We start from the raw sequence: 64,804 nt of genomic DNA on the forward strand, positions 1-64,804 counted from the left end.
TGCAGCCTGGACAGCAGGAGAAAAGATGCAGGGTGCTTGTGGGGCAGAGCTGGGGGAGGGGAGGCTGGGGAGATGGTGGCTGTTCAAGAAGCCGGGGAGAGTCACTCAATGGGTAGGGTTGAGGCAAGGAGGCTGCCAGGTATGGGGAAGCCAGTTCTGTCTAAGCAGGTGGCGGAGCTTGGCTGGGTGTGACAGGGAATCCAGAACACGGAGCAGGTAGGAAGTGTGGTTGGAGGTGGGCAGAAAGGGTGGCTGGTCATTTGGCTGAGGGAGAAGGAATGGGTGAGCATTCAGGGGGAACCTGGCCAGGGTTCCTGCATGGCTCCCATGCTGGAGCCCCTGGGTGTATCTGTGGCCACAGGTCATCCTGTTTGGGAAAAGTGACTATGGTCACCATGACATTAACTGGAACTGCAAAGCCATTTCAGCTGTGGCAACAAGGGGATTGATTCCTTGGAGTTTCTGAGAGGTGCAAACTCAGAGGTATTTGCATTCTCAGATGGAAGCCATCTGTGTGGGGTGGGACAAGGTCAAACAGGGAAGGGAAGCAATGTCCCCCAATCATGCCACTGTCACGGTGTCTCCTGAGACAGCAGCTTCTGTCTAGAACTGGTTATAAAGTGTTAACAGGCAGTTACTTCTTTTCCATTTTACTCTTCTGGAAACATCTATTTTAAGTAAGACTTTCAGGGCTCCCAAGTCCATGGAAATGTAGCCATTGCCTAATCCACACAGCAGGTGCAACCTTCGCAGTTGTGGAGAAGAGAAAATATTTCCGTGGTGCACAGCTGGGATCCAGTGTGGGACAGTGGGCCTCAGAGCCTTTCCCAGGCCTCTCTTGCTCTTCTGCAAGAGCATTCAGTTGCCAAGAGGTCACACACCCACTTCTAACTGCACCATGAGTCTTGAATGTCTCTAAGGAAGAGTGACTTTCAATAGAGAAGCACACTGATCTGAACCATCTCCATCTTCTTCGGTGTTAGTACAGTGACAGCCGAATAAGGCCACAAAATCCATGTTCACAGCCTCATTGTTGTGATTATGCTCCTTGATATACGAGACTTCTGTGGCAAGTGAAGAAGGCCCAGTGGATAAAGAACCTGCCATGCAGACACTTCAGTCCCCAGCACCCATGTAAAGATGTGGGTGTGGTTGCACAAGATTAGTGATCCCAGCGTCAGGGAGACCAAGATGTTGGCCTTCTGGGACCCCCTGGCCACCCAGCCTAGCTAAATCCTTGCTTCGGGCTCGGCAAGAGACTCTGTCGCAAAACAAGGCGGTCAAAGTTGACCTGACCTCTGTTCTCCACATGAGTGCAGAAGTGTGACTCCCCCACAGATACCTCCCATCCCCCACAAAGAAAAGATCCTGAGACAGGAGCACTGTTTTAGATTGTCTGCTGAATTCAGTATATCATCTGGGCCCTTATAAGAAGGAGATGGGAAAGTCAGTGTAAGGTCAGGAGTAACAAGCCAACAAATAAATAAACACCCCAATGGGAGCAGAGGATGGGCTAGGTGAGATCTGAAGATAGAGGAAAAGGCTGTCAGCCATGCAAGGAGTGAGAATTCTCTACAAGGGGGAAAGGGAAGGAAGAAGCCTCTGATGCTGCCTCCCGAGGGAATGTAGGCATCAGTCCCTCAGATCTGGTACAGGAACTAGGGCTTCCGGCCTCCAGAACTTTAAGATGATACATTCTGGGCTAGGGAGATAGCTCGTGAGGGAAGAGTGCTTGACCTCAAGTATGAGGATCTGACTCCAAACCTCAGGACCCACTTAAAAAGCATGGCAAGGCTACATGCACCTGGAGCCCCATAGTTGTGCTGGGTATAGACAGGAGGCTCCTCCAGGCTTCCTGGACAGCAGACTAGCTCCAGTGTCAGAGAGAAAGCGATATTCTGACATCCTTCTCTGTCTTCTGCATGCATACAGTTATAAAGACCCAAATGCACATGCTAACACTACACACCACACCGTACATGTAAACACACATACCAAAAATAGATGATAGGTTCACCTTGCTTGAAGCCATCCAAAGCGTGGGATTTATCACAATGGCTGGAAGATACAAACAGGTGGTACATGGGCTCTAACACAGGACTTTGGGCTGTGTTCTTGTAGGCCACAGCCTCAAGTACTTCTGGAACTCCTTCTGTGGCTGACTGGGGAAGGTGCTGAGGGTTGACATGGTGATGGCCTGCTCCTCAGCAACAGATGTCCTTACCCGCTTTCTGCCATTTGGAACAGTTAGCACCTAAGAGTTGCCGTGGTCATGATGTCTCCTCACAGCAGTAAAACCTTAACTAAGACAGACCCTAAAAAAAGACAGACAGACTGAAGCTACAAAAGACAGTGGGCAGATGGCATACAGAAGAAGAGCTTGGTCCAGAGTTCCTGAGTCTTGCAATGCTATACCCCCTTCTCTATGGAGCAGTCAAAACTTGGTTAATTACTGGGACACTTTTTTTGGTCTCTATTTCCAGCTGAGGACTACTCAGAAAAATTCAAACACACATCTGGCCTGCAGCCTCTGAGGCTCACCTTTGATCAGCCTTACCTACCTCTAACTATGTTTGAATGTTACACTTTCATCTGCTGCCATCTTGGGCTTCTGCTGTGATGTCATTGTCTAAGATTGATACCAGCCTATCAGAGATGACTTGGACCTCATCACACCAGCATGGAGGGGACACCCTAATCATGATGACTGATAGCTCCACTCAGTGAAGGTGAAATGGTCAGCCTGAGAAACAGGGGTGATGGACAGTAGCATCCCCACACTGCCCTGCAGATACAGCCCCACTCAGCTCAGGAACGGAGGGCTGCTGTGGTGTTCACCTCCCCCCTCTGCAGCCTCTAGGAGCCTGACACAAGGGTAAGAGGAGCTATTGGGCTAGTGGGTGGAGGCAATCCGTCTGTCAATCAGGGGCTATCTCGTCAATTTTCCTAAGTGAAAAGTAAACTAAAAACGGCTCTCACTAGCTATGAGGACCCAGGGGTTTATCTGTAAGAGCAGCTTCTGTGACCCAGGCTAATGCAAAGGCTGAAAGCCAACACAAACAAAGACAAGACAGAAGACAGAGCTGCGTGCTGCATAGCCGGCAGAGGTGCCCTGCAGTGGCTGAAACTCCTTGAAGGAAGTCAAATGGAGCTGATGGGAGGCACAGAGGGCAGGCAAGTCAGAAGGAAAGACAGCTGGAGCAGAGCAGACATGTGCATGGACCTAATCAGTGAAGTGGGGTTGGGGAGGATGAGAAGTGGAAAGGAGAGCTCAGAGTGGCACCTGGAGCTGGGGAGCAGCAGGCAGTGGTCCAGCCCAGAAGCTATCATGAGAGAAGATACAGGACTACTCTGGAGCTGGGAAGTACAGGCAGCGGTCCAGCCCAGGGGCCTGGGTACCGCAAAGTCTAAAGCTCACTTCATTCAAAACGCAATGAGACTCCAAAGGGGGTGTGGCGATGTGTGTGCAGAGGATGAGTTAGGCGCAGGTTGGGAATGCCTGGGGCAGACCACAGGGAAGGGAGAGCAGGGTCGTGAGTAGGCAGCCCTGCGCAGAGATCAGACACAGAGAGAGCTGCCGCTGGGTCGCGGAAGGGACTTGGAAGGGATGTGTCATCCTCAAGCAGCAAATGAATTGGAGGAGTTATCGGCACATGTTAGGGGCCTACCACAGGATGCCTTTGCTTTGCTGAAGTTAAAACACTTTCTATAAAGCTCCCCTGATGCTCTGATTTGGATATTGGCAAGTGAGCGTCTAAGAAAAGCACCACTATCTGTCATCAAAACAAACGGGTTTGATTTTAATTTTATTGGGTTTTCAGATTTAAAGCACTTAATCAGAAAAAAAATGGCTTTACTGTTGATTGTAAATTGTAAAAATGTGCAAAAACTTTACCTGACATTGCCATGTTATTCATTTAAGTCACATTACGGCGAGAACAGTGTTGATATGGGAGGACAATGATGTTTGTAAAAGGGATATTGTGCTTGTCTAATGTCAACAGACGCAGCTGACCAAATGTCACCCCTTTAGTCAGAATGTGTGGAGTGCATGGCATGCTCTATGCCAGAGTCTATGTCTCTGGCCCGGCCCGGCCTCTTGCTCTGCCACACACATCGTACGTAGGGTGGCTTAGGGCGGCTGCTTTTGGGAAGAAGCTGCAATCCTTGGCATTGGCTACGCTTGGCTATGACTTAGGGAGAGTCCCTGTTAGCTTTCGCTGTCAGCCTGACACAGCCTACGTCATCTGAGAGGACAGCCTCGGCTGAAGAATCCCGAGGTCAGACTGACCTGGGAGCACATCTGTGGAGCATTGAGTGACTTATTAACTGGCGCAGGAGGGCCAAGTCCACTGTGGGGGGAACTGTTTCCTAGGCAGGTCCTCTTGGATTGCGTGAGGAGCCTGGTAAAGCATGTGCTGTTGAACCAGACAACAAGCAGGGTCACTTCATGCTTCCTGACTCCTTGTTCCTCTAGCTGTTGCCTAGACTTTCCCCAGTGACGGTCTGTGAGCTCGAAGTGTAAACCAAATGAATCCTTTGCTCAGTCTCCTTCAGTCAGAGTGTTTTATACTAATAACATAACAGCATTCAGACAGGGAGCTTCCTGGCTGTTGAGGCCCTGGCTGATAAAACTGGTGTGTCCACTGTCTTGGTTTGAGGGAGGTTTGTGCACCGGAAGTGATCCATGTGTAAAGGCAGAGTGGGTTGGAGATTACAGGCGTATGCCAGAACATCCAGCTGGGAAATCTCCTCTCCCTCTCCTCCCCCTTTCAGGCTGTATGGGGGGGAGGGGCTGGCACAGACCATCCCCAGAGGACAGCCTCTCAGGAAGAGGTGCTGAGCCAACAGGGACATCCTCTGGCCCCATTCGAACCCAGCAGGTCAGAAATCTGGGTCTGTATAAGCTCTCCAGGGGTTTCCACGCAGACAAAAGCTTGAGAATGACTGGCCTGGAATGGCTCCCGCTTCCTCCTCCTGGCTCCAAGTCTAGCCTGAGTAATTGTTTTTTAGACATCAACAGAGAATGACTCTGTGCAAGGCTATACAACAATACGGGTCGTGCCCTGAAGCCCCGTGGCTTCCGGGAGGGCAGGCAGTGGCCAACCCCGTACAGTGCAGCAGCAGCAGCGTGGAGTGTGTGTGTATGAGTGTGTGTGTGTGTGTGTGTGTGTGTGTGTGTGTGATAGGGCTGTCAGTTAGGGCTGTGTGTTAGGGCTGACATTGCTGGAACAGTTGGAAAGGAAGGATACTTCAGACGCCTGCTACCCACCAGGCTCCTGAGGAGGGGTGCCCAACAGAGCTGTTTCTGTCTCCAGCTTCCAGCAGGTTCTGTGGCGCTGAGGCCCCAGGTCACAGCCGGACAGTTTTAGGTGGGCCCTGAGGTAGTGGCTGGAGGAGGTGTGCTGAGCAGAGCTGGGCAGAGGCCGTAAGCCTGTTCGAGGTCAGCCCTGTGGTCACGTACGATGGGGAACAGCCTCTGCCGGGCATCGTCTGGGGAAGCATTTTCAGTCTGTGAATCCAGAGGTGGGGGCGCTTAGTGGGGACCCTTCCCAACGACAAGAGGTGTCCACGGGAACCTTGGTGTGAATGCATAAGAGCTTTCCCATGTTCCCAGCCAGTGCTGGCTACGAATCTGAACCCATGTCCATGGATTACTCACATAGAGCATGGAGTACTCCATACCAGCTTTCAAAATTCGAAAAACGCAGATAGGAAAGAACTCTGAGGCCTGGGATACCAGACAGGAGCGAGGGCCAGGGCTTTCAAAGGCCTGTGTTTGCATAGAGTTTGCTCTCTGTCTCTGAAGGACTCCCCTTGTGTAGGTCAAAAGTAGGTCTGAGCCACTGTGATAATGCTCACCTTTCACACCAACACCCTGAGACACTTCAGAGACAGGCAGACCTCTGGGGTTCAAGGACAGCCTGGTCTGCATGAGGAATTCCAGTATTTTAGAAAATGAAGGCACAGGAGGCAGGAATTTTGTCCACTGAGCTGTACCTCCGGCTGTGAGAACACCCGTCCCTGACACGGTGACGGCGGTGCCACGGCAGAGGGCTGCACTTTGAGCATGTGTGTACTAAGTAAAAGGTGGAGTCACCGAGGCAAGGCCCTCTCGTGACGAGCGGGGGATGCCGGTGACCTTTCGAGGCGGCAGGACACCCGGGTCTGGACTGTTTGTGTCCGTGAGCTTCACGGTTTACAGAAGCTGTGCGGGGTGGGCTTGGCCCTCACACACCACAAGAACCTGATGGCATAAACAGTGAACCGACCCACTTCCTGGACACCCCCTCATTGTCGGCTCCAGGCTTGGCAGCCACCTGGCCGCTCCCAGAGGACTCCTTCCCCTTTATGACCCACTTTTATGGATCTGGCCTCAGCAACTCCATCCTCGGAGGTGACACTGCTTTTTCTCCTGTGATCTGGCCCAAAGCTGGTCTGTACTCTGGGCCCTCCTGCCTTTATGCCAGTTAGGGTTGAATGGAAGCCACCGCCCGAAAAGCTGAAATTAGTGATTCTCCGGGGCGGAAGGAAGGTGGGCTCTTCAGTCCCAGGACTGTTGCCTTCAGGTTAGCCCAGCAAATGGGTGGAGGGCCTGCAGCAGCATCTGGCCTTGGCTGGGCTTCTGTGTCACCCAGGCAACAGCCTGTGCAGCCTTCTGGGAGGAGAGCTATCAGAGGCTTCCTGGGGGCCTCTGACTGCAGGACCTAGGCAAGACCAGATCCTGGGATGCTGGGGCTAAATCCCACCCTTCCTGGGGTGTGACACCCTAGAAAGACTTCTGTAAGCAACAGCAAGGCGAGGGTGGCATGGGCCTTCAGGAATGTCCTGGCAGCAGCCTTGCAGTTGGCCCTTCTAGACTGGCAGCTCATGTACACAAAGTAGTTCCCCACAAACAAGGTCATCCAGTTGATAAAAGCCTTACAGGCATCCTGAGGGAAGTCCTCTGGCCTCTTGACTTTGACAGTAGAATCTGAATTGCTGTGGGGTCAGCCTAGAGCTACTGCCAACAGAGCTCCTATCCTTAGTAAATTCCTCTTTTCTTTTTCTTTTTTTTTTTTGGTTTTTCAAGACAGGATTTTTCTGTATAGCTTTGGGTGTCCTGCAACTCACTCTGTAGACCAGGCTGGCCTCGAACTCACAGGGATCCTCCTGCATCTGCCTCCCAGAGTGCTTGAATCACAGGCGTGCACCACCATGCCTTACTGAAGTTTTGTTCTCCACCTCTGTCCTGGCTCTGTATGGCCACTGACCCTCGTTCCTTTCCTGTTCCCGCTAGCCCAAGGCACATGCCTGCATGTGGCCTTCCAGGCATGCCACTTAGAGCCGAGCAAGGCAGCTGGGTGACAGCAGTTGTGGTCACAAGACTCAGTGCTGGAGTGTCACTGTCCTGTGGTGTCACCTGTCCTCTAGGGAGTGAGGCATCCCTGCAGGAAGAAGCTGAGGCCTTGGCTTAAAGTGATAATTGCTCAATATTAGTTCCCATTGTCAGTGCCTTCCTGTGCCTGGGGCGGTTGTGAGACTGAGGGACAGCTGTTTCTGGGGCCAGTGAGGACATGAAGAGGCTTAGAGACCCACAGGGAAGAGTGAAGATGGTGTCTCAGTCCTTGTCCTATTGCGGTGAAGAGACGCCATGACCAAGGCAACTCTGAGAAAAGAAAGCATTTCACTGGGAGCTTCCTTAGAGTTGCAGAGGTCCGGTCCATTATCAGCATGTCGGGAAGCATGACAGCGTGCAGGCAGACGTGGTGCTGGAGAAGGAGCTGAGAGCTACACCCTCTCAGAGGGTGATGTCCCTCTCAGAGGCGGAGAGGGAGACATCAGGCTTGGCCTGGGCTTTTGGAAACCTCAAAGCCTATCCCCAGTGACACACTTCCTCCAACGAGGACACACCCCCAATTCTTTCAAATAGTGTCCCTCCCTGGTGACTAAGCATTCAAATCTATGAGTCTAAGGTGCCATTCTTATTCAAACCATCACAGATGGAAACTGAGTGAAAGCAAAGGGAGGAGGACTCCCTGTAAGACCTTGACTGAAGAGTCCAGGCGAGATCCGAGTGAGACACAGAATGAAGTGAGCTGGTTGGGAGAGGCTCCCCAAGAGGTTGTGAAGAATATGCCTCTAGACAATGATCTTTAGATCCAGGGGAATGAAGGTCACATGACCCCAAAACTCCCTTGTTGCAGAAATCAAGACTTGGGGACAGAGTCCTTGAAGAAGACAAGAGTGTCTTAAATTTGGCGTGTCTTCCCATACGTGCACGCTGCCCTGTGAAGAAGGAGGGTGAGAACAGCTTCTTGCACTGCATGTGGCCCTGGGTACTTGAGGGATGACCACCATGGGGTTCTCCTCTGAAATGTCTAGGTAGTGAACCCTGCTCTGCACATAGATGTTGGGGTTAGGGAAGGTGAAGCAGGAGCTACTGCCTTCACTGGGATGATAATTACTTTCCTATATGCTTGGAATGCACAGAGCATTCAGCTTGCATTTATCAACTGATAAATGGACGGTGGTGTACTTATACAGCAGAATACCATTGAGCTGTTAAGAAATATGAAATTCTGAATTTCCCCAATAAACAGAGGGGGCTTGAAACAATCATTCCGAGTGAGCTAACCAGTACTCAGAAAGTCAAATGACAGGATTTTTCTCATGTGTGGATGTTAGCTTTGAATATTCAGATAAGTGTGTTTCATTTGGAATACCCATAGGGGTCAGGAAAGGGACGTGGGGGTGTGGCTCAAGGAAGGGGAGATAGAACAAAGTGGTATAGATGTAAAGGAGGAATAATGGAACAGAAAGGGTTAAACTGAGGTTGGGGTAGGCGGGGGCAGGGTACAGGTGGGAATATGACGAGGAGTAAATGAGTAAAAAGCACTAAAGGCATTTAGAAAAAGTTGTTTGGAAACCTACCAATTACTATAGAGGCTTACTTCACCAACACACACACACACACACACACACACACACACACACGCACGCACGCACGCACACGCGCACAGGCACAGGCACACGCATACACGGGCACACACAGAGAATGACCCTGCTGCAGTGTCAGGAATGGGTCACCGCTTTGGAACCGTTGACTCTCGAGGTCCTACAGTCTCCAAATATAACAGGCAACTGGCAGTGCTATTGATTGCGTCCAGAACCTGATGGTGAGGCTCCACTGCTGAAGACATATCACAGAACATGGAGATACCAAGCTGGTGGGTCGGGAAGCTTCATTCCTACTGTCTGGCTTTTATAGTGCTGGACGCTGCCATGCGCACTCCCAGAGAAGAAAAGTAATTGTCAGTAATTGTCAGTAATCCCCAGCTGTGATCCCTGAACCCTCCAATAATGACTGGCCTAGCAGGACATGCCTGCTGGCGCAGTCGTGGCACTAATGTCATGGAAATAACCAACTGTTTTCTGATTAGATTTAAGTCCTGCTCTAGAAGATGAAACCCACACCTGGTACCATTGTGGGGCCAAGAACCTGAGACCAGGCATGTCAACGGCCCTGAGGAAAGCTGACTACTATTGTTCTGCTGAACGGACCTGGTATTAAATGGATTTCTAGTATCATTAAGTAGATTAATGTGTCTCTCATCACCAGAGACACTTCTGTTTGCAGTAGATCGTGATTGACACTGAGATCCACAGCTGGTCAAGAGCTTGTGGAATGCTCAACCTTAAGTGGGACATTTATATCACCACCACCCCCCCCCCCCAAGGCTCAGGGATCATTAGGGAAGAATGTGGGGGGGTGATTTAAGAGGCAGTGGATGACTGCAAGGAGACAGTGTCTTCTGGACACAGCAGGGCAACTGTGCTTATGAATTTATAGCTGCTACGACCGTATATAAAGACCCTTAAGAGCTCAAGGCAGACCAAATCCCAGCATGGAGGGACATGGGAGCTATGAAGTCTCATCCTTAGGCCAGAAGCAATTGACAACTGATAACTTCCGGGAAAAAGAAAACCAGTTTTCTTTAAGAGTCTAGGCCCTAACAAGCTGACCCTGAACCGGGGGAAGGCTGCATATCTAAGAGTGCACGGTTGGTGTGAGGATTCATCCTTAACCCCTCTCTCTCCTTCTTCATTGAGTCAGTCTCTCAGGCTGAGGAGCACACCAGGGAGCGCCAGCCTGGGTTGTCCAGCTCTGTTCTCTTCCTTCTTCCTCTGGGCCAAGCCCAGGCTCATCTGCGGGTGACAGGAAGCCCTAGAGCATGAGGTGTGCAGCCATGGTCCCTCTCTTTCTGAAGAGCCTCCTTGGGTGACGGTGGCTGTGGCTTGGCAGGCAGCCATATCCACAGACCCTCCTGCTCTGCTCCTGAGCCATGTGCTGGTGGCGGATGCGGCCTCTGCCAAGCTCTCTTCTCTTTCAGTGGGAATCACACTAGAGCTGTGTTCTTATTTACTCAAGGGCTTCAAAGGCAAGGTGTGAGAAATCCCTCTCTAGACAGGTGATCCCGTGTGTTCAGCGTCTGTGTTCATGGGATGCACGGTTGAAGAGGAAAGCCAACCAGACTCTTAAGAGAGAACTGGGGACAGAACAGCTCTGTGTGCACTCCCAATCTCCGCACAGGTTGGAGAGCCCTCTTGGTGCTGCAGGACTTAGTTGGGAGTGATGGGAGCCTCGCTTACCTGAGCACACTCTTACCACCGGGCTGTGCCGTTATTGGGCCTGTGTGTCTCTCCATTGCTGGGCTCAGACCGTGCCCGCATAGCTCCGTTCCACAAAGGAAATTTTTAGGAAAGAAGGATCTGCCTAGGTGGCCAAGGCTGGCCTGCCATTTGGTGCCCTAGCGCTGGGAATGGCCCCACTCCAAGCTGCTGCTGTGGCAGAAGGACAGTAGTCAAAAGAGGGAGCCTTTAAGATACATGGTGCCTGGCAGGCAGACCTGGGTTCACAGGAAGTGTTTAGAAGGGACTCCTCCAGACTTCATGCAGCAAGAGTCCAGGGTGTTACTCTGTTCTAAGTGCAAGGAAGAAGGACTATGCATTAGTTTTGTCCATTAGGACATACCTGTGACTGTCAAAAATCTGTGTGTGATCGTCAGAGACGGCAGGTGTGCTAGACGGAGACGCCAGCTCTGTAACCCTTAGCCTCGGTCACTCATGATTCGTCCCTCTGAGCTGAGATCCTGATGTCACTTTCCGAAGGTAATTCCCAAGTGCCTTCAGGCTTGAGAGATAAATGGACTGGCTTCTGCAGAACCTCAGAAGAGCCCACTGGCTGCTGGAATCCCAGCTTGGCAAGAACTAGGGAGAGGACCATGAGTTCAAGGCCAGCTTGGATACATATTGAGACTGTCTAAAACAGGCAGGCCCTGGCTGATGACCTTCAAGCCAGTCCCTAGTGGTCCCTTTCCTGGGTTGCTCAGGACAGCAGAGGTGGTGTGACGCCGCAACTCCACACGACTCCATGCCGCCCAACAAGCGTGACAGGAGGCATCAGTAGCTCTGCGTAGTACGAATAACACAACGCATCCCACACGCTGCCACACCCGTGTGTACCTGCACACATAGAAAAAATGTGAAAACATCGTCTCAGCCGAGAAGTCAGAGAGCCGTGCCCCGTGGGGGAGATAGAAAGGTGGACTCCCTGGGGAGAAGTGAGCGATCCCCAAGCATGGGAAAGGTACGTTTGGAGAAACAGGAGAAAACCCACTGCCTCGCCCTGCCTTAGCGTCTCCCCATGGCGGCTCACTGCCCGGTGCTGCCATAGCAGCACCGGCTTCTGGTCACCTGGGCGGCAGCTCGGTTCTTCTCCATCCGTGTTGCTCCCCAATGTGCACATCTACCCAGGGGACGGAGAGTTCCTCGCCTGCTGTGTGATCCAATACCGGTGTGTTTTAGGGCTCTCTCAGGAGCTGAGGAGCTCTCCTCTGACTACGAACCTCTCTAGATTTTTAGAAACCATGATATGAGAGTGATACGGGAGGAGCTTCAGGGCCTAATGGGAACCGCAAGGGTCTAAGCCAACAGTAGCCTCTCAGCTCTGTCTGGATGCTGCCAGGAGCTCTGAGCTCCCAGCCTGGACTCTCAGTGCCCATACCCGGGGACCGCTTGCCTCTGCCTTCAGTGAGTTACCAGCCGTGCCTCTGCCACACTCCAACAAGTCTCATGAAGTCTGCTGGCCCTAGCTAGCCCCCCAAACTGCTGGGAATTCCTACTCTGGTGGATTTGGCGGGACCTTGATCTGGGCCACCCAGGGCTCCAGCAGGCCTCCAGAAGTCTGAAGTAGGCTTCCGCTTTTCTGAACCCAACGGCCATGCAGGTTCTACCTCCAAGGGTCTTGGATGGGTCCTGGTCAGCGTTCTAGTGTGAGGCTTCCTTTGAGGAGGAGGAGTGGGTTGGGAAGTCTTGACAAACTGTTACATGCCAGGCTTTGCCCTGACAAGTTTGCACAGTTACATGTGTCTCACGCCAGCCCTCACACACAGGAAAACACGAAGGTCACGTGGGAACCCTGTTGCCCAGGTCCTGGGCCTTCCTGTGCAAAGCCCAGAGCTTTCTTTTCCACCTTCCTCCAAGCTATTTTTAGGATGTTGTTTTTGAAATTTGAAATTCACAGTGGCTAACTGGAGAGGACACTTTTCTGGAGCAACCTGTCCTACATTCCATGATATATCTTGTAGGGAGCTGAAGCGCTCCAGGGATGCAGCCAGATGTCCGGGGTCTGCCCTTCAGGACCAGGGCCTGTAACCCGTAGCCAGTTCTCCAGCACCTGTCTGTACCACACTTTCTTCACACACTGTGTGGCATGCAGGCCTTGGAGGGGGCACAGAGCATCAGCGTCTCTACAGCTGGGAGTTGGGACAGGGAGAGCTTGTCCAGGTCCATGCCCTGGAAGGAAGCCTCCTCATGGGTGTTTTGTGCTTAACAGTGAGCTGTCCCCCAGGTCTAGGCTGGCCTGTCTCTCAACATCAGAGGCCTGTGCCCACGTGAACCACTGGGGCTACCTCTGAGTGGAAGCACCAGAAGGCATGCATGTCTAGTCTTTCTGTGGGTCTGGAGGCTGAACCCAAGGATCCCAGAGTGGCCTTCTGCAGTATGAGGCGTGGCCTGTGCTCTGTGTCCACAAGATGGCTTCCACATCATGCCACAGAGGGTCCCAGTGTTATAAGTGTGTTGTGGTTAGACAGGAAGCCCAGCCCAGCTGCTGTGTCCCTTGAATAGATGCTGGCTTCTCAGAACAGCGTGGCACTGGGTAAATAATACCAGTTGACTCCTGGGTCCTGTCTCTTCCTGTTCCTTGATTTCCTTCCACCCTCACCCCCTCTCCTGTCATGCCTGTATGCCTGTATGGCCCTGGACTTCAGTGTCCTCAACTTTAAAATAGGGCCCTTTCCCTCCTTGGTGCTCCTGCAAGGGCCCTGAGGGGGTGATTTGAGGAAGTGCCTGTAGGCTTCTCGCCCTTCTCTGGGGACCAAATAATCCTTCATCTTACGAAAGCTTCGGGAATGAGGACATGGCTCTGGCAAAACACAAAGAGATTCTGCCCCAAACAAGCAAAGTGAGTGTGCAGGCCCATAAGGGTAAACTCTATAGATCTGGATGCTGACCGGAGGTGTGCAGTTCCAGAGAATCAAGTGTTTGCTTTGGCAGGTGAGCTCTCCCCAGAGCTGCTGGTCCCTGCCATTTCTCTAGAAGGCAGCTGTTGTGGCAGATCCTGCTCCCCCTCACCCCATGGCCTCCTCTACAATGTGTGTGCCAAAAAAGCCCCTGCTCTCTCCCCCAGGAGCACCCAGTCAAGCCACTCTACTTAGCCAATGGTTATCTGTTACCATAATGCATTCGGGGGGAGCTGCTGCCAGCCTGTCCACACCCAGGGTCTCGTAGCTCCTCGCATACCTCCTCCATCGCCACACCAGGGCCACACCCCTCAGGAACACGCTGGGTGGAAGCACTGTCCTGAATCCTCCATCTCTGGGCACAGTGGAGAGTGAAACAGTATGGAACCTGGCTTCTCAGGAAGGCAGTGCTGAGGGAGAAGGCAGGAGGAGATGGCTTGGTAGGTAACCATAAGAACCTAAGTTCCTGGAACCCACCTTTAAGAAGGCCTGGCAAGTAGCTCATGCTTTTAATCCCATAACTGGGGAGGCAGAGACAGTGGGATTCCTGGGCGCTGCTAGTCAGCCAGTCTAATCAAATTGACGACTTCCAGGTCCCTGCGAGACCCTGTTTCAAAAAACAAGGTGGACTGTGTTCTGAGCAACTGAGCCTTGAAGTTGACCAACTGCCTCCACACACATGTCTCTCCACAGCACACAGAGGTAGACAGGCAAACATGCAAAGAAAAATATTAGTCACTATCTGAACAAAAGATGTGCCAAGACCTGGTTGCTCCGACAGTGAGCTGCCCCAGGCTGAGCACTTGCTGGTGCCTCCCAGGAGAAGTCTGGGTGCACAGTCGATAATTAAATGAAAGGACAAGCCAGAAGCCGGACATCCATGTTTGGGCATGTCCTGTTTCACATCCTGTTTGTGCTGATCCCCAAGTCTGGGTGCACACGACCCGGTTTCCTGGCCTCTGACTGCCAAGGACCTGAACATGACCTCTCCCACCTCGGGCCTGTTTGGATTCATGCTGTGGTGGAAGCCTACACTGACCTGAGAGGCTAGCTGGCATTTGTGCCCACAGCAACCGGGAGTTTTCCCCTGCCCACTCGTCTTTCTTACTAGAACTGGTTTCTTCCCTGCAGTCTCCACCCTCTCTCAGGTCAAGCGACTGTTATTTGTAGAGACACCAAGGGGCCACTGCAGACCCAATGTTTCCCTCCTCTAAGCGTCAAGTACGTGCTATGACTAACTAGGAAATTCTGTGTCTCCAGAGGCTCCAGAGAAAGGCCCTGGGATTCGGCGACTGATCTTCCCCTGACTCTGCTTGTGTTAGTCAGATCTCTTTAGAAGAACAGAGCTGACCAAACAGATATATCTTGATGTTTCTAAGGCTTAATTATTTATTTACTCACTGCATTAATGTTTTCCCTGGATGTGTGGCTGTGTGAGGGCGTCAGATCTTGGGGTGACAGACAGTTGTGAGCTGCCATCTGGGTACTAGGAATGGAACCCCAGGTCTTCAGGAAGAGCAGTCAGTGCTCCTAACCACTGAGCCATCTCTCCTGCCTAGACAGATAGTAAAAGGAAATAGCAGATTGACTTAACACAGTAGAGGTCAGATAGCCCAACAATGGCTGCCTGTGTGCTGGAGAGATGGAGAACCAGGCAGCTGTTCATTCTGAAGCTAGGTGCCTCTACCGTCTAGCTAGATGGAAAGTCTAGAGCAGCGGTTGTCAACCTTTCTAATGCTGTGACCCTTTAATACAGTTCCTCATGTTGTGGTGACCCCAACCGTGAAATTATTTTATTGCTACTTCATAAATGCAATGTTGCTACTCTTATGAATAATAATGTGAATATCTGATATGCAGAATATCTGATATGCACTCCTCAAAGGGGTCATGGCCCACAGGTTGAGAGCCACTGGTCTAGGGGTTCCTGGAGAGTTGCTGGTGTTCAGCCCACACGAGAAACCCGGAAAAGCTAGGCTGTGATGGTGCTGAAGGAGGGCGGCAACCCCTGCAGCAGGATGGAAACATTCACCATAGAGTGGCAAGCAGGCAGGCAGCCACACTTCGTCTCAGACTTCTATCTGGACTGCCCGAGGGCGCTACCCACTCTGAGGGAGGGGCTTCCACCATTCGCCAGTCCTTGCTGGGAATGCCTTCACAGTCCTGCTCAGAGACTAGCCTGTAGTTGATTCCAGGTCCGATCAATCTGTTGAACAAAATGGTTAAGGTTTGAAAGAGAGATCTCCATGGACTCATGCATTTGCAAACTTGACCCACAGTTGATGGCACTGTTTGGGGAGGTTATGGAACTTTAGGAGGGGCAGCCTTGCTAAAGGAAGTAGGTCGCTATGGGCAGGCTTTGAAGGTTTATAGCATAACCCCACTTCCCTGCTTCCATCTCTCTCCTTTAGCCAACTTCTAGCCCCCGCGACCATCGCCATGCTTTCCCCACCAAAATGCAATGTACCCATCTGGAACCATAAACTAAAATAAAATCTCCTTTTTGTTTCTTGACCAGGATATTTTATAACAGCAACAGAAGGTAATGAAATCAAAGATAAACCATCAAGAGGCAAAGCTCTGATGAGACACTGACCTTAGGTTCACCCAGAGATGGAAAGTGACCAGTGTGCCCGGGACATTTGGACCAATGGGCCTCTATTCTGCTAAGATAGCATGGTGGGACTAGTGGATAAGATAGCACGGTTTATGGGACCGTCCTGCTTAGGCCCAGAGAAGGGGACAAAGGGCTTTTGAATCAGCTTATAGTGGAATATCTGGGGATCCAAAATTATTGAAGCACATAGCTAGTGGTAAAGAGAGATGAAAAAAAAAACAACAAAGGAAAACATAAATCTGTCTTCAAGAGCATGAGTGGGAAGAGAGAAAGTTCATGGATACTTTCTAGTGAGGTATCCCAACTGACCCTCCCCACTCGGGGCCAAACGCCATCCTCACTCAAAGTAGGCTGGAGAACCAGGGCAGGCCTTACCTCCTCACCGGAATTCTAGCCCAGGGTCTCCCTTTCCATCTTTGGGATAGGAGTCTCTTGTTTTCACCCTTCCCCATTCCTGTAGTGGAAGTTTTAGTTTCTCTAAAAACTCAGTTTTGTTATGTAAATATGTTTTTGCTGTGATCCCAAGTGTGGGATATGGGAACACTTTAAGTTTATCCACAGCTGATAACAGCCTCGTGAGAGGGCGCGTGATCTTTGTCTACTGGAAACTGCTGGACTTTGTTAGCTGGAAAACATTCTTGTGTGAATTCTGAGAGGGTATAAATAGAAGTTGAGAGAGAAACAGAGAGCAGAGAGACAGAGAGACACACACAGAGAGGGGATGCCTCGAGACACTCTTAGAGAGAAATGCTCCAGACAATGATTCAAAGAGGCTGCTTCTGATTTGTTCTGCTGCAGCCCTTTGGTGTTTGCTATTTGCTGTTTGGCTGGACTGCCAAAGGAATCCTGATGATGAAAAGTGGAATTGCCCAAGGAACTGAGTCTAAAGAAGTCTACATCCTCTGTCCCTACTAACCTTCTTTTTCTCCTACCTAGAATCAGAGGTTTGAATAGAGATAGAGGCATTTAGAAACCTCAAATAAAGTAGGTTTTAAAAAACTGAAGTCTATACACCCCAACATCTCTTAGCTGTTAATTCTGTCAATTGACCGCTCCGGTCCTTCTGTTGTTCAAGTCTCCTGTTTGGAAAGAACCTCTGGTTTATCATTCCACTCCCTCTGTCCTTTCTCTCCCTCAGTCCAGCAGCCAGGAACTTGGAGTGCAGGACAGACCTCTCAGTGCTTGGCTCTGAATCAAAAGGCAGGCCCGGCCTAGGCTCAAAGCAGCACATCTGCTGCACATGCCCAGCTCCAGAATGACCCCTGCCAGTCTGTCTTCCTCACCTAGGGAGACACGATGAGATCACTGATAAGTGACTGCATTCCCCCTCAACAGGCACACTGGATGGTACTATGGGTCAATGTGCACCCACCTAACACTTTAAGCTGAAATCTTGGCCTTTGAGAGCTCAGAATGTGTTTGGGGACTGGAACTTTTGAGAGGAGGTCAGGTCAAAGTGAGGTCTGGAAGGCTGGCCAGATCTAACCAGACTGTCTCTCAAGGAGAGGAGATTGATACACAGGCTTTCAGAGGGTCAGTCCTGTGAGGACATCCAGTCACCTCCGAAGGAACCAGCCATGCTGACATCTCAGCACCAGACTTTCAGCTCACATCTGCAGGAATTTCCAGCCATTTAGCAGCCTTGTTATAGCAGCCAGCGCTGACTCACACAGAATTTGCATTTGGTGATGCTTTCTGTCTGTTAACCCTTCCCCATCAGTGGTCAGGAGCAGGAAATTCCCTCCTGAGACCTGAACTTGCAGTGGCCTTTTCTATGTGTGTGTGTGTGGGGTGTGTGTGTGCTGGGCTCCCTTCTTGGTACATCCTGGTGTGGGGTTGGCTTTATTATACTTGCTCTTAACATTCCCCAAGGCAGAGGACACTCTGGGGAGTCTCAGTCTACAACCTCACATACCTCACAACTTTAACATTCATTCACAGATATCCCTTTATAGCCTAGCTTGTTATATGGACATTTCTACTTTCTTTAAAAGTACCAAAGGGCATGTCAGAAGAGTGTGCATGAAAAACTCAACCTTCTGGGTTTGCTGCTACAGAGACATGGCTGTATATTTTGCAGAGGAAGCTTCAGTACTTTTGTGCTGATCACTTTACAGCACTAGGTCCAGTCTTGTGACAGGCTGGGTTTGTCACACCTCCAAGGGTTGAGGGCAAGGAATGACATCTATTCTATGCCCATTTTCAGAAGGATTTAGGGAGGAGGGGCTTGGAGTCACAAGTTTTCAAAAACCCATAGCCCAGATGAGATGCTTCACCTTCTGTTTCTGTGCTGTGTAAGAAGAAAATTAGGAGAATGTCGGAAAGAGAAGAGTATCATCCACAGGGTTGGGGCTTTGAGCATAAAGAGAGTTAGGCTCTAGAGGAGATGGGGGAGGCTGCCTAGTTCTCTTTAACTGCCAACTTTGCACAGCCCAGAGCCATCTGAGAGGAAAGCCTTAAGACTAAGGAGTTTCTTAGACCGGATGAGCCTGTGGCCGTGTCTGTAAGGGGTAGTCTTGATTGTTAATTTATTCAGGAGTCCAGTATGGGCTGCGCCATCCCTAGGCAGATGGTCTGGGGTTGTGTAAGAAGTCTAGCTAAGTAGAGCCAATGAGATAGACGTAAAGCAGTGTTTCTCCATACTCTCTGCCTCATATCTCTGCTTAAATTTCTGCCCTGACTTCCTCCAGTGACGAATTATGACCTGGAAGTGTAAGCAAAATACACTCTTCTATCCAAAAAACTGCTTTTGGTCAGAGTGTGTCACCACAGCAAAAACAAACAAAAAACTATGACACAAATGGGGAAAGAACTAAGGGTGTTTTACTTGCATGATAAGCGCTTTTCCTGAAAGTTCTGTGAACTTGTCACACTACCTTGAATGAAAGAATAGACAACAGACAGTGAGGGTCCAGAAAGGCAAGCCAGAGGCCTGAGTGGGAACCAGCTTTTCCCTGGGCTGTGCATGTTCCCAGAGTGCTATTCAATGATGGTGTGGCAGACGGGGCAGGTGCTGTGATTTGGATGGCCAGGGCTCTAATCAGCACAATATGGGAGCAGGGTGTGCCATGTTCTAATGGAAGAGATGAATGTGTTGATAGATCTGTTGGGTTTGGACAGTGAGTCTGCAGGGAAAGAAAAGAGGAGCCACCCTGTGCAGATTCCTAGGGCCAGAGGGAATGACATGCCCTGGCAGCAGTCTGAGGAAATGGGCACCATACTGTGCTGTGGGGGCGGGGAGACGGCTGGAAGGCCGGCACTGTCCTTGGTTGTGACACATCCATGCTTCCTATCAGCCTTCCCCTGCTGAGGGATCGTGGGTGTTAGTGTTTGAAGATGCCCGTGACACCAAGCGTGGGAGTTCCTCAGGCAGAACAACTGGCTATAGGAAAGGTGATCAGGCTCAAGTACCAACGCTTCCAGGCTTTGGGGTCTTATGGTAGCAAGTACATTTCATCAAGCCCTATCCTGTTACAAGGGCTGTTAGGGTCAGAGCCTGGGCCTTAGCAGTCTTAACAAGTAGGCTTGGACTCTAATCCTCAAAAGGCCAATTAAAGAGGAAAGAAATCTCTGGGGAGTTAGGTCAGCCATGGTACCAAACATGGTACCGTGTTTGCCATGTAAGCATGGACCCATATCCATTCTGAGAACCCATGTAAAAACATCAACTGTGATCTCAGAGTTGGGGAGGTAGAGACAGAATCCCTGGCAAGCCAGGCAAGCCTAATTGGTAAGCCCCACATCCTAGTGAAAGACCCTGCCCCAAAAGATAAAGTGGCTGGCTTCTGAGTAATAGTACTCAAAAGTAGACCTCCGGCCTCCACACAAGCATGTGCACACATACCTACACACAATTACACAGCCACACCTGCATTCACACACACACAGAAAATTAAAAAAAAATGTAACAGACAAGAATCTCCTACCTGCTCCACGGTTGTGCCACTTTGCTGCTTTGCCTTCTGCTGTGTCCCATCTGGGGACACGGTCTGGGGAGGCAAGCTCTCAGAAACGGTTGTCTGTCAGTCAGCCCCCTTGTCTTCTGTAGTTCCTTCTCCTCAGAGGTGCTCAAGCTGGAGCAGGATCTGAATCTCTTGGAAGCTCCTGATAACTCAGACTGCCCAGAGGCTCTGGGTGGGCCCAGAGCTTGCTCTGCCTGCAGAGTTCTAGGCAATATTGATAGTGTGGTCAAGGCTGCCATTTTGATAGGACCCACAGTTCAGAGAAAGGCAAAGTCACGAAGGTAGCAATATGGGCATGCTTGTGGGTGGCCTCCGCACTCACCCCCGAGTGTTGGTGTAACTGAGGAGCACACACTGGATAGCCTGAAAGGCCACAGAGATGCCTTCTCCTGTTATCTCTGGTTGTACAGGTCAGGTGGCTAAAGTCTGGGTGTCTACAGCGCTGCACCACTCCAACTCACACGAGCCTTCCAGGGAGCTGTGGTCATGCGTACGTGCATTGCTCAGCATGGGTGAAGCTTGAAGCCTCCTGGGAAACTGGATGGATTTTCCCATCACTTGTGGCTGGGAGAATTAGAGAAACTTGGTTTCTCTACTTCCTCCGGATCCCTAGTAGCCATCATACATACCTTCCTGAGCTGGAGCCTGCTCCCAAGCCAGCCTCTCGTTACCTAGGGCTACCTACCAGGGCTGCACTGCATACAGCAGCATCTCTGACCCCTATCTGGCATCTCAGGACTTCTGAGAAGAGGAATGCATTAGGATTTCTCTCCAGAGGCTCAGGGGGTGAAGAGGGTGTGCACTCATAGCCCTGCCCTGAGCATTCACTGGGTTGAGGGCAAGAGCACAAGGAAAGAGGGCTGAATACCCAAAAGTAGTGATGTAATGGATTTAATGACCTGGTGAGCTATGCTCTGTCTTCCTGCCTTGGTCGCTACATTAGTCTTGAGTAGGGGCTGCCATAGCCCAAAACCCCAAGGTACATGGAATCAACAGTAGGCACTTAACATGGTAGAGGGAGGGACTGATGGAATGAGGGAGAAAGGGAAAGAGGTAGGGGGAGTGAGGAAGGAACGAGGAAGCGATAGATAGATATTAGGGTTTCAGCCTGTGAATAGCGGAGCCACGTAGTCAGATAACAGTATAAATATACAACAGCTTCCCTAGAGTCTCTTCTAGGGGCAGAAACCCCTAAGTCCCCAAAGCCTGTCACAAGGAAATTGAGGCTGTTTTCTCAGGGCTTTAGTAGTTGACAAAGTGTGGATGTTGCTCTGTTACTTTCCTAGGCTTGCAAGGAGGATTGTCGCAGGAACAGCACCTGCTGAATGCCTCAGCAACTTTTTAAAGTTGTTCATAGTGTAGCAGGTTGCGTGTTTTTTGTCCTGTACCCAATAATGACTCATAAGACTCAAAATATATTTACAGATACCTAGGCCATATAGCTAGGCTCTTCTCTGACTAGCTCAAAACTTAAAATAACCAATTTATACTAATCTACATTCTGCCGTGTGGCTGGTTACCTCTGCACAGGTACCATTTATCTGTCCTCCTCACCTCTCCAGGGTGAATCTCTGATGCTTGGTTCTATCCCCAAGTCCTTTCTGCCTACCAGATGTCCCACTTTCTAGTCTACCCTTTCCTATAGGTCATGGTTATTTTTTTATTTTTATTGACAGGTATTGCATCTATACAATACACAAGATTTTTCTCTCTGCATCATGTGGGGCTCTGAGTGGTGCAGGAGTCTCTTAACATCCACCCAGTGGTGCACAGGCCCTTCTATGCCACATGAAATATTAGTACAGCTGTTTAGAGGGGGTCTGAATTGTGTCTAAATGGTACTTTGAGGAAGAGGTTCACAGGCTTAATACAGGTTGGTCTCTGTATGCATGTAACCAAGGAAAGCTATGTCTCAAAGGTTTGGTGTAGATGAACTGTCTACAGACAGATAATGAGGTTGTCTCACCTCTTGCTCTGTGTAGCTGTGGCAAAGCACCTGATGCAGAAGTTGTCTGACCAGGCAACAGAGCCCCAGCTAACTGCCAGGACAGGAGACTGCTTGGTGACAGCATGGAGCAGATTCCTTAGAACCAGGGCACCTCTGAGATAAGTGTGAGTTTTGGCTTATCCACTGCTTTTCTGTGCATGAACTCAGTCCTCTAGGTTGCTGGGGAAGAGATCTGAGGACCCTGGAGTTTGAGGTGGGAAAGGCACTGGTTGATGGGTGGCTGATTTTCAAAAACAGAAAAGAGTTTGGGGAGAAATTGCAGAACCAGGTTTTCAAATGAAGTTGGTGATATGAGCTGGTGCTACTGGGTCCTGTGAGAGTCTGTCTGGAGGCCGTGCCTGTCTGTTCAGGGATTCGGGTGTGACTCTGCAGGAGAGAAACTTCCAGGGCGTGACTCCCTACACTCTGAGAAGCTTGAGACAGGAGGGCCCTGCAGTGGCAGTGGAGCACGGAGGGAGCCTATTTCCTTGTAAGAGAGTCTGCAGGTCTGAATTCTTTCATTCTCTCGTGTGTGCCAGCACAAGGTCATGGATGGCCAGAGAGGCTGCTTTGGAGGTCCCTTCCACTCCGTGGTCAGCTGGCTTCCAGTAATGGGGCTGGGATGTCTGGTAGCTCATGGCTTGTTGACACACCCGAAAGTCCCTGTGGTTGCTATGCACAGGTGTTTTAACCACCGACACATCCTACATTATGAGAAAGGGGAAAACAGACACTCAGTGTTTGACTCGCTGCTTCTATCTGGGTGTTTTCTTTTGTCAGTTCTCTACCTGTGCAGAAAATATAGTCAATTTTCCTGGCTCTTTTTAATGACTATAATTTTAAAAGAATTTATTTATGTTTTTGTGTATGGTGTCTGTGTACATGTGTGTGTGCATATGTGATGTGTGTGTGTGTGCACTTGTGGTGTGTGTGGCAAGTGTACATGTGCGGAGGCCAGAAGAAGGTACTGTATCCTCAGAGCTGGAGTTACAAGTGTTTGCCATGCTTGTTCCATGGATGCTGGGGTCCCAGTGCTGGTCCCTGTGACTAGGCATCAAGTGGGCTAAGCCACCTCCTCAGTCCTAATGGCTACATTTTGGTGACAGCAATTTGGAAGGAAAGGTTCTCCAGGAGGTATTGCCTTCAAACCGCACTCCTCTGACTGCATTAATTAATTATTAAGTTGGCTTGGGACGTCTGACCAGCCTTTAATAAAATAGTGGCATAGGATGGTGTCGTGGTTTGACTATGAAATGTTTCCCACAGGCTGTGTTTGAACATGTGCTCCTCAGCTGGTGGTTCTATTTGGGTAATATTGTGGAGCCTTCTGAAGGTGGAGCCTCTCTGAAGAAAGTGGGTCAGTATGGGTGGGTCCTGGGATTTCCATTTCCTGTTCTATCTCTGTTTCCTGGTCTGTTGAGAAGTGAGCAAACAGCCTTCTGCTCCTGCTGCCAAATTCTCCCCCAGCACGATGACAAAACTCTTCAAACCATCTACCCAAACAAGCCCTTCCTCCTTTAAGTTGTGCTTTGTTGGGCATTTGATCACAACACTGAGAAAATAATTCGTGTGCAGGTGGAAATGGAAGAAAGAGTACGTAAACTCCTGTGTGGCTTGGCCATTGCATTTAAACCAAGTCCAGGATGTCACACATCCCCACCAGCCTGAGAGGGTCAGGCTGGGGCAGCCTAGCCTCTCACTGCACCTCACCCCTGAATCCAGCTCCCACCCAAAGCCTTCTGCTTCTCAGATCACGAGGAACATTCACCATCAACCCTTCCATACCCAACTGCCTGTCTCTCTTGCTCTGTGGTCCAAGCTCGAGTATCATCTCCAAAGTCTCTCTCCACCCTGCCCAGTCTGCTCTGTTGTTCTCTGGCCCACCCAGTGTCACTGGACAGAGTGCTGCTCCTACGGAGAGCTTATCTACGAGTCTTCTCCCCTTCATCAAGGAGGACCATCTGGTTAAATGTCTGATATCTAGAACTATGAGTGGTGTGCAACATGCAATAAATAAAGAAATAAGAAAAAAAAATGAAACGTGAGCAGCCATCCTCGAGTCATTGAGTTATGACTTCATGATCTGAACCCAGCGCTCAGGTCAGAGTGAGCCCTGGCAATTACAAGCTACCGTGCTCCTCCCAAGCCCATGAGTTTTTGGGTTAGTCACTACTTTCTGAAGTATTTAGTTAGTCTTCCTGGCAGAGAAATTGAGTCTGTGTTTCAAAGTGAGCTGCGTTTCCTGAGGTGGGATTCTGGTGCTTTTGACAGCCAAAACTGAAAATTTGTTTTCTCCGAGAGCAGCTATGCGGATTGAGCATGGTCTGCAGCCGTGCCCTGCCAGAGAGCCACGAGGGGACTGTGTGGGCGGCAGCTTCCACATGGCTGTGTGGACACAGCATCCTACATTTCAGAGTTCAAGGTTCCGCTTCCGTACCTCATGGGGGAAGCATTTCAAACACGAGCTGGATATTTTCCAGTCCTGGCATTCTTTGGGATACCCTCAGCCCCGTTTTAGATCTCCGAGAGCTTCCCTATTTGGAGCTGGGGACAGGAGTTCCTGCATGCCAGGAGCAGCTGTGTGTCATGGGGGAAATATTTTCTCTCTTGTCAGTTTAATAATAGAAGCCTTGCACATTCACAGCGTGGCCGCTAAACTTAGCTGGTGTCCTCACAGCTCGCTCCTGGAAGATGAGGCTGTCCACCTGGAAGGGGCTGGGGCAGAAGCATCCTCGGAATGTGCCTCAGAGCCCTGGAACACTGTGGGGAGAACCGGAGCTTTGTCTTCACTCTGGCAGGGTCCAGGCAGAGTTAAGCTAAGATGGCACAGCTCCTTCACCTCAGCAGAGTGAATTTTAATGGTCAGGCTAGGAAATAGTTCTCGGGCCTCTCTCTCTTAGATATGTGTCCCAAGTCTTCAGAACAGAATACCAAGGTTGAAGGCATCTCAAGAGGGGAATTGCCTGCATCATGGAAATATTAGGAGGACGGTCCATCTGTGCATATCTGCAGAGGTGTGTGTGTGAGTGTGTTTGTGCATGAGTGAGTGAGCGTGTGTGTGAGTGCATGCTCGTGAGTGTGTGTACCCACATGTGAATAAGGGTGCTTTCGAGTGTGTGTGTGTGTGTGTGTGTGTGTGTGTGCATGTGTGTGTGTCTGTGAGAGACATAACTTAACCTTTCGTTTCTTCCGTTTCACCCAGCTGGAACTTGGAACATTTGGTGGAGCATTTCTCAAACATGCTTTCCCCAGGGAGGGCGTGGAGCGTCTACAAACATGAAAAGGGAGGTTTGCTCACTCTTGCACACCAAGAAAAGGAGAACCAGTTTTCCAGCCCAGGTCCTCCTGACTCTCAGGAGCATGTTCATGGCTCTGCTTCTGCATAGCTGCTCTGGCCAAGTCATCTGGGCAGCCCTGAAGGACCTGTGGCTGGTAGACCGACAATAGCCACCCGCTGCCGGGACACTGAATATCCGGGCCCTGATAGTCATTGCTCTCCTCCTCCAGCTCCTCCTCCTTCTCTTCTTCTTTCTCCTCCTCCTCGTTTTTCTCCTCCTCCTCTTTCTCCTCATTTTTCTCCTCCTCTTCCTCCTCCTCTTTCTCTTCTTTCTCCTCATTTTTCTCCTCCTTTTCTCCTCCGCTTCCTGCCCCTTCTCCTTGTCATTGTGTCTGATCTGTCTGCATGGGTAAACATGGGCACTGGCAAGGTCTTCAATGCAGCTGGTACAGTAGCATCCAGGCCTGGAGTTCAAAGACCCTGCAGGAAGACACCCAGGCAGATTTCACTGTGGTGCAGGCCTTGGCTGTAGGAAGCTCTGTGATGGCCGCTCCCATCTTGAAAACTTCCTAGCTGGCACTTGCATGGGGACCCTGCTTGCCGACCTTTTAAACAGACCCTCTGTGCCTGAGAGTCATGGGAAGTAAGCATGTGGCAGGGCTCTCCATGGCTGGCCGACTCCAGAGGCTCGGATGTCAAAACTTAATCCGAGCGTGACGCTTGACTTCTACTCTTACGGCTAGAAACAGTGGGACATCAGGCTTTGGGTGAATTTGCAGCCCAGGCGGGCTGGGGCAAAGTGGGCAGCACGTGTGTGCAGGACTCCCCTATGTCCTGGCTAGCAAGGTGCTTGGCACAGCTTGCTGTCCTCAGCTAGGAACTGGGTAAGTGGAGATGAAGCCACATTTTCAAAAAGCTATTTCCTTCGGGGTTTTAGGAAATACTAATAGGCAAGTTTCCACTAAGGACTCAGGCTTATTTTTGTACAGAGGCAGCACGACACTCTCACCAACAAGCATCAGGTCCCCAGGGACCTTGATCCTGATTCTTGTCCCCTGTGGACTGTGGCGCTGGATGCCCTCACATGTATGTCTCCCCTTCTCTGCAGCAGCTGTATGCCTACCTCTTCACAGTAGGACTAGAACAAAGAGACCCACCACCTCAAATGGCTCCGCCTGATCTGAGTGGGGTCTGTTCGCCTGTCTCTGCTGCAGGCCTCGGCCTGGCCACCCAGAGCCTCTCCTCCCCTGGCTGAGCTCGTCCTCTGAGCCTAAGGAAGGTGAACTGAGTGTTCTTCGTCTCCCTGACAAAACCCACGAACATGGAGGCCCCTCTCAGACTAAGCTGGAAACATGGACTTGGATGGAGTGCACAGGAGAAAGGCAGGGTGAGGCCTCACTTCTCATAGCCAGCTGACACTGAGGTCCAGACAATAAGTCTCTGTCTGGGTAAAAGAAGCGGCCCCTGCTGCTGCTGCTCTTCCGACTCTCTGTATGCACGAAGAGCCATTATCCTGTCTCTCTTCCTATCTCTATGATGCTAACACATGCTCAGACTTGAAGAATGAGGAGGGAAAGTAAGGACTGCGAATGGAAGAAGACTTCCCTGCCCTCCAACGCCCCAAGGTCCACCCAGAGACAATGTCTGAGGAAGCTTTCCCTGCTGACCTCCTGTGACACCGCCTCTTCAGAACAGTCGTAGGCCGCCTTCTCTTTATTTGTGTTTGAAGACGCTCATTGTTGGGCTGGAGTGAGACAGCCCAGGTGGTTAGTGTTTGCTGTACAAGATCCAAGTTTGATCCCCCTGAATCCATGTGGGAAAGAGCGGATATGATGTGAACCTGTAATCCAGACCTGGAAGGCAGAGTGAGGTGGGTCTATCTCAAAGGAGAACAGTGGTTCTCCCTCTCCTTTGTGACTTCAGTTACCCTGGCTCAACTGAGGACTGAAAATATTAAATAGAAAAATTTTAGAAATGGGGGCTCCAGAGATGGTTCGATGGTTAAGAGCATTTACTGCTCATCCGGGAACCTGAGTTTAGTTTCCAGCATACATGTCAGGTAGCTTACAACCAACCAGCAGCCTATAATTCCAGTTCTAAGGGGCCCAATGACCTCTTCTGGATTTTGGGGACCTGCAACTTGTGGCATACACACATAGACATAATTTAAAAATAAAACAAAAATCTAAGAGGAAAGTTTTAGAAATGAAGAATTCATGTTTTGAATTCCATGGGCTTCTGCGTAGAATAATGAACTCTTATGGAGCCCTGCTTCGTTCTGTCCAGCACTGAATCGCCTTTCCCCAGTGAATCCACATAGAATGTACTACCCTCTCATCACACATGAAAGCCTAGGTGGCCCTGCTCCCTTCTGTCCAGCACTGGAAGCACCTTTTCCCAGTGTATCCACATAGTATTATACTACCTTCTTACCATTCATAAAACTTCTAAAAATAAAAGAAAAAGAAATAGGATGAGAGTGGGAGGAAGGCTATGGGGGTGTGCACACACAGGGAGGGGAAGAGTCTGTGCTGCTCATCATGGTAGGACTGTCAGGTGAGGCAAATCAGCTTCTGGCTTCCTCCATAACTATGGGCAGAGAAGAAAGGAGCTCCCATCCTGCAATCACCTCTGAAGGCCTGACCCCGTGACCCACATGCTCCAGCTAGGCCCCACTTCTGCGGAGTTCCAGAATGTCCTAATAGACTCCACTGTCTGGTGTCTATTCTTTCACATACAGCCATTTGAGGAACATTATAGATGTAAGCTATGGGTGATGTCGGAAAGCAGTGGATGACACTGGGGCTGAAGAGAGGAAGAGCCGTAGAAGACGCATCAGCGTGCCAGCATTCAGGACAGAGTCCCATTGGCTAGGGCCAGAGAGAGAGGGTCATCCGTATGTTAATCTCTGGGTCAGAAAAAGGATGAGGGAGGGGCGAACTCAGGAGGGAAGATGGAGAGCTGAATTTGCGTGCACTGAGTTGGAGTGTGTTTTGTGACTTTACCATGAATTTCTCACTACCGAGGCACCAAGCCCATTCATGAAGCCAAGTCTTATTACCACATCTCTGTCTCTGACAAAATAGCATGGTAACTTTCCAGTCACGGAGCCAATCCATTTCTATAGTATAACACTTGAAAATTTCAAAAATGGGAAATAGAACAACTCAAAATTTGACTACTCAAAAAGAGTAAAAATGTTCAGTGATGTATGCATAGATACTTATATTTGTATTTATATTTATACATGTGTGTTTATTTATCCTGAGCTATATCAAGAATTTTTACAATAAAACACTTTTTATAGCATGTTTTAAAATGTGGGGCCCAAAAATACTTACGGAACAAACCTGATGACCTGAGTTTCATCCTTGGAACCTACGGTGGAAGGGGAGAATTGGTTTCCGAAAGTTGTCCTCTGACACACACACGCACACAACTAAAACATGTGGCCCATGTTTACAGCCTAAGACACTCCTGACTGGTGCCGTTATTCTCATAAAGTGTCAGGAGCATAAATCAGGATAGGCTCTTATTTCCAGGACTGCTTCATGGTGTCCCTGACCCCTTACATGCTAGGAGATGATATTTCCTACTAGCAGGGATGTGACCCTACTTAGCATCAAGGACTCAGGACCAAAGACAGCTCCAGGGTCCTGGCAGTAAGCCTTGTCCTTCAGGTCTGAGGTTCATGGCTGCTCGGCCTGCCAGCAGCTCACTGGCCTTGCACGCTTCTGCCTTCACATCGCCTCTGGTTCCCTTGCTTTATTTCCCAACAGACATTTTCAGTCTTCAGAATAAACAGGAAGAAGAGCAAGCCGTTGCCTAGTTACAAAGGACAGTGTCCCATCAGTCCCTGGGGCTGGGCTACACATGAAGCTGGCAGGGGCTTCCTGCCCACCTGGGTGAGAGCTCTTGTCTTGTCTAGGGTGTTGGTGGGAGGAGGAGGCACTGAGAGGCAGTGGGAGGACCATGGGGCAGGAAGGACGAGGGCTCTGTGACTCATCCTCTCTCTGTGGTCCTTCTGTCGGTAGGGTGTGTGGGTGAGCCCTCCGGGATGGAAATCACCCAGTTTTCATCCCAGAGGAAACGGACGTTTGTGCAGCTTTTGAAAACGAGGTGGTCCTTTGTCACACATGTTACGAGCAACTGTAGGAGAGAAGGCAGGCTATGCATCAGCCACAGATGGTGTGCATTTTATGATTGATGATATGCAAACCTTGTTAAGTTTTCTGAGCAGGAAAATACGTGTGTCCCCCGGAGTGATAAGAAACAAAGAAGTGGGGGGCTTGAGTAATTGTGAGGGAAACTGGGTGTGGGGGGAAAACTGAAAATGCTCAGTTGGAAGTTCAAAAAATTACCCATGCGGTGATGGGTAGGGGAGGGTGTGTTCTGTGCTTCCCCTGGCTGGCTGGTGGCTGGCTGGCAGCTCTGTGCACACAAAGTTCAGAGCAGGGCAAGCTGACGCCCAGCAGGGGCCTTCTCACCCCCACCCATCTCCGAGAACAAAGGGACCCAAGGGGTTGTGCTATGTGGTGTTGTGACCATGACAAACACTTTACTCTGCTTAAAGAGGGAGGGTGAACTTGGGATCATCACATCATTTCAGAAGCTTTAGTCCATGGCTGCCTGAATCTCTTGCTTTTTTAGGGCCTGCGCTGAGGAAGAATGCAATGAAGAGGACTGTGTGGAAGACCAAAGTCTCTTACCTTATGATGGAGGGAAGAAGGGATGGATGGAAGGAGGGAGAGAGGGAAGGGGGAAGGGAGGGAGGGAGGAGAAAGGGAGGAAAGGAAGGGGGAAAGGAAGGAAAGAAGGAAGGAAAGAGGGAGGGAGGGAGGCAGAGAGAGAAACCAGAGTCCCAAAATACTTCAATACAGCAGGATGGTGACTCGGCTGTTATTTCCCAATGGTGAGTTTTCTGGGTCCTGGCACCCTATACAGTGCGTGTGCATGTGGGTGTGCATGCATGTGTCCCTGTGAAGATGTGGAGGGGAGGCCTGGGTCACACTGAAGTTTACATCACCATCACTGCCCAGTTCTGAAGCCAGACTCAGTCCACCAGCGCAAAAGACACTCTGGAGATTCCAAAGGCTTCTGGAGCTGTGTGTCCGGAGCCAGGAACAAGGAGGGCGCACACATGCTTGCTATGGCATTACCCCCCCGCCGTGCCTTCTTTTACACTTGTGCTTGGTGTGTGCGTATGGGAACATTTGTGTGTATGCATACGAGGAGGCCAGAGGCTGATGGCACTTGCCTTCCTCGGACCCTCTCCACTTCATCTTTGGAGGCCACTGGTCTAGTTAGACTGGCTGGCAGAAGGAGACTGGGGTTGCCCGTCTCTGCATTCTCAGCTCTGCAATACGGGCACCCCACCTCCACCTCAGGCCAATCCTCTCAAGCCCTGCGAGTTGAACTCCGGTCCTCATGCTTGCGTGGCAAATGCTGTGCCCACTGAGCCATCCCCCTTCCTCTTGGGCCTTTGGAAGGCAGGCTGAGCCATCTATACACTGTAGAGAGAGGCCAAGGGTTTGTACCTCAGCAGCAACTCTGAGCTTGGCACTGGACCCAGGCCTCCGGGTGGAGGAGGGAGAGGCGTGCTCCTCCCCTTCTGCAGCAGCTATGTATGACCTCACACCCTCCACGAAACCCCTGGGTGTGGTTGCTCTCTCTTCCTCTGTGGAGTTTTTCCAGGTTTTGCATTAAAAAAAAAAAAAAAAATCATGAAACAAGTTCCTGTACTGGGCCTGTTTGGAAAATATGTGGATTTTTTTTTTTTTTTGAAAACACCCTAGGGTTTTTTTGTTTTTTTGTTTTTGTTCTAAATAAGGAAATAAAATTTAGAATGATTAATCCAGGGAAGATCTCACACAATTCATGAAATTAATTCTTTCCAACCTCTCTTTATTTGGTAGTAGTGTGTCCTTGGCAATGGCACAAACTCAGGACTGAATTCCTCTGACTCTGTCCCTTGCTAAACAAGAAGTTCACATGGCCTCTAAGTATTCAGAGAAAAAGAAATAATTGGATTGAAGAAGATGATGATGATAATTGTGGGGTCCCTTTGTGCCCTGCCTCCCACAGTACTGTGACTGAGTACTGCATACATAGCCACACCCCTGGACCCTTTATCTTCCACAGGACCTGAGCCGAGTCTTGGGGTCCAGCATTTGTGTTTCCGCATGCCCTGTCTCCCACAGTGTAAGGGCTGAGTCCCTGGGCCATGCCATGCTCCTGAATGCAGAAGTGGTTGTCAAGGAAGGCAAGGTTTTAGCCACGTCTTGGTCATAGGGTGATGTCTAAGATGTGAAAACCTAACATCTCCTGTCCCCTTTGGGGCTTGAATAGTTTTTTTGTTTTTTTTTTTTTGTTTTGTTTTGTTTTGTTTTTTGGCTAATAATTTGAATTAAAACATTAAGATGTTTTTATTGGCATGGATCTGTGCCCAGAGAGCCCCTGTTGAGATTTCCAAGTTATTGTGTCCTGGAACAAAGAACTAGACCTGGGTTGTACGGACAGTGATAAAAATAGAGACTGTTTATTAAGAGAGGAGAATGCTCCTGAGGTGGACCGAGGGCTGGCAAAGAGGAGGAGCTCAAAGGCCCTGGGCCCAGGGAGTCTAGTGCCTCTGTTGACCATTTGCATAGTGTCTGCCTGCTCCTGTGTGGATTTGCATAGTATTCTCCTAGTATCTGAAGGTCACAGGGCCTTTTGCAAGCATTTTTTGCCTTGTGTGCAGCCCATGGCTGGGTTTCCAGTCTCTTTTGCCATTGGCATCTTTCATGTGTGCATCAAAGTGCTTTTGGAGCCTCCTGCCCCCAACCTTGTTCATCACCGTCACTTTGTTGAGATGGTTGCACAGTGACAGAGGGTAGCGCTGGCATTGTCCCCATGAGGCTCAGTCTCATCCAGCTGCCCTGACTCTGAAACCAGGGGAAGAAAACTTGTGGCTTCCGTGGCCTCTCCATCAACACTTAGAGGTCGCATTGCTACACAATAACTCTTCCGTTGGCTTTACCATAGGTAACTTCTCTAGCCAATGGGGCATGGCAGTTAGGGTTGCCTAACCGCTCCTCAGGAACTCAGGTAGCTCTAGCTGACTGAAGCCACTGAGCATTCCCGTAGGCTTGTGCAAATGTCTACTGGGCAACCTTTCAACACAGTGGGCTCCAACCTGTACCCTCCAAGCACACAGATGCTGTCCACACCCAGTGAAAAGCCAGAAGCCGTGACTTGGGGTACGAGGACCACTGATCCAGTGATTTTCCTCACCCCCGTCTCAGGCCTCTGTTTGTTCTTACCACAACAACCCTGACCCCCAGTCCTCAGCACCTGACCCCGGAGGCTCCTGCCTCTCTGCATCGGCCTTTCTCTTCCGTGAAGCTGGTCACCTCAGCCATGGGTATGCTGTGTGGTGCGAATCTCTCATTAAACCCAGAGCTCCAATGACTCCGTTCACAGCTTTCACACTAGCTGTGAGTTACTGCACGAAGTGTCCTGTAGTTCTGCTCCTCCTTACTGCCACTGCCCTAATGCCAAACCTTTTCCTAGCCCTGTCTGCAATGCCTTCCTTCAACACTGCTGTCCAGGTTTCACCAAGGACTGTAACCTGTGTGGAACACAAGGATGTTCTCAAGAAACTCTCATGCCTCTCAGTCTGGTTGTCAGACTATTGAAACAACGGACCCCAAAGAAATGGGAATCCTCCTGGAATCTCATTCTGTGGGAGGGAAAACATGCCAACTAGAGGGTAGCTTTTGTCTTGGTGTTCTCACACAGTTCTAACCCCTTGTCAGACCACCTTACAGAATGAGACTGAAGCCCAGGCAAGGTTGGGTTAAGGGTGGGCAGGACCACACCTTAACCAGAACTGCTTAGATCAGCATGTCCTCCACCCTTTATTTAAAGTTTAACCTCACTTCGGGACCTCCAGGATGGACATGAGGCAGGGCCACTGTCTTTGCCTCTTTAAAGGCTTACTTACTTATTATTTGTGTGTGTGTGTGTGTGTGTGTGTGTGTGTGTGTGTGTGTGTGAGCAGGGGGTGATGGTATGAGCATGTCACAGCACAAGTGTGAAGGCCATAGGACAACTTTGAGAAGTTAGTTCTTTCCTTCCACCTTTACATAGGTTCCAGGGATCAAATTCAGGTCACCAGGTCTGTGTGGCTTTACCCACTGAACCATCCTGCTTGCCCCTAACACCAGCCTTTGTAACAAGGAAAATACCAGAGCACACTCCCTCTGTGTCTGTCTCTGTCTCCCAGCCCATCACACAAAGAAACAACCAGAAGCCACCATCTGCAGCTCAGAAAGTTGGGCCTCACCTGAACCCAGCCAGGCCAGTCCCTTGACCCTGGATTACAGCCCTCAGAACTGAGGGTTCCTTAAGCTCCAGCCTGTGACAGTCTGCTGTGGTAGTCATGGGTGACACACACAGCCCCATTCTGGGAGTGGGGACCGAGTCTTGGAGCACAGGGTGCCAAGCCTTGTATTCTGAACTCCGCTGTTCCGATATCCATTCATGAGACATGGTTGTGAATGGGGACAGTGGGTGGCATGAATAGAACACGGCCCTGCCTTTCCCACCCAGGCTGTGTCCGCTGCTGCTGTCTCCACTGGCTGCCGCAGCTGTCTGCACATGGCGACCCATTCACAGACGCCCTGGGGACAATGCCCCAGAAACTGTCTCCCCAGCAGAGCGATGCCCTACTTTTAAGAATAGCTGTGAAGATGACAGAACTTTGAAGAACCAGGAGGAATCAGAGGGCAGCATGGCTTCCCCAGGGAGCCCCCGACTCTGGTCTGAGGGTGATATGAGGGCAGCATGGCATGAGGGACCACGTAGAGGCACAATGCCATGTCTGGATTCCTCCATGAACTCAGTCCAGGCTTGGCAAACAACCATTCAGATTTTTTTCTTAAAAATTCAAGACTATTTCCCCACAGCCCAGGGTCTGTCAGGACAATTGGGAAGGTGGGAGAATGGAGACACAGCAGCTCCTGGCTTTGACAGATTGTGGCTTCACAATGAGACCATTGAATTTTCTTTTCTCTTTCCTACCACTATTCTTTTTTAGAAGTAAAACTAGCCCAGGCCTGCAATCTCAGATACTTGGGAAGCTGAGGCAGAAGGATCAAAGGTTCATGTCCAGCCTGGGCAACTGAGGGAGAGTCCGTCTCAAATTTAAGAGAGTTAAAAAATGGGCCGAGGATATGCCTCAGTGGTGGAAAAATGCTTGTCATACAAGTCTGAGGACCCTAGTTCAAATCCCCAGAACCTATGTAAAATCCAGATAGGTAGTGTGAGGTTGTGTAGTCCCAGTGTTTTGCCATGATGACAGGGTAGGTGGAGAAAGGAGAATGCCCAGAAACTCTTAGAACAGATAGCCTGATGTACCCAGGAGAAGAGCAACAAAGAGATCTTATTTCAAATTGAGGCAACTGAAATGAATGATAGACACACACACACACACACACACGAGAGAGAGGGAGAGAGAGAGAGAGATTAAGGTTGCTTTTTTTTTTAATTAAAAAGAGGGCTAAGGATGTAGCTCATGTGTGTGGCCTGATTTAATCCCTGGTACTACAAAGAAAGGAAAGGAAGGAAGAAGAGTGTAAAACACTGGGGACACTTAAAATTGATTGGATGCAAGAGGTTCTGAACAAAAACACAATAGCATGCTCCATTTTAGATTTTATATATATATATATACAATGACAAGCACAGGTTTTTCGTGGTCTTGGCCTTTCTGTTTCTAGGGCAACATCCAGATACTCTTATTTGCAGGCACAAGTGGCCCTGCCTTCGCTGGCCTTGCTGTGTCATGCTTTTGAGTCTGTAATGTTAAAGTGACCAGTCACTGTGTGTCCAGTATTATTGTCCCTGCGGTCACCACGGTGCAATTTTGATGGCAAAAAGCAGAGCACACTTCTGGGTGATAGAATGAATTAGCAAGTGGCCATGGCTGTGTCTAAGCACAGTTCTGTTTTCCTGGCCATTGGGAGCATGGCCAGCACATTTGCTAGCTGTGTCATTTTCTAACCTCTGGGAGCAGCTGTCTGGAACACTCTGCCAGGCACCGACGGTGTGTGAGCAGGCTGCGGTTTACCAGAGTGCCCGAGAAGCTATCGGGGCAGAAGGCTGTAACCTCTGCCCCTGGACAGCCCACCGGCCTGTCTGTCTTCTCCGGCTCCAGGTTTTCAGCTGTGTCTTGAGAGCTTCACCCTGAGTGCACGGTCTCAGCCGTGGTCGGAAGTGAGAACAGGGCTGCTCGTCTCCTTGGAGCCCCCTTGGCCTTTTCTCCAGAGGCCTCCAGAAGGGCAGCAGCTACCACCACCTCCGTTTCATTCCTTAACTCCTCCTTGACTGAGTCCAGGTCAAAAACCTGTGTGTGTGTGTGTGTGTGTGTGTGTGTGTGTGTGTGTGTGTGTGTAAATAAGTGTGTGCATATGGTTGTATCCACGTATACCAAAAACCAGGGACCACATCATATTCATCAGTACATCTCAAACAATGCACACAAACAACACGCTGCCTAACAAATGTGTCAGTTCACACACCACACATTCACACAGTATAAACATGCAACACACATGTGCCACGGACAATTTACACACAGAGACACGCACATCGACACCACTCATCATACACATTGCATGCCACACTTACACACGTGTGCATACATGCAGTCTACGTTCAGATCCCTCCATTTTGTCATTGTCTCCTTGACTACAGACTTGACCACAGGAGGGGTTCCTGAGAAAATCCAGACTGAACTGTGTCCAGAGAGGGCACAGAGATGACAAAGTCCTCCCCCAGCACCAGCCACTGACACTTTTTCACTCACACATCTCCCAGCATCCATGGTACAATCATTGTACAAGATGGAGGCAGGGTGTTCCATGAGGACAGAGGGGGTACCCCCATTCCCACAAAAGCTTAGGGATCTGGGCAGGGGAAAGAAATCAGAAATGAGTGTCAGTGAATGTCATAGCAACGTTGGCAAGCAGGGGATGGAAGCCAGGAAGAGGGAAGCCAGAGGCTGATGGCCAGAGACCCTCCAAGGAGGGAGGCAGAGGCTGGGGTGCGGAATGGCTATCCCAGACGGGAGGAGGCAGGCTAGAAGGCCTTCCCTATCTGTATCATCCCCTGTGCAGATGGTCACAGAAGAATTTGGGGGGGGCACACCAGAAGCTCTGTGCCTACAAGTAGATATGTGCCCACGAGCTCACACCAGGGGACGGAGGCCCTGGGGCAGGTGAGTGTGTGAAGGAGGAAGATAGAGCTGGGTTGTGGGGGAAGGGCAGCTCAAGGCTCAACTGTCAGGAGGAGGAGGAGGAGGGAGGGAGGACCAGAGTCCCAGGGTCATTTCTCATCATTACGTTATGAAATACTTTCTAAACTGTGGAAGTGTTGAAGGGTAGAGCTTGCAGGTGTGTGTGTGTGTGTGTGTGTGTGTGTGTGTGTGTGTGTGTGTGCGCACTGAGACCTCATCCAGCTTTCTGCAATGTCAAGACATCTCACAACTACAGTTAAAACTGGGTGCTTTGTTTTTTGTTTTTTGTTTTTCAGCATTTGTGCCCTGGATAAGACCTGAACAAGATTGGCCTCTTCAGAGTTCCGTCCTGGGCGGGGGAAGGGCTAAACAGGCCCAACCCCTCTCTAACACTCTAACGGCAGTTACCGCACATTGGGAGGGGGAGAGGCATTTTCTTCAGTGCTGTAGCCTCCAGTCAACTGCCCTACTTCTGTAAATGACTTCCTCACCCTTGCTCCTGTAAGTAACTCTAAGCCAATTCTTTGTCTCACCAAAAACAAGCCAATATCGGTGGGAGGAGAAAAGGCAACTCTTTGGGAAAGGATCAGAGGGAGAGGGGTAGAGAGGCCAGTGGATCATTGATAAAAATGCGTTACACAGATGTATGAAAATCTTATAATGAAACCCATTGCTGTGTATAATTAATATGTAAACTTCGAAAAAGAGACTAGAGAGGTCACTCAGATGGTTCAGCATTTGCCTGGAAAGGATGAGGATTTGGTTTTGGTCTCCAGGGCCACACAAGAAAAGTGAGGGACAGTATCAGGGCTGGGAGAAAAACCCTTGGGACCCTCTGCCAGCCAATCTAACCTGATTGGTGAGCTTCAGGACAGTGAGTGATACTGTCTCAAATGAGATGGCTAGCTTTTCTGTGGATGGTACTCAATGCTGTCCTCTGCCCTCCACACACATGAGCGCGCACACACACACACACACACACACAAATCTAAAACAAAATAAAACAAATCTTCGAGGTTTCTAGTTGGAAAAGCCTGTTGACGGCATGCAGGGTCTGTTAAGTTTTGCCGCTTTTCCCATTTTAGGCTTCCATGCTGTGGTAGATCATTGCAATCCCGTGGTCTCTTCCGGTCTGCAGCACTTCCCGGCCCTTTCTTCTCTTCCGTACCCTTAGCACTTTGAGGACGCTCTGGCCCGTGGTCCTGTGGAATCCCGTTCCATCTCAGCATGCTTGGCAGTTTCTCAGACTGAGTTGCGGTTATGGAGCTGGGGAGAGGAACGCAGACACGAGCCCTCTCTCTCTCTCACACCCAGAGCTCACGGAACACCCACTGACACTTTTGTGGGCTGGACCCCCATCTCCTAGTGCAATGGTGTCTTCTCGGTTCCTCTGTTGGCAGGTGATTATTGTCACTCTTCCACGGACTGGTCAGAAGGGAGCCGTGGTTTCTTGCCCACCCTGAAGGGCAGAGGCAAATTCTGCTTCCCGGGTGGGAGGAGTGAGGGGTTGGGTTGGGTGGCGTGGCGGTGTGCATCCCTTCACTGAGAAGTGCTGCTCACATCACACACTTGATTGTCATGAAATGTGCCCTAGCCGTCTTTTCTCCCTGTGAAAGCGACATTTTGAATGCTAATACCTTTGGCAGTCTGGGGGACAGAGGTTGCCTGCCAAATAGCCATAATCCCACGGGGGACTTCTAAGCAAACCATGGGAGGTTTTGGTTTGCACAGACTCGAGGGAGCTCACAGTTAGGGAGAGACAGATAATCTACAGTCAGGTATCTCCTGTGTCTGTCTCTCTCCAGGTTCCCCCAAAGGCCCATGCATTTAAAGGGTCTGGTCCTGGCTCATGGCTTGACTAGGGTAATGTTGGTACCTCTCAGAGATGGGGCCATCGGAAGGAAACCTGTCACTTGGTCATGTTCCCGATGAGGGGATACTGGGGCACTGGCTCCTTCTTTTTTTCTTTGGATTATGAGATACTCTGAGGTAGACTACTACCATGATGCACTGTGCCACTGGAGACACAAAGGCCACAGGACCAAGTGGCCACGGATGGAAGGTCTAGAATGGTCAGCCGAGATACCCTACTAAAGTGACAAGGAAGCAGCAAGAGAGGAGAGCAGACCTGTTAAGGGAAGCATCACTTAACACATTCTGTAAGTGAGGCAGCTGTGCAGACGCTGACGAGGTCCTGCTGTTCCCTGAGGGGGTAGCTATCCGCCACCTGGGGCTTGCAGGAGTTCTTGCTCCTGCTTGTACAACCTGTGATGGCTTGGCCTAGAGCACCTCCCTGGGTGGCCAGAGCCATCAGGATTCAGGATCCTCCAGCTCCAGAGGCCAGAAGTCCAACGATAGCCCCCCCAGAGGACTAGGAAACATCACCCATTAGTTGCTGGCTTGTGGTAGTGTGTTTTCAGTCTCCCTACAGTGTCCTCTGAACTTGGGTGTGTATATGTCCAAGCTTTCCCTTCTGTGAGGACAGCAACCACACTGAGTTTGGGCTCAGCCAGGTGAGCCCCTCTTCCCTACCTTTCAAAGGCCCCGTCTCTGACTGGAGTCACCACTGAAGTAGAACTTTCACATTTGAAATTCGCAGTAGAGGGCACAGCAGTCTGCGAGTAGGATGTTCACCTGCTCGTGGGACAGCAAATTCCCCTTAGATTGGCAGCAGTGGATCTCCCAGAGGACAGAGCTCTGGGGATGGCAGCCTGTGATGGCCAAGCCACAGGGGCTGGCTCTCACCTCATCCAGGCAGTAGCCGGGAGGCCCTGTCTTTACCTGGGAATATATTGGAGAGATAACAGCCCCCAGGGACAGTGCTACAAAGGGGTGCCATAAGCTGTCTCCTCGCCAGAGTGTGGGTCTCCACCAGTCTAGAAACCCTGCCCTGACCTCTACACGCCCTGGATCCAAACAGTGTCTAATACCTTTGTTTAAACTAGGAATGAACAGTTGAGGACCGCCAGATGTTGTGGAGCATTTCCTGGAAGACTCAGACTTGAAAGGACAAGTTGGAAAGCAAAGCAGGTATGTGGCAGAAGAGATCTCAGCAGGGGCCAGACACCTAGAAAGCATGGTTACCCATAGGAAAGGGGCAGTATGAGGGTAAAGGACTGTTGCGAGGTATTGGTCCAAAGGGAAGGAGAATAACGTTTTTAAGCATGAAAGGAATGCCTATATCTACCTACTGTCTACCATCTGTTTTCAATCATTTACCTCTTGACTATCTCTCATCCATAATCTATTATCTATATACAATCTATCAATCATCTATCAGTATTAATTTATCTTCCACCTATCATTTGTCAAACGATCAAACTATACACATATTTCTTCGCTTTCCCCTGAACTCTTCTTTTTAAATTATTGTGTAATATGCTGTAATAAAAGAAGGAAGGAAACCATGCAAAATCAAAATCCTGAAGCAGAGGCCCAAAGCCAAGTGAGGCAAGGAAGGATCACAAATATGAAATAAAGATATTTGAAGAGTTGGAAAAATTTTGAGACACTTAACAACTGTCTTAAGTTGCACTTCCTGTCGTAGCAGGAAGTACAAAGAAAACTGAACAAATAAAACTATGAGACAACTCTTAACTCCCGGAAGAACAAACAGACATGAATGTTGTGTGGGAAAGGGGGCGTGTTGGTAGCTGTACCCTGGACTTAGCATGAACAATCTGTGCCTCATGTTACCAACTCGGACTCTGTGGGAAGAGAGGACAGGGAACTGGGGGTATCTGAGAGGGACAACTTGCCTACCCTAGCAAAACTACACTGAAATGTCTCCTAATCAGGAAGTGTCCGAATAGTATATTACGTACACATACAGAAATAAGTAGCAGAAAGCAGTCTTATAAAGAAGCCAGTGACTTCCTCTGTGATGTAGGGAAGGGTTGGGCACCAGGCCCACAAGTTTTAACATAAGCTACTTAAAGAGCTTTGATTTCACTGTGTGGTTGTACTTAAGCTAAAATTAGAAGCATAATTTCATAGCAGAAGCGCGAGCTGGGGAGCGCACACAGCGCAGGCTTTCTGGCAGGAGGGTGTGTTGACTTTGGTGCAGTGAGCCTGCCTTGAGGTTTTCTGTGCATGCTGGCAGGGCTGCCAGGGAGACTCCACGCCGTCCATCACTGTCCCTGGGAACGGGCCTTTGTGACAGGATGCTTTCCACATTAACACCTTGTTTGTGTGATGTCGACAGCTCTGCTGTCCCTTGCAGGGGTCAGGGGTCAGGGGTGCAGGGGTGCAGGGCTGAGAGGCTCCAGATTCCCTCTGCTGGTGTGGGCAGGGCCTCCACTCTCCACAAGGATCCTTGACGACAGCAGCTGTTAGAGCTCCTGGGACAGTCCACAGCTTGGCCACTCTTAGGAGTTCATAGCTTCTTCGATCAGCCCACCTCCATCCGATCAGTCCTCTTGGAAGGGATCTCCAGATCCCTGTGATACTGTGCTCCGTCATGATATCCTCTGACCTCCTACCAAGGACAAAGACAATGGAGCCGGGGACAAGAGAGGCATTTTCTGGGACTGCGGGGTTCGCACTTGCAGGGTATTCAGCATTTTTTGGAAAGTAGGGCTGACATAGACCAGTGACATGAGAAGAAGGTGGTTTGACAAGGGACATGTGGACAGAGATGCCACTGCGTTTGGTGGGACTGGCCATGTTGGAGACCTGGGGGTCAGAACTGAACAGGCCGCATGCAGCTGCAACTCTATGCAAGAGTTCTATGCAGCGGAGCTCTGATCCCTAGTTATGCCTTTATGGTACCTCTTGGGGTGGGACCTTCCTTTTATGGGAACCCATGGGGGTTCCAAGATGGGAGAACATCTGGATAATGCAGCCATGTCTGGGGAGGTCAAGGTGGAAATGGCCAGCACACCAGAGGGACCAGCCGTGATCTTGAAAATGCAGATCTAGGCTGGGATTGCTGGTATACTGCCTGGAGAGTGCTCAGGCTAGTAATCCCAGCACTTGGAAAGGAAAGGCAGGAAGATCAAGATTTCAAGGACATCCTTAGCTATCATGGTGAGTTCAAGATCAGCCTGCAGCTACATGAGACCATGTTTCAAAAGAAAAACAAACCCAGGGAACACTGCTCAGCTGTCCAGAACATGCAGCACTCCTCGCTGACTCATGGGGCCAGGCCTGGCTCTGGGTGTCTTGCTTGCAGGGCAGGGAAGGGCTGGGCTTCCCTCGGCTTTGGGCCTGTCAGGTCATTTGGTATACTTGTGAGATCAACAATCTTCTCCTGCTTTAATCCGAAGCAAAGGTTCTGAAGTTGTGGCCACTGATTTATCACCACCAGGTGTTTGGTGCCACCAAGATGACACGGAGTGGGGTGGGGGAGGGGAGGCCCAGCCACCATCCAGTGTCTGTTTCCACAAAGCTCCCACGAGGCTAGCACACTCTGAATCTAATTATGTGCTGGCCATACCTGCTCTGTTAATGATGATGCAAGTTGACCTGGTGACACAGTAAAACTGCTTTTATGTCCTGGCTGGATGGGACAGTTTCCTGAGTCCAGATCACGAGTCCTGCTCTCTGAAACAGCCCAAGGACCACAGGAGAAGGTTAGCTCAGGTGCACACAGTTGGCTACAACTAAGCCGTGCCGTTCGTCTGTTCCGCCTCCTTCTCTGGAGGCTCTTGGGGATGCCCTGCCGCACAGGGCAGTGGGGGGGTGTACTCCCACCCCCTCCTGTTGTTCCTGGAATCCTGTCTGCTTCGGGGTGGCACAGGGCAGAGCAGGCCTGGCCAGAGGAAGTGCCTGCTCTTCGGAAGTCACAGCACATATCTCACGTCACCTGTCCCCGAAGCCAGCTGCTTCCTCTGCCTCGGAGAGACCAGCATCCTTCGCTCAGGTGACAAGAGGGCCTGGGCTGACTGGGCTGCTAGTGTCATTAGGTGTGCATTTCTTTAGGTAGTGATCCCGTAGGGTGAGGCCTGGTTAGGCAGGCTCCAGAGAGCCAGATATGGCTGTGCACCAGACTGCTTTAATGGGTGAGTGATCATTCATTCATTCATTCAATAATTGGTTCACACATGTCTAATGTATGCCAGAAAAAGAGCAACTGACCACAGAAACCTAGTCCAGGACCTATGGAGTGTGACAGCTTAGGCAGAAAGCTGGTTTAACAATTTTCTCTCCAACCCTATTTCTTCCTCCCCTCACTCCCTCCTTCCATCCCTCCTTCCTTTCATTCCTTTTCTTTCTGACAAATCTTCTTGTAGCCCAGGCGGGGCTGGCTTTGAACTTGTAATGTATCCAAGGCTGACCCTGAACCTCTGATCCTGCTTCCCAAGCGCTGAGATTACAGGTGTGCACCACCATGCCTGGTCTATGTGCTACTGGGGCTCTAACCCAGGGCCTCGTTCGTGCTAAGCAGGCCCTCTACCAGCTGAGCCATAGCCCCAGTCCCTGCCCCCTTTCCAGCCACAGCTGTTTTTTATTTTGTGCGGTGTGTGTGTGTGTGTGTGTGCGTGCGCGCGCGCTCGCTCATGTGCACACATGTGAGAATGCCTATAGATCAATGCCCAGAACCTTCCTCAGTGACTTGTATTGCCTTTCTTTTATCATCATCTTCCTTCCTTCCTTCTTTCCTCCTCCTCCTCCTCCTCCTCCTTCTTCTTCTTTTTTTTTTTTTTTTTTTTTTTTTGATAAGGTCTCTCCCCAAAGTTGAAGTTCACAGACTGTCTACATCAGCTGGTTAGTGATCCCCAGAAATCCTCCTGTCTTCGTTTGCCCTCACATCGGGGTTCCAGATGTGGACCGCCATGCTCAGAGTTTGGATGGCTCTGATGTTCTGAACTCAGCAAGCACTGTACTGGCTAAGCCATCTCCCCAGTCCAGCTGTCTGGACTGTCTGTCTGTCGGTCTGTCTATCTATCTAGTCTATAGCAGTTATCTTAGGATGTCCAGCTTACGTCTTTTATGTTCACAGCCTGGAGAACAGTCTTGAGAGAGGACTCGGGTATAACCCTTGCCCCTCTGTGCACAGCAGAGCTGAGAGCTACACTAGGCCACAGGCTGGAGTCTCCAGAATGGGTGGCCAGCTGTTGAGCGGGGTGAAGGGGTGGGGGACTGACATGGGACATACAGGCACCTTTACCTGCTCCCCTCTCTGCTCTCTGGTCTCCAGGGTGCTGGCAGGGGAAGGCTTTGTTGACTCAGGACCGAGAGGCCACAAGTTCAATCATTTAAAAAAAGTTTAAAAGGGAGTGTTAAAAGAAGATGGAAGTTATAGTCTTTCCAAAACATCAGGGATCTGGGCAGATTCTTGCTCATTTTCTCTTAGCAAACTCTGTGAGGTGGACAGTGAAGTGAGAGAACTTTTAGCAGAAATGTTCCATGTAATGACAGTTTTAGTGGGAAACAAGCGTTCAGCTTGGGGCAGCTGACCAGACGGTGGGGATGGTGCTTTCTGCCATGCAGGGGACCTTCCCTGCCCACATGGCTGACACCATGAGTGAGTCTGAGTCTTTAAGAAAATTCCATTTTCCTGGCACCGTGATTCCACCCACCCTAGCTAGATTTGCAGGAGATGGGCTTCTTCTCTGTCAAAGCACGTGGAAGCCAGGAGACAGCTCTCATGGGCCCTTCAGAGAGCTCGAGGTGTCCAACCAAGGCAGATTCCTTCCACGCCACCTCCCCTGGGTATCTCAGGCTGCCTGCTTCCAGCCCCAGATCTGGTGAGCAGGATACAGCAGGTACCTAGGGCGCTGGCTTGTTCCAGACGACAGCTGTCTTGTGGCTTGTGTCCAGGTGAAACCAATGACCCAGGGGAGCCCCACTGACCCCTAACGGATACAGTATGTGTGCACAGCAAATTTTGCTTGTAACACTCATCTGTCTGTCTACATGACTACTCTTTGGGATCTTTCCTGCTTCTGGAAGATGCCCCATTTCCTTTCCCTCCTAGAATGAGGCAACCCATTCTTTTGGTTTTATTCTCCCTTTACCATCTGTCCAGTCACATTTAGAAACTTCCATCTCCCTGCTCCTCCTTAGATGATGCTCTAGAGCCTCCACAGTAGCCTTGAGACAGATTATTCCTCAGTCAGCTTTCTGGAAGGTGCTTCCAAATGACATATCTCAGAAGCCTTCCTATGTCATTACACTAACCCTGCTTGGGGCTGTACACCTAAATAACAGACATCCTGAAAACACGAATATCTTTGGAAAGGGGATAATGAGTGTACTAGTGGGTTTTTAACTTAGAACTACCCAAGAAGAGAGTATCAGTTAAGGAGTCATCTAGATAACGTTGGCCTGTGTGCACATGTATGGGGGCATGGTCTTAATTGTTAACTGAGGTAGAAGGACCCAGCCAAGTTTGGGCAGCATCATTCCCTAGGCCCTGAACTGTATGAGAATGAAGGCAACTAGCTGCAAAGCAAGGAAGCAAAGTTGTGCATTCATAGCTGTCTGCTCTTGACTGGAGAAGTGGTGTTGCTAGTTGCTGGAGCTCCTGCTTTGGATGCTCTCAATGATGGATTGCAACATGGAAGTACAATCAAATGAACCTTTCCCTCCCCTAAGCTGCTTTTGGTCAGGATGTTTTGTCACAGCAACAGAAAGGGAATAAGGACATTCATCAAACCATATGCTCGTAGGAAAGGATCACCTAGTCAAAGGGATTGTGAAAAAGGATCGCCTACTCAGGTAGCTCGTGGGAAGCCATTGATTGCCCAGTCAAAGAGTTCAAGACAAGGGTAAGACTTCAAAGGCAACATGAAGAATGAATTTGAAACAATATTCTTAATCCTAAGATTCACTTACAAGAATTGTGACAGGACCCCAAGTATGGATATACAGCTGGTAGACAGACATCCGTGTAGACGTGTTTTCCCTGTGGGCTGAGGTGGTTTTTGTTCAAGGTTGTGGCTCTGAGAGAGACCTTTGTGACAGTCTTAGTATCAGATACGTGTGTCTCTTCCACACCTCTTGGCTCTGGCTCTGCTTTGACACCTGCCGTCTTTACAGTAATCTCTCTCATCCTCACCTCCCTACGTTACAAATGCCATTCACTGTGTCCTTCCTGAACACGCACAAACAGGATCAAATGTGTATCATCTACCTCTCTCTGCCCATCACTTCAGAGAATGGCCACCAGATAGCTTACAGAGAGACTTCCAGTGTATTGGCCCTTTTTGAGATTGCCTTGTGAGGAAAATTCTCTGTGTAACTATAGGTCCAAGAAGCTCGGAACCATAGGAGGCACATATCTGGGCATGGAGGAGAAAGCACATGAAGGAGGATCCTTGTGGCTCACTGCTGTCAGGGAACTTGGGTGCGTGCTACCTCGATTAGCTTCATTTCATTGTCAGTGACACTAGGTAAGGTCAGTGGCTCTCCTCTCATATGTAAAGACAAGAGTCTCAGAGAAGTCGGGATGTTGCAGCACCGTAACTGGTTTTCCGAGGATTGATGTTTGTGGTCTGGCTTGCCTTAGCCCCACAGCTCTCACACCCATTATTTATGAGGCATCTTTGACAAAGAGCCCACTGCTGAAGTGCTGCTCTGCTTCAGTTTCTCGGACTGAGCACGCAGAAGTAACTAGAAACCAACCATTTTTCTATAGCATAGTGTCTCCAGGGCCAAGAGCTGCTGATTAGAGCTGTGTAAAGGCTGCAACCATTGGTCTGCTTGGGGAGTGGGCGGGCTAAGCCTTCAGGGGTTTTCCACACGTGTCTTCAGTTTTCACTTCCCTGTCATTTTGCTGTCGCTATAATCTAGCTTCTGCTGGCACTGTGCCACCCAAACACCTGTGGTTCAGGTGACTAAAAGCCTCTGTGCTCTGCATGAATGCTCTGCAGAGTTCTGTGCAAATGAGAACAGCCTGGGGAATCTGGATTTGCCCCGAGTCCTGGGTTTCCTCCTGTGCTTTGGCCACACCTCAGTTGGCTCAAGTCACACTGGCAGGTTTAACCTCCAGGACCATCATTAAACTGGGCCCTTCCTTCTCTTTTCTTACCTCTGAATTTTCACCTGAAATGAAGCAATTTCCTCAAACAGCACTTCCTTCTTCCTTGTCAAGGTTCTAGATTGGTCCATTTTCTCACATGACTTGGCAGCCCTAAGTAGAGATAGGCCATTCAGTCAGATGGGACCATCCCTACGTGGGCCCCAACTTCCTTGGCGGACAGTGGCTTTTATGTGCTTTGTTCCTCGTTCTTGATAGGAGAGGCCATAGGGACATCTGACTTCTTTTTATTGACCTGAGACGGGGTTCCTGGACCACTGCAGGACTACCACCACCTCAGCATCTTACAAACTTCATCAAGATGTTGGGAGTGATTTCCAAGAAGGGTGGACTGTCTGTGTCGTGATGAGATGAATCACCCTTTAATGGTTCAAAGTCATGCTTCTTGTTTCGTGAGATAGTGAATTTCATTGTTGACCTCAATTTAGGTTGAAGTTTTGGTTATAGTTAGATATGATTGTGTTCTTTCAGCTCTACACACCACTAATTTGCAAACTACACACGTTTCTGTCATCATATTGAGATAATCTTCAGAGCTTCAAATTTGTATAGCTCATGGCTGCTTGGCTTAGTCATGCGTTAGTAATTCTGAACGCCCCTCTCCTTCCTAGAAGCCGCGTCATGATCTGACCCTTGGCCTCTCACCCTCATATTCTCTCCTGCACTGGATAGTCTAGTTATGCATACGGGAACCCAGAAACCCTCCTCGTGGCTTATTTTTTCCTCAGCCTTTTGGTCAATCCCAGTATTTTTCTAGCTAAATTTATCTCATCATTGCCTCTCCTACTCTCTGACCTCATGCATGTTCTTAGGGCTACCTTTTCATTTATAGAACATCTGCCCTTTGCCTTTGCCCATTTCCATACGCCACAGCACTGCCACTTGGGAGAAACCAGTAAGTCACATGGTTCCTGGCACGTTGGTGATTCTTGGAAGTTTTTTTTTCTTTCCATTTGATTTCTAGATGGTGTTAAAAAGAAAAAACTATATGCAATCAGAAGAAATCATACGTCAGTTTTGTTTGTGTTTTCAGGAATAGTGATATTCTATATGACCATTTCTTTTGATGCTGGCCAAAGGCAGTGAGCTGTAGCTTCTTATTGGTTCTACAAGCACGAACAACTAACACTCGACTACCCTGGACCACAGCAGTTTTTTCAGAATACGAAGACATATCCCCAGCAGAAAATGAAGAGCGTCAGCTCTTGAGGAAACAATGGATTTGTTTTCCCTCAGATGAGGCTCAGCCCTCTACTTGAGTTCTGTGTTATCTAAAATGTTCCAGGAAGGACTGGGGAGCCCTCATGCTTCCTGGTCTGGAATTCAGCCATCTGTAGCTCTCTGAGTGGAACCAACTCCTGAGTCTTGTCAGTTGTTCTTCCTGGGGGAGAAGTCTACAAAGTTCTACAGGAGTGCCGTCCATTTTTAAAAGCTTATTCTCCCCCCCTCCATTTCTAAGTCTGTGTCTTTAAGTGCTTTGCACGAATATGCATGCATGTTGAGAAAGGTGCATGTGTGGAGGCCAGAGGGTGCTATCAGGTATCATTCCTCAGTAACCATCAAGGTCTCTTGCTGAACGAACGTGCTGACTTCAGGCAGCCTGGGTGAGCAGTGAGCCCCAGGGACCCTTTATCCCTGTCTCCCTCCCCAGCACTGGGGTTACAGGCTTCACCAACCAGGCATAGCTTTTTATGTGGGTTCCAGGGATCCAAACTCAGATCCTCTCGTTTACACTGCAAGGCCCTTACCCACTGAGCCACCTCCCTAACCCTGTCAAAGCTCTTTCCTGAAGGCTGGTCCATTTATGAGGTCACCATCGTGTATAATTACTTACTTGTTGGGCACCAAGCACTCTGAGCATATGAAAAGAAAAGGAAACATATATCCTTAGCATCCCAGATGAGCAGGGTCATAGATGGGTAAAGAGTCAAGTGTCTAGCATGGTGGAATGAAGTCTATTTGGTGCTGGTGTCAGCAGGAGGGTACTCTGTGGGGTCTTTATGATATAGTCACAGGCCATAGTCAAATGCAGAATGGTTTTGTCACCACTGGAAACTTGGCTCTTCCCTTCCTTTCCTCTCCCCTGGCCAGGAACCCCTTATGACATGTGGCAGTTATATTACATGGAGAGGCAACCAAGGGAGGGATGGACAGTGGGGGTGGAGAAGTTCATGCGAGATCATACATGCTTTCCTGACAAGCTCCCTGGTGCCTTTCTTGTTTCCCTCTCAGCATGTATCACCTAGTTCTGCTGTGTGGTGCTTGCTCTTCTTTTGAGTGTGCCTATGGGAATGTGTCTGTCCACGGCTTGGACTTCCTCCTATGTCTAAGGCTGTTTAGAACATTCTTTGGTTTTTACATCAGACTGAATTTAGAGGCTTGGAGGAAGAATAAAAACTTGCTTGTTCACATCAGGAAAGGTAGGTCTAAAAGAAGGAAAGTGACTTCAGCAAGGTCTATCTCTTTTCTGTCTCTGTTTTCCTGCTTCTCTGTGTGTCTTTCTCCACATACTCGTGTGTACAGATATATGTGTATATGTATGTTGTGTGAAAGGAAAGTTACACACACACAGACACACCTAGCCTTTCCCTGCAATGCAAACCAAACATGTCTACACCCAAGCAAATCCACTTAAGCTAGATCAACATGCAGCTATGAGAGAATGAAGTAGGAGGTGGGACAGCGTGAGTGAGCAGGTGGACCACAGACAGTCTGGGGATCCCGAGGTGTCCTTGCGGCAGGGAGCACCTGCACAGAGAGAGAATGGTCCCTAGAGAAAGGCCTGTGTTCCCTGTGTGGAAGAGACAGACTCTGAGGTTTGTTCTGTAGTCTTCTGAGAATGAGGCTGGTGATGACTCCTCACTTAAGCAGAGCCAGGAGAGGGGAGGAGAGAAACCATGCTCTTAGACAGAGGGACAGCAAAGAGCAAGAAAGGGGACACAGAGGCTTCTGGAGACTCCCGCCTCTCATCCAGACGGAGGTAAGAGGTGGGAGGCAGAGGAAACACAGCCATGGGGTGATTCCCCACGTGCTGGGATGAGAGAAAGGAGCTAACGTCATGGGGAGGGGGTACCTGAGGTCAAGGCTGTGTATGTGCGAACGGGAACAGTTAGGGCTTTGATCTGTGGAGTAGCGTGATGGGTGAAGCTCAAGCGAAGGACCTAAGTTTGCATCCTCAGAACCCACGTGAAACCTGAAGTGGTAGCAGGCATGTCCAGCACCACTGAGATAGGAGAGACCAGGGCATGCCTGCCAGCTCCCAGGACAGCTGTCCTGACATGAGCAGGAGTGAACACCAAGAGAGCATGCCTCAAGCAAGGTGGAAGGTGAGGACTAACAATGGAGGCTGTCTTCTGGCCTGTGTCTCATGGTGCTTGCACACGTGCACTCACCAACATGAGCACACACACACACACGCTTGTACTCATGTGCATACATATACGTGTACACATGCGTGCACTCACACGCATACCCAGGTACATGCCGCATGCATGCACACACAGGTACATATATGCATGCATACTTGTGCACATACAGGTACAGAAAAACAAGTAACAGGGCTTTGGAGAGAAGAGAGGAAGCTGGAGCCCAGGCTGGAACATTTGCTTTTCCTCTTGGACTTTGCAGAGCGCAGCAAACCCATTTGTGAGGAAGACGGGCCTCCTCCAAGTGAAGTGGTACCGACAGATCCCAAGGGTTTGTGTTCCGACCACTCTGTCCCCAGAACAGGAGTGGGCTGAGCCAGCCCGGGTACAGGCCGGTACAAAATGTCTCTCCTGTTGCTGACAGCATGGGCTGTGGACCACACACGTATAGCTGTGCTGCCGTAGAGGCACTTATTCCTCCTCCCCGTTTTCTCTTAGCGCCAGAATAGAAACGCCTGGTACTCATGCAGTATTCTCATTTGAGCTGGCAGCTTGCCTTCCGGCTGCAGATAAAGAGCAGGTACAAGGGATGTTTGCAGTGCTGGCTCCTGAGGGGAGCTGTCGCTTCTGCTTTTCCTGTAAAAGCGGGGAGTGACTCCCATTTCTGCTCCACACCATATGCTCCCCAGGTACAGCCTGCTTCGGCCGGTGTGCAGGTGAAGGTCTGGATGCCCTGCCCCCTGAGCAAGCAGTGGGTGCTTAGAGTGCCTTCTGTGCTCCTGTATCTACTAAATCCAGGATGAGTCATTCTTGGGGAAAGGCTGATGGGTGGAAACACGAGACGCCCAGGAGGATGTGACTGGCCTGCAGGCGGAACCCTGCACAATGTGTTCTTCTCCACAGAACCTGGTTCCAGCAAGAGGCACTGGAGTAAGGGTTTTCCTCCCAGGAGGCTCCTCAGCTCTACTTGGCAGACATGACAGTGTGCTAACCATGGACTGTTTTAACTCGAAATCTACTCTTTGGTTTTTCTCCTCTCGTGGCCCAACTGTGGTGTTGAGTAGCCTTGAACCCCTGAGTAGAGGAGCATGCTGCTTCTAAAATAGAGGAGCAAAGCGAGGGAGAAGGATGCTGTTGTGATTTGGATGTGAACTGACCCTCAGGCTCACGCATTTGAAAGTTCGTTGCTCCTGACGGGGTGCTCTTTGGAATGTTGTGGAACCTTTCAGAGGTGGATCCTGGCTAGAGGAGATGGGTTACCAGAGGTGGGCTTTTGGGGTTTATAACCCAGCACCACTTTCTCTTCAAGCTATGCTCTCTGCATTGTGAGAGCAGCTGGCTTGCTACTACCCCGGCCTTCTCTGCCTCCTGCTCTGACTTCCCACAACAATGGCCTGTATCCCCTCAAACTGTGAGCCAAAATAGTCCTTCCTGCTGCATGCCTTTTGTCACAGCAGAAAGAAATGTAGCAGCCATCAGGGTGGCTGAGTGAGGCATCTGGCAGGGCAGTTCTCCAAACTCTAGATCGGGGTTGTCACCACATTGTTTATGGGCAGCATTTTGGGACCCACAAATCTGAACCCTGGGTGAGGATGTCTTTCCTATAACAGAGGTGCTCCTGCTCAAGAAGTCCAGAGCCTCTCCTCACATTGGCCCTAGCTGCCCTTCTGAACAGTACCCACTGGACAGCAAGGCCTTCATTCTCCCATAGGGCTCATTATGATGGCCAGAGTCCAGGTGGGGCAGCCCAGCAACTTCATCACTTACTGACACAGATTTAGGCTACGTGGGATCTTACCTGGTGGAAAGGCATGTTCCCTGGGGCTTGGCAGCTGCCCAGGATAGCAAACAATTAGTGACAAGGGACAAGAGACAAGGGCTTTGAGATGATGTGTACAGGAGGAAGCCTGGCCAGAGAGAGGTTCCATGGTGCAAGTCGGCTTCTAATGCAAGATCACAGTTTCCATGCACAGATGTGTAAAGGGTGGGGTGGGGAGATGTCTCTGCCTCCTGTCTCGTCCTTTCTAGAGAAGGTGAAGGACACTGGAGACAAGATGTGATCACTCATTGTGCTCTGTTTTGTCAGCTGCACCGGTGCCTGTCAGAGAGCACCACTTGTGGGTGTGAGCCCTGTTGCTGGGAAATGGGGGACAGCTCAGAACTGAGTGCTGTAGCCATGAGCAGCTGAGAGCCAAGAGCAGCTGAGAGCTCACTCCAGGGGAGCTGATTATCTCTGTGGGTGTCCTTAAGGATCGGAGGAACCACTCAGGACTAGAACTGGAGCCCAGTTTTTCTGGAGCTCGCTTGCTGGGTTTCATTTGAACTCCTGTTCCTACCGTCCCAGTCACTTCTCAGATGGGCTCACCAAATCAGTGCTCTTTATCACAGGAGTAATAAAACCCACCTACGTGTATGTGTGTGTGTGTGTGTGTGTGTGTGTGTGTGTATCCCACAGCACCATGTGCTGTTTGACTCCCTGCCTGTCTCTTTCTTACTTTAGTCTTTAGAGGGGCTGTGGATGCTGTGGACTATCTCCATTCCATGAAGGGATGAGACAGAACTGGGATGGGTCCCTAAGATTGTCCCTAGGCCAATGCAAGTGTTCTGATTCCTTAATTCATACTTCCTGACCCAGTGGAGTGGCCCAACACGATGGCGCCAGCTGTCCTACTGGATGCTGTGGAGCCTGAAGCAATGTGTGTCCTGGGAATAGAGAGTTTAAGAAACAGGCCTTTTCTCCACCCCCAGGAACCACACACAGACTACTGTCCTCTGACTCGGCAGCTCAGGCTGTCTAGTAGAAAGCTGTATCAGGCAGAAGTTGGCACTATGTCTGAGCCAGGCAAATCCTCAGCTGACCCATTTCACGTCCAGTGAAAGCCTGGGTCCCTAATCTTTGCTCGTGGCTCCTTTGATCCTGGGCAATGTTCACGTGAAACTGATCTTTTATTGGTTTAAAAGCAGAATTGACCTCAGCTTTCATATTTAGGGGAAGTCAACCACTCTCAAGGGAAGAAGAAACGGAAATAAAACACAATTTGTCACACAAAAGGCAAAAACCTAGAGGGGTGTGTTCAGGCTTCCCCAAAAGCAGCTGTGTTGGATTCTTTGGGTACAGAATTATGAGAGCAGCAGGCCAGGAGCCTGCCTGCACCTCAGAGATAGTGTCAGAGAGCACTGCACCCTTGGCAGCTAGCTCTTCTACGACCTTGTCACCTCTGCTGTAAGTCCACCTGCCAAGAGTGTTAGAACCGCTCGGGGCAGGAGGGACAAAGCAAGGTGGCATCTCACCCATCCTCCTGGGAGCCACTGCTTGTGCATGGATGTAGAATGTCTCATCCAGTCCAAGTAGTGAAGGTTCAGTCTGTCACTCGATGCTAGTTTGAGGTGTGAGAGCCTTTGGGAGTTGCAGTCCAGTGAGAGAGTTCGGGGGTCACTGTAGGAATTTGATGAGAGAGAACTGCAGAATCCCAATGTTTTACTCCTTCTTTCACCCTCTTTCTTCCTTTTGCTTCCTGGTTGTAAAGTGGGTTGTTTTGCTCTGCAGCATGCTCTGGCCATGATGTGTCACTTCAGCCCTCAAGAAAGAAAAAAAATGGGGTGTGAACTGAAGCCTCCAAAACTTTGAGCCCAAATAAACCTTCTCTGCCAAAAAGCTGAGCTTGGGGATCTGTTAGTGATGGAAGGCTTACTGACATACTTGTGGAAGGCACGTAAAAAGAGCCCCTAGGGCCAGCGCAACCCTAGCACCAAATACTGCTGAGAAATCTTGAGATGCTTGAAGCCAACAGCATACCTCCCAGAAAGGTGAGATCTTTGCTGGAATCCATAGATGGGGGTTGAAGTCAGTGTACAAATGATGAAACTGTAATTTGGGAATGGCCTTCTGTAGAAGAAGTCTTGTCACACACATTCTTACTTAGCACCAGAGGGTACAGGCTACCGCAGACTTCCTCAGCACACTGCTTTACACTGCGATTGCTGGGTTTACACTAGAGAAGGGCCCGAACCCTTCAGGTGTGCACCAAATGATGAAGGGCACCCAAGGTCACCAACCATGTGAAAGACTGGGAAACCCTTATATCCTACTTGCCTGTTGGATGTCAGGGTCCAGGACAACCACAGGCCAGCTCATGGGGAACCCATGGCTGTGTCTCTGTGATGAAACTTTGCCACCAGCTTTCACAGAAATAGACCCAATAATTCCAGTCACCAAGATTGGGGAAGCCATGGCACCATGCGCTACAGAGTTTCAGAAATCTTGGGATCTGTAGGAAAGAGGAAGCCTACTGTGACATAATGATGTCACAGTAACATACACTATACTGAAATACTGATCAAGCCAGGGGCATGTTTTTCGTCCAACAGGAAAGTTTGCGAAGTGCCATTCAAACATGAGCCCTACAGGTCCGCCTCCCTCCTACTCTCATCTGGGATGAACCAACTGCAGGAGGTGGATGAGAAAGGAAAGAGCAAGGGTGTTCAAGGTCCAGCCTACCTGACCTTCAGTGCTGCCTGTCCTTTTAACCAGCCTGGCAAGGTGTTGCTGTGGACGCTGTTGACAGCCACAACACTATGGAGGATGCTGGCTCTGAACTGAGACCCAGCGAAACATCACCTGATGATATAGCCTCCATGGACCCTCCCCAGGATGGGAAAACCAAAGACGAAAATGACAGGGGCAGGTCCCCCGAGGAACCTGCTGTGTCCTATCACTGGGGAGCTCCAGCCCCAGGTGGCACCCACAGTTTCCAGCGCCCCTAGACGAAGGGGCTGAAAGGAGGTGAGGAGGTGCCTTGTTTACTTCATACTCTATGTTGTTCCTCTCTGTCTCAAAGGAAAACAGCACATTTCCCAGGTAAGAGAACACAAGGAAAGGAAAGTGTGCGCTCGAGGGAACTCCAGCGTAGGCAACGCCACCCAGCCCAAACTGTTGAATTTGCTCTTTGCCCTTTAAATGCCCCTTCCCACTGACAGGCTGAACCCATGCGTAGGGCACGAACCCGGCAGGTGTCTGTGACCCTAGAAGGAGCTTTTTCCTTGCATCCCCCTAATGTGAACTCTGGGGAAGTTGAGCCAGAAGCAGAGAGCAGAGGATGTGAATAGGGGGTGAGGGAGGAGAGAAAAGGGAAGAGGGCTCAGGGAAAGGGAGCACTGGCCCGGGTGTGAGGAATCAGGTGGAAAGCTGTGGTAGAGCAAAGTAGCTCAGTGCCAAGTCCTGTCTGTGTCAAAGCCACTAACAGAGTCCTTTTCTTGTGTCCTTTTTCAAGGAGTCAGAACAGGCCCAGTTCTGTGGTCATCAAACCACAGGGCTAGGGTCAGGCTGGTATAGACTGAGAGCTTCAGGAAGAATCCAGGCCAAAATCCCAGGAATCTGTACGCTCGAACACCAGTTGCCATTCAGACACCCTTGGGAGTCAGGGTGCAAGCTCCCCTCCCCTCCTCCTCGCTGCTGGGTCTGAGCTAACAGCTCCCCCCTCCTCTAGTTCACTGTGTCCCCAGTATCTTCCCGGAGAAGGACGTGCTCCGCATGGCTTCCACCTCATGAAGCTACATCCCTCCAGCCTCTGCAGAACGGGTGGGATGGAGCACCCACAGTGAGAGAACTGAGTGTCACCACTGGACTCAGGGCCTTCACCAGCTTGTCCCCTCATCCGCACCAGCCCCATCACTGACCAGTGCAGAAACGGTGTAAGCCCAGCGGGATGGTGCCTGGCTGTGAAGGGAGGAGAGAAGAGGAGGGAGGGGCAAACGGGAAGACAGAAAGAAAGGGAAGAAGACAGGAGCGGGAAGGGCATGAGCAAAAGAGAGAGAGCCTGTTCAGAGGAAATTTCAGTCAGGTGGCTGGGAGGAAAGGGATGAGTGTTTTGAATGGGGGTGGGAGGTTGGACAAATAGGAGCAGGAGCAAACTTCCCCTGAAGAGGAGAGTAAGGAGGTGCAGGGTACGGTACCCGTGTGTGTGTGTGTGTGTGTGTGGGGGGGGTCTCTGAAAGGGTTATGGCCCTCATGCCCTCTGCAGGTACCTGTGAGAAGAGGGTGTTTTTCTTGTGGATTCCAGCTTGTGCCAGGGTGTATCTGTACGATGCTGCCTTGCAAACATGCCCCTGTTCTGGGGTGCCAAGACAGTGTGAAGCTGAATAAAAGGGATGCCCCGTACTTCACTGGTGCCTCCTCCTTCTTGATCCAAGCCTTGGGATGATCTGGTAACATTTATGTCTTTGTTTTCACAGCCCACAGCCTCCTTCTCCTAAACACCAAAGGTGCTGGTCCTCTGTGCCAGGATTCCAGAAACTGGTAGAATTCTTCCTATCCCATGGAGGCATTTTTTGACTTTGTTTGACTAGACTTTTGAGATTTTTCTGTTACAGTGAGGCAAGGTAAGTAGATATTCCCAGGCCTGGGACCCAGCATTGCTTTCAAAAGGCTGGCAGCTGTGGGATTCCATTGAGTCCGGTGCCCACCTTAGGGATTACCCCCCCCCTTAGGGGGGGATCTTGAGATCTCTGCACTTATCTCTGTGCGGCAAGGGTGTCTGCGTCATTCTCCTGGGCACCTTCTGGGTGGGGATCAGCTACCTGAGTCAGCGGGGGAGTTAATCTGTGGTGATCACTGATTCACATTAATTAATGAAAGTCATGTTAAATCCGCCACATGCCTGCTTCTGGCAGAGGCTGTGTTTCTGTGGCCTCATCTGAGCATCTGCCCAAGTGAAAGGAAAGGGATATCAGGTGGCTGAGCTGGTCCTCCCTAAACTGGAGGGAAAGGTGGCCCTGGATTTCTTTTCTGAAGACTGAGGAACCCCTGAGGTGTGGCTAGGTGTGAGCTGTCCTCAGTAGCAGCGGGCCTTCTTTCTGAACGTCAATCTCCCGCTCACTGTGGAGCTCTGGGTCATACTGAGTGGCTAAGTCATCTTCCCACTCGTGTGTCATGAAGGCCCTGCTATCAACTGCCAGCCACTGCCTGGCCTCCTGTTCCAGAACCTGACCACCCTGTCGTTCCCATGTGGCCCCACATGGACTCATGGCCAGTGACCCTGAGCGTCAGCTGGCTGGGGGGTTGGGACAGGTTTTGGTGTATGGGTGTCCACTGGGAGACCTTTGGCTCTGCCCCAGGTTAATAAAGCCGAGCCTGGAAAGGGAGGGCAGTTCTGTTTCACTCTTGGGAATGAGTGAGAAGAATCCAGAGCCAGGTCCTGGCCCCAGAGCGGAGACAGAGTTATTCTCTGGGATGGCCAGAAGTGCTTTCCAGAGGCCTGGCTTGCTTTGTTATGGCATGACCATGGACATACTTCCCTGGAAATAAGGCAGATCAGGAACCATTTGCTGCAAAAGAATATAGAATATGAGTTCATGTCTCTTTCGCCCCCACTTGGTCTCCACCTTCCTCCACACCATTCTTACAGGACACTGGTGTACCAACGAAAACTCTTTCTTTAGTGGCTGCTGTTACCCTGTGTCCTAATTCTGTGAGAAGGTCCTTTGTTCAGTGGATGGCACCCAGCCCATGGCCACAAGGCTCAGGATGGAGCCGCCTTCTTCGGGTTGGGGACAGATGTGGTTCTCAAGTATAGAGGCAGATTGATGCTTCCATGGCTTATTCCCCCTTTGCTCTGCAAGGATCATCCTCCTCACCTTCACAGGATGGAGGCAGCCAGGGAGCATGCACTTTATTTGCATTCTACAAACAGACCTTGGCTTGCTCCTGGGAGCAGAGAATTAGGTGAGGAAGGATTCCCCAAACCCCGCATACTTATTCATTGCTTGTCAGTACTTCCCCACCCTCCCAGTGTGGGCCAATGCAGTCACTAGCGGCTCTGGGCATCAGGCTGTTCACGCTTACTGTTTCATTGTAGCCCACAGGCTACACATGTGGTCTGTGTCAGGCAGGGGGTCTCCACTCTGAATGCCACTCTCCAGACTGTGGAGCCACTGGGTCACACTGAAGGGAGGGGCCAAATCATCTTCCCAGCTCAGGATGGAAGAAGCATTCTGGACCCCATCAGCAGCATTGAACACCTTGTTCTTAGGGAAAGAGCAAGTTTGGCCAGTCACTGTAATCTCTGAGCCAGGCATGTGGCCCTAGCCATGATATCCTCTGTGACCTTGGGGCTGGGTTTGGGGTTTACTCGTCAGCTCTGGAGAACCACCATGGTCTGTCTTTCTGGTCTCAGCTCTGCTGGTTCTGTTTGGTATGTTCAACATGAAACTCTCCTCACTCTGTCTCAGCTGACAAGTATAAGGGACATGAGGAATGAAAAGCATGTTGGTGGGAAGCCACTTCTGACCATCTGCTTCTGGAGCCTGATGCCGAGAAGACAGCAGGATCAGCCAGACCAAGCCCAACCCTGGAGTCAGAGGCCCTCTTGGTCTCTACCCAGGGGATGTCAGAACGGAAGAGACAGTCTTTGTCCCTGCCTCTCTTTGGTGCCTGACCACCCATGAAAATGGGACTTTTTGCCAGGTGTCCATTTGTCTGAAATGTTCTTCCTCTCTCATGGCTGCTCAGCCAAACCTTGTTACCTGTAGCCAGGACTGCCTTAACCTGGCATCCTGCGCTGTCCAGTGCTGGTTACAGTGGGCCACCAACATTCCCTCACTGTGGAGACGTGACACTTGGTTTCCTGGGGACTCTGGAACATGACCCACCCCACAGGGGCCTACATGACAGGCATGTGCTGTGGAGGGGGACAAGACGATTTCTCTCCCAGACACCAGCTGCTGTGGCCTCTCGATAAGATCTGGGATCTTGAAAGCGGATCCTCTTGGGTGGCATAGTATGGGGGCTGGCTGTTGAAAAGGCTCCCCTTGGCTCTGTTGGTATTTTCATGGAGCAGAAAGGTTACCCATATCTCTTTCTCCATACAGCGACTTCAGAAAACCTTGAAAGGGGTTAAGAATGTCCCCAGCTGAGCCCTGCAAAGTCGATGTACACCAGTACCTGCCCCTGGGCACATCCCCTGGGGAAGGGCGCTGCTGTTCTCCTCCTGTCCCAGGTCACTGCTGATGTGAAGATGAGGAACTTGGGAACACCCACAAGGACACCCCCTCCTTGACCTTGAAGGGCCTGGTCACCCCGAAGGGGCCACAGCTCAGTTAGGCTGCACCTGAGATCACAAGTCCTAACCAAATGTAGTGGACTCCAAGCTGCCACGTGCTAGTGGTGGCACCTGGAGAGGCCGTAATTAGAAGACACTGTAATTGAACCCCAAGGGCTCCCATGGCCACGAGTGTAGAGCAAATCAAGCAGATGCTGCATAGAGACCGGGAAGATTTATGCTCCTGGCAGGTAAGGAGGAGAAGGGAATCGTGTAAGCCAGCGCCATTCTCTGAGGAGATCATGGGGATTTTACTCAGGGAGCTTCAACTTATTTGTGGAGGGTAGCCTGTCCATAAATATCGTTGGCAAAAGAGGGCAGTACTTCCGTGGCCGTCACAGTTTGAGGTCTCGGAGCACACATTGGATTTAAGTGATGCTGAGAAAGAGCCACCCGGGGAAAGTGCCTACCTGGCTCCATGGCTGACGGCCCCGCTGTGGGTACTCAGGTTCAGGCAGTTGCCTCTGGGCACAAGACTCCCAGGGCGTCAAAGTCACCGGTGATCTGTGTCCACATCCCTCACTGACTCGAGGAGCAAACTGCCGTTAAGACACAGCAGAAAGAGTATCAGGGAAAACCTTACAGTTTCAGTGTGTGTCTGTCCCTTCTACTTTAGACTTGGTTTCCTCAGGTCTCTCTCGCTCTCTTGGCAGGGGTGACGACAGTTCTGAGACCCCCTTTTGTGATGTCTGCCATTACCTGATCAAATCTCATCCCTCCCAAGAAGACGGCCTGATGTCAGGGATGGTGCCCACCAGCCCACAGCTACAAGGCTCACAACAGAGACCTCATCTTCAGAGATGGGTCAGCCGCGTTGCTCATGCGCGACAGCGCGTGGCTGTTTCCATGTACTGCTTTCGCCTTTCTCTAGAGGGTCTGTGTCACCACTTGCAGAGCACAGAGGTGTCCAGGTGTCACTAGCCGTCCCCACACGTTGCCCAGGCCCCTTTTCTGCTGGTGGGGGACACCCTGTGTGGGTGTGTGTTCAGTCAGGCCTCAAGCTCCGCCCACCCCGGGTGGCCTGCAACCCAAAGGGAAAACACCAGTGTCAACAGCTCATCCTTTTAAGCTCTTTTGGAGCAAGACTCCATTTGTGGAATAAAACTTGCCCAGGGTTAAAGCACCCCTTGTTCTAAGGGGTAAAGACAACGAGGTGGAAACATTGTGTGCTCAGGTCCTCCGGGGTCTCCTCAGTCATTCTGTGAGCCACAGGGTCCCTCTAAGCGGCTGCTGCATGCACACAGCTCTTAGTCACCCATCCCCTGTGTCCTTTCTTGTGTCTTTCCGTAACCTAATGAGAAACGGCTACAGCTTTGGCCGCAGAGCATGCAAACCTTTCTTGTACCTTTCGAAGTGCAAACGAAAGGTGCCAACTCATTAGGTAGCCCAGTGCTGATAGGTATGGCGTGCAGGACGCCGTGGGGTCCTACCCAGGTTAGAGATTGGGTCAGGGACTGAAACCTCCAAAAATGGGGGACGAAACAGCCCTTCCATGGTTATACACTGACTACCTCGGGGTTTGTAGACTGGTGGAAGGCTGGCTGACATGCTTGGAAGAACGCACTGTGTGGCACATTCTTCCAAACGGCTGGGGAAGAGACTCGGAGTGATGGAAATGCAAGGAAGATATTTGGACCGTCAAGCTGCCCGTAGCTGTTGCAGAGAGTCCCAGGTTTTTAGCTTGCATGGACTGTCACCCAAGTTTGGGTGGGCTTTCCGGTAGTAAAATGTCTCTATTCCATAGAGTCATTCTGTACTTTCCATGTAACCCTTCACCCATATTTCTGGTAGTAACCCCAATAAAACTTCATTGCCTCCACAAAGAAAACATTTGTGTGTAATCACGTGCTCATTACTTTGGTCTTCTCTCATGCACTTCCTTTCTGGGGTGAACAAATGCGTTTGTAGTGTGTGTCCCTGGGAAAGGTCTGTCACACGGCAGTTGTCACCCTGATGGACTTGACAGAACTGGACACGGAGAGGACCAGTGAATGGTGGTGCTGTGGGCAGCCTGCAGCTGAGGCCGAGCAGTCTGCAGTTGGAACATCTGCAGAGGGGATTCTCATAGAGCCATCCTTTCTCCTATGGTGTGTGGTGCTGTGCCTGTTGCTATGGCAGCAGTTGTGTGGTAGTGGGCCCACAGCTGGGCTGAGCCACTGCAGTGTCTGTGGAGGCAGTCAGAGAAAGGCTGTCTTTGCCTGTGCTGTAGGGCTTGGCATGCCTGCTTGATGAGGGAAGCCTATGACATGAGCTTATGACGTCCTTAAAACAGTTAAAAGCTTGGGGATAATTCTGATACCTTTGAGAGCGGCATGCAAGGATTGCGATTGTCTGAAAGTGGCTACAGAAATTGCCTAGCCACTGCTTTGTAAGAAATGCACCAGAGGCCAAGGTGGCAGCCTCACAGGAGCTTGTTTGTGTAAAGGAGAAATTAGAGCGAAAGGGGAGTGATGGCTAGTGTTGTCCATGGCGGTCTTACCACGGTGGCCTCTCCTCTGGTAGGTAAATTAGATAAATTAGGATGACATAGGCTTGCGTGTTTTTGGCTTGGAGGCCAAAAGAAAAGAATACAGATTAGACCCATGCTGAAAACCCCTTCCTGGGACCCAAGACCTTTGAATTAATGAGAAGCAGAGTGGGGAGGATATGGTAGAAGGAAAGAGAAGATACCCATCCAGTATGATCTTCGATAGAAAGGAAGAAAAATCTGTGATCTAACACTGAACCTTAACAGTGGTCCAGTACCTGTAAATGCTCACACCTGAACTGATAAAACTGGGGAAGAGCTTTAAACCAGCAATGGAAGAGACGTTACCTTCCATCTTGAGAGACTGTGGGGGACAGGAGTGCGCTGCATCAGTCTGACTGCTGTCGGGCTGGAAAAGCTGCACACTGTAACTCCTCACTCCTCCTCAAGATGCAGGCTGCATGCTGAGACTGTGAGGGAAAGCAGTCCCTGATAGTCTGGCTTATCAGAGCCATTAGGGGCACTTAGTTATCTCATCGGAAGTCCCTGTAAATTATCTGGGAATGGAAAATAATAGAACTAGACCTAGGGGCTGGGAGTGTGATAGCACTGGACAACACACTTGATAGCTGACAAAGTCATTGAAAAGAACCTGACAACAGCCGGGGTGTGTAAACGCAAAGGAGGTGCTGGTGTTCTTGGGGCTTCGGGATTATTGAAGGATTTTCACTGTCTACCTTGCTTCGTCGATCATCTTCTGCATAGCTTGATAAATTCCAAATGGAGTTGGGAGCTCAAGAGCTTAAGAGGCTTTTGAGCAGGCTAAGACCCTTGAGTGTCAGGCTAAACAGCTGTGTACTCAACACTCCAGTGTCGCTGCATGATAGAAATCACCAGAAGCTCGGAAGGGGTACAGCAGAGACAATCTGAGTAAACAGTTCCAACAGGTCCCAGGCATGGAAAGGGGCAGAAGCTTGGGCTAAAGTACTAGAACAGAAGGCTGCGTGCATAGAAAGCATGCCAGCTGCAAGAACCCATTGCTGGCCCCAGCCCAGTCACCATAAGTAGAGCTTATGCAATATGGATTGGAGTGAAAGCTTTCTAGCCAAGCCTCTCTGAGGTGGCGCAGAACCAAGCCTCACGAAGGGGGTGCACGTATTTACAGCAAACGGGGACAGTGTGGGTGAGCCCTGCCACCAAGGCCATGCAGGTTATACTGGGGACGGTGTCTTTTCAAGCCACTGAGCCCCTTCCAATAATTGAACCACCGGCTAAGCTGGATAAATTATGGGAGGGACCCATCCATCCCTGAAGAGGCCTGCTACACAGACGGCAGGAGTAAGAGAAGCAAACTTACATCACTGTTGCCATCAGCTTCACATTGTCACAAAGCAACAAGAAAACACCCAGACCCTGGTGCCCAAGGATGGCGCCATAACGACGGTGAAGCTCCTGGGAACAGGGGACTCGCTCTGTCTTAGGGGCCCAGTTCTTAGTGTGTGTGTGTATACTGGTTAGTTTTAACTATCAAGTGGACAAGTTGTAGAATCATCTTGAAAGAATTTTAATGAAGAATCACGGAAATTAAGCTGGCTTCCGAGTGTGTCTTTTAGGGCTTGTCTTGCTAGTTGATGTAGGAAGACAGAGCCCGTTATGGGTGGCACCATTTCTTAGGCATGGGGTCTTGAGCAATATAAGAGAGGAGAAAACTAGCTGAAAGCAAGCAAGCAAGCACGCAAGGACCCATGCTTTTATTTTCTCTCGGCTTGTGACTACTGCTTTGACTTCCTATCCTGATTTCCTCACAATGGTACACAATAACCTGGAATTGGAAGCCAAATAAATACTTTACTTCCTATTTTTTTTCTAGTCCTGGTTTCTGTGGCTTATGTGTATGCGTGTTGTGTGTGTGTGTACAAATATTTGCACACAAATGAGTCCAGAAGTCAGTGTTGGATGCCTCCCCAGTCACTCCCCACCTCATTATGTTCTGACTCAGGATATCTTACGGAACCTAAAGATCACTGATTTAACAAGACTAGCTAGCCAGGAGGGCTAGGGCATTCTCCCATCTCTGCTTCACTAACATTGGATTTACAGGCACCCAAAGCTGTGGCTGGGTAAACAAGGACTTTACTCACTGAGCCATCTCCCCAGAACTAAGGTTTATCATTCTTGAAAATGGGTGAGCTCAGTGTGGTCAGTGTCACTGTAGTGTGGCCAGTGTCCTTGCCACGTGGTCAGTATGTCTGCTATGAAATCAGTGTCCCTCTTCATACCTTCTCCCTGCTCCATGTGAGTGGATGGAGGAACAAATCCCTCAGGTGAGCCCCGGGAGGAGCCTCTTCACACTGCACTGCGCTGGGGTTCTTCTCTATCTGCTCTGCTGTACTCTTACCATCTTGGGGTGGTTTTCTTTCTCTCCAGGGCTCAGCATCAGAACTCCAACTCCTCACAAGCTGCCTGTACTTCATGGGGTGTGTCTTCCGTCCCGAGATGGAGCCTGGAGAACCTGCAAAAGCTACGGTGATCAAGAAAGTACTTCAGCTCCAAGGCGAGTCTTGGAAGAACTGCAGCACTGGCCAGTACCTTGCCTGAAGCCTGGCGGTGACCCCAAGTCACAGACAACTAGCCATAGCCAGCCTGCTCCTTGTCCACAGAAAGCCTGAGATAGTGCATGCTCGCTGTTTCCCGTGACTTAAGCTCCAGAAGTCTGTTTGACCCAGATGAAGGTGCTGAGTCCAGTCCCTATGGAATGTTTGCCAGGCCTGTACATTAAAATTGCCCCAGCCTGGGGCTTATTTAAAATAACCGGAAATTCTCATTGATGAGCCTGAAATGAGCAGGAAAATCTTTTGTTCTTAGTCACCATCATAGGTTTCTGATGGTAGATCAGGAACTGAGAGAGACAGAAAGGCTGTCACCACTGGGCTTGATTGCCATAGAATTTTCTCAGAGGATCGGGGACAGGGATCATGCTACTGATGACCAACAGGCATTATCTGTGAGTAGCTACCGCATACTGTGGTACCAGGCCTCTTGCTGGAGGCTTGTTGCCTAAGGAAGGCTGGAGCCCAATCTCCTGCCCTCTGCCTGTGTCTGCAGGATGGCCTTAGGGCAATCCTCAACAAGAGTTAAACTCTGAGCACCCCACCCCCAACACACACACACACACACACACACACACACACACACACACACACACA

At 50.2% G+C, this 64,804-nt stretch overlaps 1 long non-coding RNA gene across 1 annotated transcript; it reads left to right on the forward strand.

Moving 5' to 3' along the window:
• Positions 1–30,245: 30,245 nt before the first annotated feature.
• LOC129667425 (uncharacterized) lies at positions 30,246–55,721 on the forward strand. The gene is made up of 7 exons (XR_008718732.1): positions 30,246–30,320; positions 36,983–37,187; positions 37,772–38,086; positions 39,632–39,716; positions 53,584–53,843; positions 54,405–54,819; positions 55,307–55,721. It is a non-coding gene; the product is annotated as an uncharacterized LOC129667425 (long non-coding RNA).
• The last annotated feature ends 9,083 nt before the right edge of the window (positions 55,722–64,804 follow it).

The sequence above is a fragment of the Psammomys obesus genome, unplaced genomic scaffold (assembly GCF_907164565.1).
Source record: "Psammomys obesus unplaced genomic scaffold, mPsaObe1.curated_primary_1811, whole genome shotgun sequence".
Classification (NCBI taxonomy): Eukaryota; Metazoa; Chordata; class Mammalia; order Rodentia; family Muridae; genus Psammomys; species Psammomys obesus.